Here is a 60,948-nt window from a genome sequence, read left to right as displayed (position 1 = left end):
AGAGTCCATAACTTGTACAATATCTCAAATTTCAAGTTTGAGATAATCTTTCTAATATTCATGTCAATCTAGATCAGACAGTTCGAATTCTGATATGCAATAACCTTTTCTTTTCTTTTCTTTTCTTTTTTCAAAATAGACATAAACCCTTCCATTGATTAAAAGAAAGTTTACTACAAAAGTAACTCAGCTGACCCTAACATCTACCCTGGTTCCTGAAAAAGAAATCCTGATGCTTTGTCAGTTCCTTATCTGTTGGTTAAAAATATACATCGTTCTCGAGCTTAAACCTTTCTCTTCTTTTCTACCTGAAAATCAATTCAATTTTCCTTCATAGAAAGGATTGAATTTGCAAAGGACACCGACCCGTTATTTGGCGCTCCATTGAAACCGAGAATCGACGCAATCACATTGTAAACCTCTACATTCTTAAAAGATTGAACCTTTCTCCCCCGTTTAAATCTTGGTCCTCTAGCCATGAAAATAGTTCTCATGGAGAAAAATGCATTGTCATAGCCATGTGCACCAGCGCATTCTTTCTTTCTCTCTGATCTCTTGAGCTCCACCGTGTATCCCTCTCCTAACATCCCAATTATAGGTGGGATCCGGTAACTGTCTGCGTAATGTAGCCTCTCAGGCAGATCCTCCTTCAAGTACATTTTCAAATAATTTCCATTTTCTACCTTGCCCGAGTTCAATGCTTTGTTCATTTTCGATACGATATCAGCTGCTGATATGTCATCTGGCGGTGCTATGGCGAGAAGTGGTGATACCGATGTCACCCATTCGGATTTAACTGTGACCCATGGCAACAAATCGTCCAAATAGATCACTCGCTGATCGCATGTTCCGACCATGCCGTGATCTCCTAACATTATCACATTCACTTTATCAAAAATACCTCTCTTCTCCAACCCATCAATCAACCGGCCAATTACTGAATCGATCCTCGCCACTGCATCAGTTATAGATGGGTGGTCAGGCCCTACTTTGTGACCTTGAGAGTCGGGATCTGAAAAATAAACCCCGATAAATTCCGGACGTTGCTTCTTTGGGAGATCAAGGTAACCTAAAATAGAATCGACTCGTTGCTCAAATGTTACTGATTTATTATATTTCGGGCAAAATTGTGTCGGGCAAGTCCAGTTGCCCTTTATAACCTCTGATCCTGGCCAGAAAATGACGGCTGCTTTGTAACCCAGATCCACGACAGTTTGCCAGATAGGCTCCCCCAGCCACCACTTTGGGTTGAGGTCTTTTGTTGTGAAGTATTCACCTACAATTAAATGAAAATTTGCAATAATCTTCACCAAAAATAAAGGTGTGTAGTGTGGTATATATACTGATATGCACTGAACTGGATTGACAGAACTGGTAGACTAAAGACCCCATGTGTCTTTTTTAAAAAAAAAAATCAACATGATGACATAATAAAATTATATATAGATAAGCTTTGGAAATTTTATGTGCCTATGTGAGATACTTCCTTGTGTTTTGATTGATAGAGACTATTGAATAGTTGTCTTTAATTCTTTATTGATTCATAATCTTTGCAATCTCTAACACAATGGATAAGCTTAAGAGCCGTTGACTTGAGAGACTATCTAAAAATGGAAATAAAAGGAACGGCTTTGCTAAGTGTACCCGGAATACTATCTTCAATATTTAGTTTAACAGTTAGGTTATATATACTATTTTCATTAATTCGCACTTGAGTTTGATGACCTTAATTCTAAAAGGTAACAATACTAGAATTCAAAACTTTTTTACCTAACTTTTAACTTTTTAAGTTGACTAACTATTTATTCTTCGTAACTATTTTGTAAGATTTAGAAAGATAAGTTATTTTTGTTATTATATTCTTCTCTCTTATTAAACTTCAGATTTTGAAGATTTCATTAAAGGCCAAGGAAACATTATTTACACCAACAATTGAGAAGCCAGTTATACCATCGAGAAAAATAAACAGACTCTGGTAAATTATTATTAAAGTTTCTCTTGATCTCCAATTGAAAAAAATAAACTAGACGAAAGTTTGCGAAATATAAATATATATATATATATATATATAGGAGGGATCAAGTTACACCAATTTTTGAATTACAACAAGTTACCACAACTATTTTTTTCATTTTCAAAGTTCAAATCGTCGATCCAAACAGTTAGATGTGATATCTACAATAAAATGTGATTGGAGACCAAACTTTACATTTTTTGAAATTCTTTTACTATTTATTAAGATGGGTACAAAATTCAATGGTCTAAATTTAACTAGTTTTTGTACCCATCTTAATAAATAGTAAAAAAAATTCCAAAAAAACGTAAAATTGTGGTACAAAATCCAACTATGGCTGCTGATTTTACTATTTTGTTAAGCCACCGTTGGATCAACAATTTTCAAAGTGACTTAATAAATAGTAAAAAAGTTCAGAAAAATGTAAAATTTGGTCTCCAAGCACATATTAATATGGAGAACAAGATGAACGGTTCAGATCGACTTTTTGGATTTTGAAATTTCAAATTTGGACCGTATGCATATCGGCCCATATGCTACCGAATGCATATCGGCCCATATGCTACCGAATGCATATTAGTCACTCTCTCTCTCTCTCTCTCTCTATATATATATAGAGTAAGGTTATCATGCTTTGCAAATTAAAGTGAGTGTTTTAATTTGCGCTCATATCTCTAGTTTCGAAGTCCAAATAGTTTATCCAAACCGTTAGATATTTAATCTATATTAAAATGTGCTTGGGGACCAAATTTTACATTTTTTGGAATTTATTTTTACTATTTATTAAGATGGTTTGAAAATCGCTGTTTTTATCAAAATTCTGCACCATTAAAAAAAGCGAGTTTCAAACAATCTTAATAAATAGTAAAAAAATTCAAAAAAATGTAAAATTTGGTCTCCAAGCACATTTTAATATAGATTAAACATTTAACGGTTTGAATCGGCTATTTAGACTTCAAAACTAGATATATGAGCGCAAATCCTACCTGCATGGTATAAATTGACATTGACATTATTAACTTTCTAAATTGTTGCATAATTAGATTTACAAATTTGGCAAGAGTTACCTACATATTTAATCTTTCTTTTCTGCAACATCTAAATAATTTTATCATCTATTTTATCTTTAACATTATTATTATTTTTTCTAAAATTAAAAAATTCTTTGCATCTGAATTAATAGTTAAAAATGCACTTACCAGTAACCGGGTCGGGAAAATAGTTGTTTATAATGCCGTGGTATGGCGGGTATAGACCCGTTGCAATTGAGTAGTGGTTTGGGAAGGTAATAGTCGGGAAAACCGGTATGAGGCCTGTCTCGGCCTCGGTACCTTCTCGGATGATTCGATGGATGTTAGGTGTGGAGGTTTTGTGTTGGTACCCAAACCGAAACCCGTCACAAGAGATGAGAATAACCACATCTTGGTTGTTCTTTTGTCGAGTAAAAGGTGGAGTCTTGGCACTTGAAATGCATGTGAGAGAGACGGAAAAGAGAAAAAGAAAGATTAAGGTTTTGACAATGGAGGTTGAATTAGAGAATGCCATTGAAGTTGGGTTTTGCAGCGATTAAAGAGGAAGATGAGTTTCTTTATATACAAAACGGGATAGAACATAGGATTTATTGTGGCAAATACAGTGACAAAATCCATGTGGTGGAACCCACATAGACTAATAAGAGCAAAGCTAGAGTGTGATGTGCTCACCAAGAAAGTTTGGTGAGCATAACTCCAAAAGTATATCGGATCGGTGTCAAACGTCAAATTCAAACCGTTGAAATCAATGTACTTCATGAGTGATGCATATATATGCAAAATTTTGAAAGTTTCGAGTTTATTTGCTACACGGTCAAGTGGTCAAAGAAATAATAAAAATTGAATATATAAAACAACTTATAAATTAACTTATAAAATATTCATTTCTTTTACCACTTGACCGTGTAACAAATAAACTCGAAACTTTCAAAATTTTACATGTAAATGCATCACTCATGAAGTAGATGAATTTCAACGATTTGAATTTGACGTTTGAAGTCGATCCAATAAACTTTTGGAGTTGTGCTCGCCAAACTCTCTTGATGAGCACATCACACCCTAGCTTTATTCGACTAATAAATACCCATATTGATAAATAATAGGGCTCTGATAGGAAGGGAGGGAGGTTTCTTGTCAGGAGTAAAAGAAAATGATTGAAATCAATATCTTCTTTATTCTCTTGGAGATGAAAGCGAATCAGAGAAAAATCAATCATTTATTTTTGTTTTCTAGTCGGATACAATAAAAAAGAAAAAGTAAATTTACATGAGAGGGGAAATTGATGAGTGCGTAAAATCAGGAAAAACTTAAATTAGTTATATAAAAAAGTCTAGTTTAATTCTTCAATCTAAAATTATTACAAATAAATTAAGATTTGAAGTATAAATATTGAAATATAAATATAACTTTTTTTTCGAATGCAAGTTTCCATAAATATAAATGTAAAAATCAGTCCATATCAGCAAATCACTGATACCGTGATATGTAAGCATTCCACGGGCCGACAGCTCTCAATTATTGAGGAATCGTAACAGCCCTTTATTAACCAGCAGTGGCAAGACACAGCTTTGAGGACCACCAGAAAGATTCCATGAACAATGGCAAGTCTTTTTTTTTTTTTTTTTTTTTGTGAATTGACCAGTGTTGTAATATTAGGTAATATGCGGCGCATATGCGGCCGCATATGCGTATGCGGTTCAGAACCGCATAGAAAATCAATATGCGGTTTAATATGCAGTTCCGCATATTAGTCCGCATATGTTTTAACAGGCCGCATATAATCCTTACAGACCCGCATATGCTTTATTTATTTAGTTCTAACTTATGCTTTATTTAGATTTATTTGTACTGTCTATGTTGTTGGCATGTTGTCATTACTATTTGTATTTGTATTAGTATGTATTACTATTTGTATTTGTATTTGTATTACTATGTATTATTATGTATTTGTACTGTTACAGAACTTGTTGGTTTTTACCTGACCAAACTGATAATAAATCAGTTGTTATTCCTTGAACCTGTTATTTAGATCCCAACCATTGGACTTCATTGATGTTGGAATCGGAATAACAGTAACAGGTTACTGTAATTCTCAAGGAAATGTATTACTATTTGTATTACTCTGTATTACTAATTTATTATTACTGATGATGTTGGCATGTTGTCATTACTATGTATTTCTATTTGTACTCATAAATTCTTATTCATATTTGTATTACTATATATTTCAATTTTCAAATATATATGAATTCTTATTTTAAAATCCGCATATAGAAATCCGCATAGAAATCCGCATATGCGGCCGCATACCGTATATGCGGTATGCGGTGGCCTTCCGCATACCGCATAGAAACCTAATATTACAACACTGGAATTGACAGTCCGTAGGCAGGGACGGATTCATAAAGGCCCAGGGGTAGGCACTTGCCTACCCCTGGATTTCAATTTTTTTTTTTGACCCAGTATAGAATAGCCCAAGTTCCTACCCCCTGAATTATTATTGTGCCTACCCCTGGGCCCAGGAAGATTTAAATAGCAAGGCCCGCTCCGCTCCGCTGTTTTGTTCGCCAGAGAAATGAAACAGATAAAAACAAAATTAAGACTTTGGCAGCCCATGCAGACTTTACCTATATCAAATTAATATTTATTTGGTCCGGTCCCCTTGGTGTTTTGTACACAACATAGGTCAAAAAAAATAAGATTTCTATTCTTATTTGCTTCTGTTTCTGTTTCGAGACAAAGAGCAAAAAAACAAAGGCCGTCTGTTCACGCGAATATACAAAGACCTTGAACTTTGTCGGAGAGAAACTCGGCCAGCACGCACGCGCATCCGCAGTTCCGTCCTACGCATCTGCCCTCTTCACGCGCCTCCGCCCTGTCCACCTCTCCGCCCTCTTCACCCCCCAGGCCCCAGCATGCCTTCTACTCCAGTCTCCATACTCCACCTCTTTCGTATTTTTTCGTAAGATCTCAATTTTTGATTTGAATTGATCAATTGAATTTATTTCTATCATAATTCATGTTGAAAATTCATTGAAGGTCTTGAATTGTGCTTGAATTGAGAATTAAATATTGAAGGTCTTGAATTGTGAATTATATATGGTTTGGTGTTTGAATTGTGAATTACTTGTTTTGCTTGAGGGGTTGCTTGAATTCCTTGATCTAATGATATTAAATTCTACATTTTAGGATATTAAAATGGACAAGTTCTATAAGAAGATACCTAAATTTCCAATTGGTTCAACTTCACAAGAACCAAGACAAATCGAGTCTAATAGTGCCCAACAAGAACCTCCTTCCAATCCTGGTTTAAGGTTACCTATATCTCAATACAACCCAAATGAGCAAGATCCTATACGTCGCTCTTATTTAATAAAAAAACCAATTCAACCTTACAACCATAATTTTCCCCAAAGAGATATAGGTAGTAAAATGAGAAGATTTAACAAAGATTGGTTTAATCAGTACAACACTTGGTTGGAATATAGTGTCGAAAAAGATGCGGCATTTTGCCTTTGTTGTTATCTATTTAGACCGGATTATGTTGGTTCAGGTGGAAGAACCATTTTTGTTGGAGAGGGTTATAGAAATTGGAAATCAAAGAAAGGGTTTGACGAACATGTTGGTGATTCAAATAGTTTGCACAATCAAGCATATGGGATGTGTATGAGTTTGATGAACCAAAACCAAAGCATTCAAACTGTGTTAGATAGACATAGTGTTAAAGAAGATATGGATTATCGAGTACAACTAAATGCCACTGTAGATACAATTCGACTTCTTTTGAGGCAAGGTTTGGCATTTCGCGGGCATGACGAGTCCGAAAACTCTAACAATCCAGGAAATTTTCTTGAGTTTATGAGATTTTTAGGAGATCATAATAAAGAAATAGATAAGGTGATTTTGAACAAAGCTCCACAAAATCTAAAGTTGATTGCACCCTCAATCCAAAAGGGTATAGTGAATGCTTGTGCAGAGGAGACAATTAAGGAGGTAATTGCAGAGCTTGGAGATGAATTGTTCTCTGTTTTGGTTGATGAGTCAAGGGATGTCTCAGTCAAAGAGCAAATGGCAGTCGTGATTCGATTTGTGAACAAAGGAGGTTATGTTGTTGAATGGTTTCTAGGTATTGTTCATGTTCCCAATACTACATCCCTCCAATTGAAAGCGACACTTGAGAGTTTATTTGCCAAGTATGGTCTAACATTTTCTAGATTACGTGGCCAAGGGTATGATGGAGCTAGTAATATGCGAGGGGAGTTCAATGGTCTCAAAACATTGATTATGCGGGAAAACGGGTCCGCATACTATGTGCATTGCTTCGCACATCAACTTCAACTAACTCTTGTTGCGGTGGCTAAGAAACATAATAAGGTTTGGCGTTTATTTCAAATGGTTTCTACTATTCTCAATGTTGTTTGTGCATCTTGTAAAAGGCGTGATCAATTACGTGAGAAGCAATTGGAGAAAATTGTGGAAGCTCTTTCAAATGATGAGATTGTAACCGGAAAAGGTTTGAACCAAGAAATGGGTCTTGCAAGTCCATGTGATACTCGATGGGGTTCTCATTACAAAACTTTAAATAATTAAATTAAATTATTTTCGACCACGATAGATGTAATTGAGGAAGTAGAATTGGAGGGGATAAGGGATGAACATCGAGGAGAGGCAATTGGATTATTGGAAACGATGCAATCTTTTGATTTTGTATTTAATTGTCATCTCATGAGAAAGTTATTAGGCATCACCAATGATTTATCGCAAGCCTTGCAACTTAGAAACCAAGATGTGGTTAATGCTATGTGTTTGGTGAGTGTCACTAAATCTCGGTTGCAAAAAATGAGGGATAATGAATGGGGATTGTTATTCCAAGAAGTGTGTGCATTTTGTGGGAAACACAATATTGATGTAAAATGTGTTGATATGAATATAAAATAAATAATTGAAATACATATTAAATTAAGAAATAGGGTTAAAATATTTCATTGTTTTTGTGACTTAGTTCCATATTTTTATTTTCGTTTTTAAAGTCAAAACAGTTAATTCGAACCGTTCAACATGATCTTCATATTAAAATATGTTCAGAGACCAAATTTTATATATTTTTTTAATTTGTTTACTAATTTTTAAATATGTACAAAATCACTATTTTTGAATGATTTAGCTAAAACATGATTTTGTATCCATCTAAAAAAATAGTAAAATATTTTTATAAAATATAAAACTTGATGTCCAAATATATTTTAAGATTAAGATTATATTAAGTATATTAGATCAATTATTTGAACATCGAAAACATAAATAAAGATGTGAGTCATAATTATAACACAAACAATAAGGCATTTTAACTTTACTCTTAGGACCTGTTCGACAGATAAAGAATAAATGAATTGAGTGGAATTTAATCTCTATTCTCACCGAACAGACTTGAAATTGATTGGATTAAAGAGAGTGGAATTGAGTCTCTTCCCAACTTTTTAATTCCAATAGGACCCCTGGAATTAGATTTTAGACAAGAATAGATAATTGAAGGGGTCTCATTTACCCTTACTTTTGCTTGTGGCATCTCTTTCTCATTTTTTATTCAATGCAGAACTTTTCTTGCACTCTTCCAGAGGAATTTTTTTTATAAATCATAATTAATAAAAAGAATTTTACCGGACCAATATGATTGGTTTTTTTTTTTACAAAAATCATAAGGACCGTACGGTCCCTACGGTCTCCAAAATTGTATTTTTCCAGACCGTATGGTCCCTACGGTCCCTTTCTTACCATTTTTTTTTTAAAAACAGAAATTTTTTTTAAAAAAAATTGTATTAAAATATTAGAAATATTGAATATATTTATTTGAAAATAGATGAAATATAATATAATTTGATTTATTAGAAAGACTGCAACAAATAACCCGAATCAATATTTTTCAGATCGGATTTTTCGCGGCTGTAAGAAAAATTAATATATTTCTTTATGTGTTATTGGAAAAAAAAATATCTAGATTCTGAGTTATTGATCCTGGTTCAAAAGTCACTTCTAAGTAATTTAGAAAATATTGTGATTCTTCTAGTACATTTAATTTTTAAGAAATCAAAAGAAGTGGGTAGCTAGATAATTTATTATTTTTTTTAATTTCATATCTAGATGCTCTTTTCAGTTTCAATAAGAAACGAGAAAGAGTTGCCGGGAGAGAGAAAAAAAAGAAGAGAACATGGAAATTTTGTTGTTGACCTTGAGTCCGCATAGAAGAGAGAATAGAAGAGAAGTAGAGTCAAACACGAAAAAGAAAGGGAGATAAAAGGGCTAAGTGGAGAGAAATATTTTATGTCTCAAACACGGTGAAGTGGAGGCCACATCAAATTTTGTTAACTTTTTGGATTAAAAATGTGATAGAGTGACTTAATCGAAACTAATACAAAGTTCATTGGCTACTGAGAAATAAATCAAATTTGAGTGACTAATTCGTAACAAAGAACAAAGTTTAGTGACCTCCGACGTAATTTATCCTATAATAAATAGTTGGATATTTTATATGCATTATATTACTCCATGCATGCATATATATAAGAAATTATTTCATTTAACTCGATTTTAATATGCCTTGAGAGCTAACGGTCGAAATTTACTATTCAAGTACAAACAGGAAATGCCTGATAGTTTATACCAAGTTAATTTCGAAACATTTATTGTTATTAATTTAATGTATTCTCCTTGATGGTTTATACCAAGTTAATTTCGAAGAAAAGAAGTCATTTCATCATGGAAATAATAATAAATATTGGAAGAATTGGAATCATCATGATATATTTTGTAGACGAATTGGAATGAGCATATATATATTACATGTTCGGTGCCGACAGGCATGATTCATCTAGTTTAAGCCTCAATCCACAAGTTTAACTTTATGATTTAATTAATGAAATCGCTAGGACCATCGTCTTCAATTCAATTATGTTCAACTTAAATAACTTGTAAGTAGGATCGATGCATATAGCTGATGCATGTCGAGATTGAACTCTTGATTAAATTATTTATGAGGCTAATATGGTGAAAGCTGCTTGGTTCACATCTTCGTACAAAGTTTTCATGATATGATTTTTTTTTTGTCATATTTTATTTTTATGATGTTGTTATATTTTCAATATGAAACTTAAAAAAAAAATTCTTTTTTTAAACTTAATTGGTCTAGATGTAATATTTTTCAAATTGGATTGATGTTTATATTTTTCTTCTAAATTACAAAAAAATTAAAGAAACAGGGTCTGATATACTCAATGTGCCAAGTCTTCTAATTTTCTGTAACATTAATATGACGTTAATGTTATATTTTCAATATGAAACTTAATTTTTTTTTCTTTTTTGAAACTTGGTCTACATGTAATATTTTTAAAATTGGACTAATGCTTATATTTATCTTGTAATTTAAAAAATTGAAAGAAACAGGGTCTGATATTCAATGTCGTCAAAATAGACATCATCATACGTTTGTTTCGATCAAACGGTTTGGATCGAAAAAAAAAAAGTTTCTTGCTAGCCATACACAGAATACCAATTTTTTTTCCTAATATTCTCAATTAAATAAAAATTTACAAAAACACTCTCTCTTTTTTTAAAATGCCCATTAAAATTTTTGACAGTCCATTTCTTTTCAGGACCACCGGGATGCATATTTATTAGGTTAACTAGTATTGTACCCGTGCATTGCAACGAGGATCTTATTAAGAAAAAAAATATATAAATGAAAATAAAAAAAACACAAATGAAAAAAAAAAACAGAGAGATAAATAATAATAACAGTAAAAAAAAAAAACAACAAATGAAAAAAAAAAATCAAATATAACATGAAAAAAAATCTTACAGTATCATTGCCAGTGTGATCATCTTCCATGTAGTCCAACATTTATGTAAATGATCATTTCTTCCCATCTTGTTAATTTGTGTTTTTCAATTGATTTCCATTGGAATCCAAAATTTGTCTGATACCCTTTGGACCAGAGCTCATGCAAAGGACATTTTAAATCGTCTGATTGAGTGATTAGATAAAAATAAAAAATTATTCTTTCACCTCGGTCTAAATCAAATATGGTATCTTTTTGTTTCTTATTTGAATACTAAACTACACATCAAATAAAATGGAGGTTTCCATTACTTCTCAAAGTCTTATTTCTTATTAAACGCTATTCATTAACAATTTTTTTTCAAATAAATAAATAAAAATATTAAGTTAGAGATAAAAATTAGAAATATAAAGTTAGAGATAAACAATTGACTTTTTCAATATTATATTTTTATCCTAATTCTAACCTATGTTCAATATTATATCTAACTAAAGTGACACTCAATTATGATTGATGTAATTTCATTTTCTTTATTTATTTTATCTGAATAGTTTGAAGAATGATTGATCAGTTAATATTTTTTTTTATTGAATAAAGATTAGAATTAGAAAATGTCGAAGTTGTTTGAATGAAAAATAGTTTTCAAGCAAACTAATTCAAAAAATTATGAGCAAATATTGTTGTTATTCAGATATTATTATTTGCTCTTTATCATAATTTGGGTTTTCTAAGTTTTTTGTGCTCATCTTAGTTTATGCATTAAAAAGAGCTAATGATAATGGTTAGTGAATTTAAAAGATTTTAGGGAGGCACCTTTGTTCTGTTATCAAATGGAGAAAGACAAAATATTCATATATTTCTTTCAAAAGATTCATTTCCCAATTATAAATATCATCCTAATCCAATAACGAAGCAGAAAACCTTTGGACATAAATCTAGTACAAAGGCCATCGGATAGATTTCAGAACCTTTCCATTGTGATTCGCTGTATAGAAATGGAAGATCGAATCGGTTCAATTGGAGTCTTGAAGAGGGAAAAATAAGGAAACATAGAATTATATAGCAAATAAATAAGTTTTTTTAATTTTAATTGTAATGTATCGTGTGGCGGTATGTGTGGCAAGTATATTTTTAGCTAAATTTATACTTTTACACATTATTCAAATATATTTAATAAAAAAAAATACATATTATGTGATTGGAGGGCTAAGATTAAATTTGAAATTTCATACTTCAATCGTAGCCGTAGGAGGATCAGACACCCAACATACTTAATAATGAAATGGAGATATCTGATAGATGCATATTTATTAGGTTAATATGTGATGGTGAACGCTTGGTCCATATCTTTCTGCATTTAAAGTCTGATATGATAATAATCTTACATTTCATCTCCATGGGTTGGTTTCATTTGAATTATAATTTTGGAAACGAATAAAGTGTTCAATATGAAACTTAATTATTTTTTTTAACTTAATTGTTCTATATGTAATATGTTTTAAATAAAATTATTTTTATATATCTTCTTCTGTTTTTTTTTCCTTTAATTCTGATTGTTTTACTACTTAAAACAAATATAATTGTTAGTTAATTTAGTCTAGCTACCGGGATTATGATTAACAAAATAATGTTAAATATATATCGTCCAAAATACACACACACTCTCTCTCTCTTCTCGGATGAACAATCTCCTCTAGAATTTTCTGTTGTTTTACCAGTGGAAAGAAATTTTTGGGGTCCGGGGCGAAAGAAATTTTTGGACCCTTTATATATACCCCTGTTGTAAAAATCGGGCTTAACGGCCTATTATATAGCTGTTTAATTGTTAATGGCTGTCAAATAGTTATGAATACACTTATCGGAGGTCTATTAGTGGATTTTTTCAATTAATTGGCCGATTATTCTCGATTATTCCCAATTATTTCGTTTATTCTCATTTGATCGTCCATTTTTTCCGTTTATTCCCATTTATTTTCGTTTATTCCAATGATTATTTATTTTTACATTTTTTTTTCTATAATTGTGTGATAATAAGTTTCATAAACATGTATTGCAATTTTATTTGTGTTTGGCTATGCATTCAATTTTTTTATATATGTTTTTTCTTCTTACTTATTTTGAATTAATTGATTAATTCCTTTATTACATATATACCATATATGTTTCTTACTTACTGATGTAATTTTTTCAATTAGTACATCATGCTCTTATATTAAATTAAGTTGTTATTACAAACTAACTTTAGTGATTTTATGTTGGAATGTTTCATGTCTTTCAAATAATATATTGTTAGTGTTTGAAAATGCTTAATTCTCGAATTTATTTTTTACTTAAATAAATGTGTTACTTACACATGTAAAGTGCGTGTGTATTGTTAAGTGTAGTTTCATGTTATAATAATAGAACTAAGTTAAATTAAGTTTATTTGATAAGTTTGATGAGTTAAATAAATTATGAATATATACACATAATTTTAATGAAAATACAAAATTGTATGCATAATTCTGATTAATCGGCCGCATACCAATTAATTGCTTGACAGTATCCCGTTCGTTCGACAAGCGCATACCGTTATTTACAATACTGATATACACAATTTTTTATTGATATGTCAATAGATGATACCTATTTATATAAAAGTTTGAACCCTTTGAATATTCAAAGTTTGGGCCCTAATATTTTATTTATTTTTAATATATACAGATTAATTTTTTTAATATATGCAAAATATTTTTGTTTCTTTTGGGGCCCCATAAATCTTGGGGCCCGGGGCGGTCGCCCTGGCTGCCCAGCACTAGGGCCGGCCCTGGAAACAAAAGTGTAATGGCTCAAATCAGAAATTGATCTGAAGAACAGAATATCTACACTAAAGCTACCATAAAATTATGATCCACACAGATAGAATATGACTTGTCCAGTGATGTCAACTAATGGAAAAAACTGATTAGTGTCAAATTAGATTAATTGATTAATGTAATATGTTTTTATGAATAGTAATAGTTATATATTTGTGGTCTATTGTTTTGTTTGTTTTAATTTAATAGTGAGGTATGGACAGATAATATATTATTGAGTTTCATTAATTAGATGTGTAAATATAAATACTCATTCATTAATTTGTGGAGGCATCTGAAGAACTTTTCTTATTTTTTTTTATGAAATTAAATACTCATAACTCAAATAATTAATTTGAATGATGGTAATATTAAAATCACCAAACAAATGAGACCCAAAATAATTGACATCTAAAATATCAGCATATCAATTTTCTAAATGGTCGGTTATATATCTTGATAATTAAAATTAACATGAATAACCAACCTTTTAAGTTTTAACTAATGAAAAAGGCAACACCGTTCTTGTAGGAGAGGTTATGGATTTAAAATCTAGATAAGATCTTTAATTTATGAATATTAGAATTCGAGACCACCATCTAGTAAACCCGCATGAATTAATTCCCGACTATATCAACTATTTTAGAAGTTACGTAAATCATAACCCTAACCTTTCTACTCACATCTGCACTATTATTTTATACCCAGAACAATTGATTATTCGAATATATATATATATATAGTAGGCCCACATGAATCAATTCCCGACTATATCTGCTATTCTAGAAGCTACCTAAACCCTAATCTTTCTACTGATCACATCGATCTATTATTAATTGCATTATTATCAATTGATATTAAGTCCAACTATAGACATCTCAAAACCCTAACATGTCCGCCGCCAAATTCACAAGTTATTGAACATATTTTGCACTCATCTATAAATAGCCGACATATCTCAAAAAATAATAACATCAACCCCAATCTATCCACCGTCATATATCTCTACTATTTTTGTAAACCAAATACTTTTCAGTTTTCACTAATTTAGAATTTCTATACCTACCACCAATTCAATTCTAATCCAAACGTCGACTATTTTTAGTTCTCAGCCTTTATGAAAAATCACCACAATTGATTTTGTAGTAGGAGAGGTTATCTTTGATGATATCATGGCTTTCCATCTCATATATAAGTGAAAATTCTTCATGAAAAACCACTCCATATTTTTTTTTTTCAGTTTTTTTCAGTTTTTTTTTTTTTTTTTTGTTGCTAGTTTCACTTTTATACATAATCATTTAGGTTTAAACAATTATTAACAGACTTGAATTTTTATTCAAGCTAATTAATGTACTCATTTTTGCCTGCTAGCATGCACCTTCCTGTAGATTAAAGGTGATTCCTAAAACCATAGCTTTCAGATTGAAAACATGTGACGGTATATTCTAAAACCTATTTAATTAGTACGTATTGTTGTTATATATAACATTATTTGATAACTTGATATTTATTTCTAATTGAACATTATTTGTGAGAAATTTTTTGATCTTGAAGATTTTTCATTGTCTATATATGTTAACTAATGTAAAAATAGTTTCAGAACATTACAACAAAACAATAAGCTGAAACATGATAACCTATATGAACATAATTGATAAACATGAATAACATAAATACTTAATTATTGTATCATGGAAGGTGTAGTATGGTATGTTTTCACTGTTAAATTATTTCCAATAGATCGAAGAGCAATTGTTAATTTAGTACTATATATTAATATATATATAAGAAGACATATACAAAAGTAAAGAACAATTATAACCACATACATAGAATATATATTAAAGGAGTACGTACGTACTTGAAGTCGACGTCGCATTAACGAAAACATTGTATTACTTTAATTGATTTGGTTTTGGTTGCATCTTCCTCAATATAGGCAACAAATTAGCCAAAACTTCCATTGTTATATGATATTTAAGCGCAAAGAATGATATTTTTAGGCCCTAATTGTTTCACTCTCTCAAGCATGACATGAAGATTAATTAAAAGCTGCACTTGATATCTTTTACTTTTGCATGTGAATTAATTAGGTGCAAATCTCACCCAAAAAAAGCTCTTCTCTATGCAAAATCATTTACAAAAAAATGAGCTGTATGATACAATTAATTATACTAAGTACGCTTACGCTTCAAGGAGTACGTACTATCGATCAGTGATTCTCAGTGTCATAAAAGCTCGTTTAATTTTTTTATATGGAATGAATAACAGATGAGCTTTTATTGATTGATGAAATTAAGAACTTAATTTCATTATTGTGGAGTGAAAGAGTCATTGTAGTAAAAAATATTAATTGTTTGTGTCACAATTTTAAGCTGGGAGTGTGGGTGATTGTGAGAGTTTGTAAATATCTACTTTTACTCTTAAATATTTTATCATCACTTCACACGAATGATCATTTCATGTATGGTTATGCAAAAATAAATAAAAATAAGATTCTAAAGGTACAAAAATATTGTAAAATAAATTTAAATAAAAAATAATGTTAAAAATATTAGTCTTGTAACATGCTACGTGACATAGCCGGATCATCTTACGTGACTTGTAATTTTTTATCAAAGAAAAATACGTCAAGCGAATGAACACGTTACGTTACACATAAGTTACATCACGTAACCAAAACACGTGACATGACATATCGCAATGTATCCTGATTTATTGTGAACCGATAATGATGTATGATAGGTGGACCAGATAATAAAAATATTCTCCAAGACCAGAATCATTTCCCAATATATAATTGTACCGTGGTCAAAATCATTAATACTTGCATTCATAGTAAAAACTTACCATTAAAGTCGCCCGTTTAATACTCATTGTATTGTATTTCGCCAACTTGAGACCATATAGGAAATTCTAAGGCATTAAGACAAACTTTGGACCGTCCGATTAAAATCCAGCGCAATTGTCGAAACAACATTTCCAATTCGGCATTGAGCTTTGACCAATCGTCAACAACCTAGCTAGGTGAAAACATCGCCACGTGTCCATCGTGCATTGGATAAGAAAGGGTCTCGCGGATCCCTATTCGCCAGATGCATCTCGATCGTTAGATCAACTTTTTTTTACATTTCAAATTTAAGAAAGAAAACCATTCCCTTTTTCCAACATAAAAAGAAGCATTATCGCCTTCCCCGCCACCGCCATACTCTCCCTCCGTCTCTCTCTCTCTCTCTATAGTAAGCTCTCTGTTGCGCGCGCGATCTTTCAATTCTTTGAGAAGGTTAGTCTTTTTTATCTCTATGCACCTTTTCAGTTTGTTAGATTTCTTTTTTGCCATTTGATCTATATAGGTTTTTAGGGTCGAAATATTTTTTAGATTTAGGTCTTGGAAATCTGTTTTGTATGGTTTAGGTTTCGGTACATCCTTGTTTGTTTCGAATTTGAGGTGAAATTTTCATTTTAATGATGTCTAATCTATGGATTATTGGCTTAGATGAGATATTAATTGTTTACAATATTTGTTTTGTTTTTCTTCCAGCGATCCATATTCACAGTTGGAGAATATTTGTTTAGAATTTAATTCAAATTTGTTTACGATGAGACACGATTGACATTATTGAGCTATCTTTGATCATAACAAATCCAATCTTTCTTTAAAATAAAAAAAAGGAAGTGATTAATTTAGTGTATAAAGATTCATGAGTGAGGATAACATAGCCCGACATTTTTATTTTTATCCAATTAAAAAATTATTTTAATAATAATAACCAAGGTTTATCAAAAATTTTAAAAATACCCAACCCAATTCCACGGGCCCAACTTTTTTTTTTTTTAAAAAAAGAAATAGAAATTTGTATTTATTTTTTATTTTTTGTATTGAAATATTAGAAATATTGGATATATTTCTTTGAAAATAGATGGAATACAATATAATTTGATTTATTAGAAAGACTGCAATAAATAACTCGGATCAATATTTTTCAGGTCGGATTTTTCGCGGCTGTAAGAAAAATTAATATATTTCTTTATGTGTTATTGGAAAAAAATAAAAATGCTTAGATTCCGAGTTATTGATCTCGGTTCAAAAGTCACTTCTATGTAATCTAGAAAATATTATGATCTTTCTAGTACATTTAATTTATTAAAAGTTATATCTATTTTGAAAAAAAAACAAAAACTTTAATTTATTTAATGATTATTATTCAAAAATAATTCTCAAAATAGATAAAACTTTTAATAAATTAAATGTACTAGAAAGATCATAATATTTTCTAGATTACATAGAAGTGACTTTTGAACCGGAATCAATAACTCGGAATCTAAGCATTTTTATTTTTTTTCAATAACACATAAAGAAATATATTAATTTTTCTTACAGCCGCGAAAAATCCGACCTGAAAAATATTGATCCGGGTTATTTGTTGCAGTCTTTCTAATAAATCAAATTATATTGTATTCCATCTATTTTCAAAGAAATATATCCAATATTTCTAATATTTCAATACAAAAAATAAAAAATAAATACAAATTTCTGTTTTTAAAAAAAAAAAAAAAGTTGGGCCCGTGGAAAAATTCCACGGGTCGGGTATTTTTAAATTTTTTGATAAATCTTGGTTATTATTATTAAAATAATTTTTTAATTGGGTAAAAATAAAAATGTCGGTAACATAGCACACCGTTAGTACGTAGCGACTTTAAAATTTTTGTATTGCTTTGTTGGTTCAATAGCTTTATCTGAGAGAGAGCTCTTCTCAGCAGAGTCCGGATCCCTTAACTCAAATTTTGAGTTTGTATTGGACCGTCCGATTAGAGATCCGAGATGGGATGCACATATCACTTTACGTTAGGTTAAATTAAGATTAGGCTTTGTGTATTTTTGTTTTTTTAAGGAGTATCAAAAGAATTAGTAGATTTGTTCCGATTGGTACAATTTATGTTGAATGCGTGCATATAGGATGGACCAGACTACTATTAAAGATATTAGATATTTGTTCTTTTCTTTGGTATAACTTTAATTCAATATATTAGATATTATTTTTTTAATATATTTTTATTCAAATATGAAACACCTATTTCATAATGTTATTTGTAACTCGTTTTCATATATAATAAATAAGAGTTAGCATCATCGACACATTTTATGAGATATCTTAAATAATATTTTAATAAAATATGCATGATTGATTACGTAAAATTCTTCTTTTCTTTTGTTTTCCTTCACCACATATATATGCATAGTTTTTCTAAATACTAATTATTAATGAGAACTTATTTAATATCTCTTGACAATTTAAAGAACGACGATATTAATTAAATGGAGACGAGCACAGTGAAAGACATTGTTTTGGAACACATAATAAGAACCTAGATCGGCATGTTGCCTATCAAACATGAATCAGACGACTATGTAAGAATAGACCGAGTTGTATAGAAAATTTAGATTTTTTTTTTCAACTTTATTTTTTGTGCTAGAAAAAAAGAAAAAAGAAAAAAACAATATAAAAGTTAAGTTTGTGCAAGTAAAAAGGGCTTGATGGAAGTAATTGTAAATTTAAAGAAAAATCGAAACAACGTAGTACATATATTCTTAAGAAAGAATATCACTACCTTTGTCACATCAGTGTGGAGAGTAAAAATAAATAAAATTATTTATTATAAAGTAATTTAATTGTGCAACGGTCAAACACGAGTGGAAACTTGTGTATATCTTCCTTCCTTACCCAAACAAATACAAGTAATTAATAACCTTAAATGGAAGAAAAATGAATAAGCAATAGCTGGTCCGGCCCAATAAATCTCTTCATGTACGGCCCAATAATTTGCCCTTATTTCCGAGTCAGGATATCTAAAGCAACTCAAAATTTGAGCTTGAATGGATCGTCCGATCAGAATCCGGATCAATCTGATCCAAGATGAAATGCACGGCCTTCATTAATATTCGTGCTAAATCAGATCCGACAGTCCGGATCTACTAAACTCAAAATTTGGGTTATATCGGGTGATATTAAATCCTTATTTCCACAGCCGCCTAATCATCGGATCCCAAAATCACACCCGGATCCGTGAAAACCCATCTTCCTAGTTGATCTTAACGGGAGTTATCTCTCTTTCAGTCTTTCTTACAATCAATTAACCGCATCCAGCTTTGAAGGTACTCTCTTCTGATTCAAGGGTGACTTACTCGGTCACAAATAAACCAGAAGGAAGGAGGAATCGGCGTTACTCGGAAGGTGAGTCTCTTCCGATTCAAGGGTTTTTTTCTGTTCGAAACGCTCTTTAACCAGTCGGTTTGGAAAATGCGCAATAATTTGATCGAATCGTGAGGTGCCGATAGGTAGATTTATCAAATTATGGTAGCAAAGCGACAATGAACTGAACCCTTGCTTGGTTATACTGTGGTAGAAGGTCCTAGTTTCAAATTTTGAGGTTTGGTGCTTCACAAACAAACAATATGGAATAAGGTAGCCCTATTCATGGAAGGGAGTAATGTTAATCTGAGGGGTATTCGTAGAAATTAACAGAGTAAATCGAATTTTTGGAAAGGCCTGGGTTTGATATTGGTGTATCAGATGCATGAAATTTGTTAGAAATCAGGTCCCCAACAAATTGGTTAAAGAGTTGATCAGTCACAAATAAACTAGAAGGAAGAATCGGTGTTACTTGGAAGGTAAGTCTCTTCTGATTTAAGGGTTTCTCCCTTCAAAACCCTTTTAACCAGTTGGTTTAGAAAATGTGCAATAGTTGGATCGAATTGTGAGGTGCTGATAGGTACATTTATCAAACCATGGTAGCAAAGCGACAATGAACTGAACCATTGCTTGGTTATACTGAGGTAGTAGGTTCTCATTTGACATTTTTTAGGTTTGGTGCTTCACAAACAAACAATAAGGAATAAGGTAGCACTTTGAATGCTAGGGGAATAATGTTATCTGAGGACCAATAAAAGTTAACAGAGTAAATTGAAATTTAGGAAAGGCCTGGCTTTGATACTATTATATCAGATGCATGCAATTTGTTAAATCAGGTGACAATTAGCTTTTTATCTATTTTTTCCAACTTTAAAATACTTTTTCTCTGAGGTTTTTCACAGAGTATACCCTTTTATGCTCGTTAGGGTTTTTCACAAACCATGACATCTGTTTTTTTTCCTATTTACAGTAAATAAATATCATTTTTTTTTTTTGGTATTTACAAAACGACAAATGTAAATTCACAAGAAGAACATAAAAGCAAAAGTACTTTGAATATTTACAAAACGACAAATGTAAACATCATTTTTTTGGGCGTTTTTGGACTTTCCATTATCTTTTCAAAAGTACTTATGTTACTTTTTTTAAGAGCAATTTATTTACTGTTATTATTATTATTTGTAAAATGTTGTTTGACTAGCTTTCGGATAATAAAAGACCAATTCTTGGGGATGAAATTAAGAAAGGAAATAAAATCTTTCCTTTAGCTCCAAAATGAGGTCCAAATGGGTTTTTAATAGTGAAGTGGTCAGTTTCTGATATTTTTTGTTCTATTAGCAAATTTTTTTTTTTCTTTTGCAAATACACGATTAAATTTGATATGAATCAATCTTAACTATTTCTTTGTTCTGTTGCTTAACAGGATTTTCAACTGTAGACCTGTAGCCATATATTGATTTTCTTCTTATAAAGATGGATACAAAATATGGTAAAGTTCTGGTTGACAACAAACTCCACAATCTAAGTAAAGATTCAGAAGTCAGAGATAAGGACCTCCAAACTGAGAGCCTACTGGTGCAATCCCCATCTTCTGACATTAGCACCCTGACACAAACCCTAGAGTTTGAAGAAGAAGTGCTGGATTCGGGTTGTCAGACCCCAAGTGAATTCATATTTGATCCGTTTGCACCTGGCCCAGAAGAATTATGCCTTGCCCCAAAAAGGAAAAACAACACTAGAAACCCTCTGCGCAGACAACTCAGCCTCAGCTTCGACCTCTCATTTCCTATACTAGATTTGGAGATAGAATTTGAGGAATTAGAGAAGGAAGAAATTCAAAATATATGCAAATCGTTTCTTGACCTAATTATTACAGATGTCTTGGAAATTTGTGAAGAGAAACTACCATCAGAAGATGGTTTCAAGACACCCACAAAATTGCCTCTCCTTACCGGGTTTGCTGATACTTGCCCGGGAGCACCTATCAGACCTGCTCTGAAGCTGCAGAGTACTTTGAAGCAAGAGTTGTGCAGAAAGCTGGATTTTGACTCCGATCTTTCATCGGAAGTGTGATAGATGTGTTGCTAACAGTTTCGTCATATGTAAAGATGTGGTTCATTGGGGTGGGGTTACTAATGTTGACTAATGTGGGGATGTAGTGATTTTAGATTAGTATATTGAAGTGTTGTAATTCATGTTATTTCTGGCAAACATTTTTCACTCAAGAGTCTTCATGTGCTGGATTATTGCTGGTTCTATAATTACAATTTAGTTTTTATTTAATCATATTTGGATGCAATTGTTTTGTTACAAAAACTTGTGATTATTTAGTTGTACACACTTGTGAATAATCTGATGCCTATGCGGGTTTGGTCGGGTTTTGTTGTGCTCTGACCTTATCAGATCTGGGTAACTATGGAGCAGGCCAGCTCAAAAGAAGTCTTTGAATTCTTATTCAGTTTTGCTGTAATTGGAAAATAGTCTCTGATTTCTTTTGACTTGAAAATAGTTTTACAATACCTATTGGATATCTTAAATAAATAGTGTTCTTTGATGAAGAAATTATTGTAATTATGTTGAGCCAGTTAATTGGGTCAGGCTTCTCTTAGCTGTGCATCTTAATCTGGAACCTCCTACAAAAATAAACGGTTGTACCAACTACCAAGCATGCTATCACAGCGTACCAGTAAAAGAAAAAAAAAAAAAAGATATGTATGAGAAACACATGAAATCTTAGTACAAGAGAAAACCATGTAAAAACTAAAACGCAACCGACACAGAATTTAGCAGGATTGTAGCCTAGAAATTTCTGGACCACAGTCACACAGCATGGCACTGCCGCACTGGTTAATGCTTACATCTAATTAAATGCGTTCTTTGGAACTTTTTAACTATAGGATGAGGTTTTGGAACTTTCAAATTAGTCAAATGGATTATTAAATACTTACAACAAATTCAGAACATAATATTGGAAATTGGGGTGCTTAACGCGACTCAGGATCTCTTTGCAAAAAATTAAGCCATAAACAATGTAAATAATTGCGAAAATACCAAAATCAGATTTGGAGCATTCCTCTGAATAGTTATTAGCTTCACAATTTATTTATTTTATTTTTATTCTCAAAAGCCATAAACAATGTAAATAAAGCTTTTAAAGCATTTGACGGAGTGGTCATTAGCATCTAATGGTTTAACGTCCGATTGTTTTATCTATAGGATTAAAAAAAGGCTATCATCATTATCAGTGTTTTGAAATTGAGACGAAACGCTGACATTGACAATGTTTTACAAAAATGTGAAATGTGGGCACAGCTAGCTGCTATATCCTAATCCGGAAGCGGTTCTTGCATGGTTCACTAGTCAAAAAGCACAAACACGCAACCACTGAACAGAACTGCAAACGCAGGAAAGCACCAGACAGAAAAAAAAAAAAAAAAAAAATGGCGCATCTTAGAACAAAGAGAAAAACATTGTGAGAAGTGGAAGAAAAGAAAAGTGACAATTTTCTCTCTGATTAAAAATCCAAACTACATATTATATATCAGCAAGATACATAGTCCAACGGGTCAAAAAGCAATTTCAGTCATAGCATAACATTTTAAATTAATGGGGCCCAAGACCTTGCATGTTATAGCCCGATCCATTTTCTATACTTGGACCCTCCAGAACTAACAGTTCATTTCTAATCTAAAGCTTAAGCAGAGAATTAATTTACAAAAATACAAGATGTACCCACGGAAAGGATGAAAATTTCAGGATTATAAATAAATAAATAAATAAATAAATCACTGCAAGGAAAAATCAAACAATATACCTACCTTCGGCTCAAAGTTGTAATCAAGTAGTATATTTGTGGCTTTAAAGTTTCGGTGAATGATTTTTGGATCACCTAAAATTAGTAAAACAACACATGCTTAAGAAGTGATTAACCAAGCATCAAATACTAGTACAGAAAAGCACATCAGTGATGGTTATAAAGTGTCGGTGACGGTTTGTCCACATTATATACAAGTTTGACAATATCACTATTCAATAATGGTTTTTACAATAACCGTCACTGATGTATCGTTATTGATGATGTCCCATGTACTAGTGAATATATAGTGCAACTAGGCTAACATGTCAATGACTGAAAAAATAGAACAATTAGCTGTGCATTGGGGACTAACAATTTTCATGTAGATATGCCAAACCCTTAGCACAACCAAAGCAATCTGCCATCTTCTAAGCCAATATACAAAAGCAAGGGATTTAAACAACGACAGCTCATGCAAATATACAAAAGTTAATATTACAACTGATAGAATCTGTTGTAGATAGCAAGTATCAATCCGTTGGATTATCATTTAGTGAAGCTTGATCTTCTGTGGTATAGCTGTGGTGCATCAGTGTTGCAATATTTCCTTTTAACATGCCTTGGTTGAAGGGTCCACCTGTTATGTTGGAACAGGGGACAGGGGAGTAGCTGTGTTTGGGTCTGGAATCAGACCCACTTCCTCCGCTGTTGTTCACATTTTGACAATGGTGGAGGTGGTGAACTGAAAACAATGGTGTCCCTCACGGAGAAGGGGCCCACAATGGTGTCCCTGACGGTTGATAAATTGTTTTCTTCTATTTCATGGGTATTTAATTTAAAAGAAGGGAGATTGTCTAAGTCATCAAATAAGAGGAGACCGATCTGACTAAATCCTCAGTAGTCAGTACTATCTTAAATTTCAAATTTTGACATGAAATCCGATTAAGCTTTAATATTTAATGTTTATCTTTTTTTATTATTAAAAGCCTAATATTTCTGCTAAACTGGATCGAACGATCTGAATTGTTTCTTCCAAATTTAAAAATTTAAGTTAACGATTTAAATTCATAGGGGTCCGGATTCCTTCAAAATTTGATTTTGAATATGGACCGTCTGATCAGAATCCGAGTCAAGTCAATGCAAATTGAAATTTACAGAGCCCTTTTAATATTCGTCGTCGATTCTTATAAGACGGAGAGAAACAAAATGGTTGCCAGTGGGGTTTATGACTTTTTATTTGCTGGAAAGGGGCAGAGAGGAATGAAGAAGCGTGCGGACTTCAATTTGTTTGCTGTTTTGCATGTTGAACAGGCAAATTCAATAGGTAGGAATGTTTAATTTTTAAATTAAATTGTTTCTTCAAGTTCATGACTTCGTGTTGAATATGAAAATATATAATCGTAATATTTGTTCTATAATGTTTTTACAGGTATTAATAAAAAATAAAAATAAAGTGCATCATTTGATCTTGGGAAAATTAAAGCCCGTTAGATCATGGCAGATAACAGCGTAGATCTACATTTGATACTTAAATATTTCAACGAAACAAACAATCTGGAGTTGATTTTGATCGGTGGAGGCAGTTTAGTATGCTTACTTTGCATGCAGTGAAGGGATTTATGGAAGTAAGATTCTATCATTCTAAGAAATGATTTTATCTAACATACAAGTCCACCCACGGAAGGGAGTCAGGGACCAAATTAATGATACCAAAAGCAGTTATTATCAGAACGATGCTGCCTTAAATCACCACATTTAATTTGTTACTAAATTACAACGGAGCATGAGAACCAGCTGCATTTTTTTAAGGCTTCATAACCTTCTTCTTACCAATGAGAATACAAATAAATAACATTAAGTAATTTAATGTACAAAATATAAAATAGATTTGCAGACGATAGAAAAAAAGGAGATTCTATGCTAATTAGTTTTGCATCGCAAGAAATAACTAGAGCACCGCTAGTTAAAAAAAACTGGGAAACACACTAATAGCAGTATATAATTAATGTACATTTTTAAGGGAAGAATTATTACAATAGTGATTGCGTGACATTCTCTATTTGATAAATATTAACAAATCTGTCCACCCTGTAAACCAATTGTTTAGTTTTATTTAATAACAAAAGAGAAAAACAGAACAAATTGATATATATACACAAACTCATTTGCTTTTCTGGTAATCTGTGAAAAAAATGTAACATGTTGGAGGAAAAAAAACAAGTGTAATGCAAAGATCGTGAAACCAGTATTTGATGTTTTGTCACACTTCACTGCTTTGCTCCATTTTGTTGATTCATCGCTGCTCCATCTCTTATGTCACCCGGAATTATCCCGGCATTCAGGTCCTCTAGCGAGATTTCTCCTTCCAGGTACCGCTCAATCTGCTCAAGTCAGTCAGTATTAGGTTAACAAAATGGAGGCATATTTCAGATGCTAGGAATGCCCATAGACACCTTCTGTTCAGCTTTAGATAAAAGCAAGAAATTCCAAGTTCAAATTCCTACATAGTAGGTTCATAATCTAACCATCTCATGTGGGTGAGAGTGTCACGTTTAAAAAAGCCTAAGAGACCATGTCCTCTATCAGTTCAAGCTTTTACAGAAAGTAGTTCAGTAACATCATATCTGCTATTATCCTTGAGCAATGAAAAAATTGGTTTGAGATGATTGAATTGATTGTCAGTAATTCTCAAAGAAATATGTGCAGAAGCGAGCTAATGTTGAGTACAAGGAAATAACAATTTGAGCGGCCTGTCATATATTATCCAGCTTTTCTACAAGGTAAATTATATAGAAGAAAAATCAATTTACCTGGCCCATTCGAGGACGCTTTCTTGCCGACTCTCGCACTGCAGCAGAAGCACAGTGTATTAAGCGTGTCATGTCATGTTGATCATAGTTAGTTTCAAGCCATGGGTCTATCAGTTCATCGAAGGTATCCCCTTTTCTGGCTCGTCTAAGCAACGGCCTTGCCTGGAGAACTAACAAATTTGTTAATGATTTTTTGTTGGGTCCCTCCTCATCTCAGTCCAATTGATTTGAGCTAATTTTGGATCAGTTTAGTAAACAAAGGGCAATATCAACATTTTTTTTAAAATCTAGTGTTTATTTGGTAAAAGAGGGAAATATAGAACTCTTTTAATATTTCTCCCGCAAGCTCTAAAACTGTCCCTCTAAGTTTAGTTCATCTTAGTAGGAAGAGAATAGCGAGAGAAACACGTAGACTGGTACAACAGCTCTCTTTATTTTTCTTATTAGGTTTGATCTCTCTCTTGTATCTTATACAAAATGAAGATGTGTGGGTTAAGTTTGTAAGTATAAAGACTTCATATTCATCAATTAAATGTGTCTCTGATTTCAGAATTTATGTATTTGTTATTGGATCTATTTTTCTGCTACACACAAGTTGTTTGTGAAATTGTCGAAGTGAACTTAATTACTGGTACATGAAGTCTATCATTTTTTTTTAAAGTTACAAGATAGTGAGAGTCAATGATGAACACACAAATTTTTCTCAAACATAAGAGAGGTCTGTGTCAAGGTGATCTGTTGTCACCAATGTTGTTTATTTTGATTGCACACTCTCTTAATAAGTTTATTGAGAATGTTTCGGGACTAATGCCACAACATATCTTCCTGCCATAGGAGATAATTCAGCATGCAGACAATAATTATCTGTGATGCGCACCCGACTACATTGATATTGATTAATCATGTCCTAAGTATCTATGTGAAATTAACAGGGTTGAGAATAAACCACAACAAGAGCTCTTTTGTGCCAATAGTTATTTCGCAGGGTCTGGTCACAGTGGTTCAGAATATCCTACAGTCTCCTCAGGCTTCCATACTGATAAGATACTTAGGATTACCACTTACGATTAAGAAACTGAGGGAAGTTGATTTCCAGCCGATGCTTTCAGCAGTTCAAAGTAGGATGGATAGATTGTTGGACCTCCAATTTTTTTCCGTACGGAGGTCAAGTAACTTTGGTTAAGGCGGTGTTGTCGGCAATACCACTGCATTACATGCATGCCTTGAGAATACCGGTTGGAGTAATCAAGCATATCGACAAAATGAGCAGGAACTTTCTATGGAAAGTAGCGAGATCTGCAAAGGCATCAACTGCTTGGTTAATTGGAAAAAAAAGTGTTTTGTTTGAAAATTAATGGGGGTTTGGGAGTAATTGATCGTCTCCAGCAGAATGATGCACTGCTAACTAAATGGGTTCAGGCTATAGACAGTAATCTGGAGGGTCTATGGCCTACTACCTTGCGCAGACTACATGGAGTATCTACGGCAGGTCAGATAGATTTAATGGGAGCCTCTACAACCTCCTCCTTTTTCATCAAGGACATGGGCAAACTTCTTCCTTTTTATTCCTCTTCAATTAAAATAATAAATGGTGAAACAGCCTAGCGATGGGAAGCCACCGGCATAAAAGGCAATGCACCACACAGGCATCATTTCATAAACTCAAGGAAAACTTTGAAAGTTAAGGATTCCTGTGAAGGTCAAAAAATTTATTGGACTTATGCTAGACAACAAAATCTTGACTATCTTGACTCAAGAGGTCCTGCTAGCGAGTGGTTGTATGTTGCAAACGGGTTGTCACCTAAATTTGCTGGAAACAAAGGATCACCTAGCGCATCACAATATCCCCTTCCGTACCAATCAGAGTATATGTCATGTTAGGACAAGGGAAAGCATGGAATAACTGTAACAGAGAAGGAACGTTGGAGTATGATTTGGATTGCAGGGGTTTGGACCCTCTGGCGTGAGAGAAACGGAAGAATTTTTTCAAACAAGCATCGCGAAGTGCATTGTTTGATAAATTGTATGGCCTTATATATTTATCAGTGGATGAATTCGATTTAAAGGCATCGTGTAATATATATATTTTATACTTGTAATTGTTAATAGAGTAGGAATCTTATAAATAAACTTTTTTTATAAATACAATTGTTGGCTTTGCCAATCTTAAAAAAAAAAAAAAGTTGCAAGATAGTGTTCACACTGTTTAAAAATATGTATGAAGAGGCTTACCCAATTAACCAAACCCTGGTCCATGTGAGGGTCAGAATCCATAATGGGCTTCCTCCCAGTGATTAGCTCAAGAAGCATAACCCCATATGAGTATACATCTGACTTGTCTGTAAGTTTACCGGTTCTTGCATACTCTGGTGCCACATAGCTGGATATATATATGTATCAAAAGAATGATTGCAAGTAGAAATTCAAAATTATTCATGTGTTGCAATCGAGAAGCATAACAAACAACAAATAAAGACAATGTCGACCAAACAATATTTGAAAGTAAATACTGACTCAAAACTTCTTATTTGTCGGGCATAGTAGAAATGGGACTCATCAGTAACCCCAAACATTACAAATCCATAATCTGCAACCTGCGGAGTTTGGCATGTAACTATATAAATCTCCAATAAAATAGTAAATAAATGGCAAAAAATTTAAAATTTCAGGATTATAAATAAATCCATCGCTGCAAAGAAAAATCAAATAATATGCATGCCTACCTTCGGCTCAAAGTTGTAATCAAGTAGTATATTTGTGGCTTTAATGTTTCGGTGAATGATTTTTGGATCACCTAAAATTAGTAAAACAACACATGCTTAAGAAGTGAAACCAAGCACCAAAAATCACTAGCACAGAAGAGCACATCAGTAACAGTTGTGAATCAGTCGTTGATAGTACCGTCACTGACAAGTTCTCATTATTTACAAGTTTGCCACTACTATTATGAATAACGGTTTTTACAATAGCTGTGACTTATGTTTGATGTCTTTCTGTAGTCTGTACTAGTTAATAGTGCAAGTAGGTTAACATGCTCATGACTTGGAAAAAAAGAAAATAGATGGATGTGTAGTTGGGACAAACAATGCTCATGTAGATATGCCAAACCCTTAGCAGAACCCAAAGCAATTTTCCATCTTCTAAGCCAATCAAGTGTTGGCCGGCCACTACCTACATATATAAAAGAAATTCATTTTTTCGAACTCAAAAATCAGATCAAAAGATAATTCATTTCGAAGCCATTTGAACTCAAAAGTCAAAACAATCAAGAGCGTACCGTGCAAATGAAAATCGAGCGTCTTGTTAGGCACATATTCATAAACCAACAATCTCCGGTGATCCTTACAATACCCAATCAAAGAGCACAAATTTCGGTGCTGGACCCGACTAATTATCTCGGCCTCTGCTCTGAACTCTTTGTCTCCCTGGCCACCACCTGGCTTCATTGGCAGTTTCTTAATAACAACATCTTTTCCTCTCAACACACCTCGGTAAACAAAGCCGAATTCACCGTGGCCCAACAAATTGGACTGTGCAAAACCATTGGTAGCTAATTTAAGGTCTTCATACTTGAAGGGTCCACCTGCTACAACTGATGGCGGAAGGTTTTCGGGACTGGAGCTGGGTTTGGGTTCAGAATCAGATCCGCTTCCTTCATTATTGTTCACTTGCAATGAAGGGGGTGGTGTATGCAAGTAAATGACAAACAGTAGCGGATTCACTTGCCATGAAGGGGAGTAAGGCTCTGCTATGCAGAAAGAGAAATTAACCTTAAAATATAGAAACAATTAATTCTACATCTCAGATTTTACATCATGGGATCCAAGGCAGTCCGATAGGCTCAGTCTCATCCGATCTGCATCAAGATTTGTGCTGACAACTTTAAGATATGAGAATCAAGTGTGCACAAATCTTGATGCGTATCGGATGGTTCTGACCAGATATAGTACCGCCCCTCACGCATTACATCATTGCTGCACTAAAACATTTTGATAGCACCGAATAAGATTGTTAGCCATCAGACCTTCGTTTCAATGTTTCATCATACATGACACGGTAACATGCAAGGTCAACCAATTGCAAGAGATTTTGTATAACCTACTCATTTTAAATATAATTGTCTTAAATTAAACTACATGGTCCTGACTATGGAGAAATGTATTGCACCTGAAGGAGGATGAGTATGATGAAATGTAGGAAAGAATTCAAACTTGTCTCTGCCAGGAGGCCGTTTCTTGAAATAGAAATATAATATACCACCAATCAGCAAAGACACACCGATGGTCACCAAAGCTATTTCAACAATCAGCCAGCTGGCTGACACTGAACTTGACGAATACGGCACTGGAGGAGGCCATAGATGCGGTGGAGGTGGAGGTGGAGGTAGAGGTGGTGAAAGCAATGGTGTCCCAGGTGGAGAAGGGCGCGCCATGGTTTGTTTAATTATACCTCTATTAGCTTGATAAATTGTTCTCTGGCTATTTCATGGGTATTTAAAAGAAGGGAGATTGGTCCAAGTCATGGAATAGGAGGCGACCGTATCCTCAGTACTATTTTAAATTTAATTTTTTTAGTTTGAAAACCGATTCAAGTAAAAAATTTACGAAATCTATAGGCCAGTCTGAATTAAAGTTAACAATATGAATTAATAAGAGTAAGAGGGGTCCGGATCCTCTTTTAAGTATCTCAAATTTTGAGTTCCGATCCGGACCGTTCGATTAAAATTCGAGTCAATTCAGTTGAAAATAAAATTTATGGAACCTTAAATTAAAGGGACTCCTTTAATATTTACGCGAATTCTAATTGGACAGTCTGAATTCAAATTGAAAATATGTGTTATCCTAAGATTCGAATTAACGATGAGAAACAAAATGGTGGGGCAGTGGGGATTAGGACTTTTTAATTGGAAAGGAATTATGCTACTTTTTTTTTTTCTTTTAAAATTGTCCGTAGGTTTCATACACTCGTACATTTTTTCTATCTTTGATAAGGATCGAATCCACTTCTTTCTTGAGGTGTCTTACCAAGTTGCTATAAGCAGCGGTGACGAATCAAAGGAATGAGGAAGCGTACGGAAGTGAATTTGTTTGCTGTTTTGCATGTTGAACTGTAAAATTCAAGAGGCAGGAATATTTCTTAAATTAAATTGTTTATTGTAAGTTGATGACTTGGCGTTGAATCAGTACATAATTATAATATTTTCTTTTAATGTGTTTTACAGGTATTAATAATTAAACATAAAATATTGTAAGATTTATTCTAATGGAAGAAGTATATTTGTTACAGAGAGCAAAATTCAAAATATAATCGACCGTTTAGAATGATATCTGAGTCGTCCGTTTTAATCTGGCACAAATTTCAAAATGAACACTCTTGTATTTTAAACCAGTGTGGTAAAAAATCGACCGTTTAGGTCAATTAATCAGTTGATTAGTCGTTGGCAGCGACCAAACCGTTACATATTTTTTTTGACTAATTAGCTGATTATTTCCGGTCTGATTTTTAGGTCAATTAATCAGTTGATTAGTCGTTAGCAGTGATCAAACCGTTACATATTTTTTTGACTAATTAGCTGATTATTTCCGGTTCGGTTTTAATAACACTGAGTGATATGAATTCAGATAAAACAGCGTAGATCTACAATCCATCATCTAGGGAAGCCCATAATGATGGAGATTGGAGAGGATCTGAACCAAATGTTTCAAAGTCAGCCCAATGAAATTTCCCCTCCTCCCAATATGTCTTTCATCAAAATTAGCTTAAAGTTCTCGGTTGCTATGATACAAATTCTATTGTCAACAAACTTGCTCGTATTCTATAATCTTGTTCTTCTGAACTCGGCCTCCAAGATAGGATAAAAAGTGACTATTTGCGAGGGTATACCGACATAAAGATATTTTTTCTATTAACAGTGATAGTATCTGCGACGGTATATCGATAGTGTCCCTTGCGGATACTGTCACATTCTTGTAGTAAATACAGAGCTGAAAAGCCCTTTCTGCTTCACTAATACATAATTCAGTATTTAGAAAAATCAGTGTTTTAAAATGCGGCCGCATAGGCGAATGCGGCCGCATATGCGTATGCGGTCGGCAGCCGCGCTCAGAACGGCCATGCAGTCATCCCATGCGGTTTTGAGCATGCGACCGCATATGCTGTCCGAATATGCGGCCATGCGGAAAAAAAAATGCATATGCAGATTAAAAATGCAGCCATGCAGTCCTCCCATGCGGATCAGCAGCCACCGTTAGATCAGCAATTTTCTAAGTGGCTTAATAAATAGTAAAAAAAATTCAGAAAAATGTAAAATTTGGTCTCCAAGCACATATTAATATGGAGAACAAGATGAACGGTTCGGATCGACGTTTTGGATTTTAAAATTTTAAATTTGGACCGTATGCATACGAATGCACATTAGTCACACACACTCTCTCTCTCTATATATATATATATACGTGAATTTTTATTTTAAAATCCGCATATATAAATCTGCATGAAAATCCGCATATGCGGTATGCAGTGGCCTTCCGCATGCATGAACAAATCCGCATTTTAAAACACTGAGAAAAATAGAGATGTAGTCTTCAAATTTTATTGACTGTGACATCAATAAATTGCAAAGCTTATATACATGTAACATAATAAAACAAAAAAATATATATATAATGGTAGCTCAATAATTTTATTAGCATTCCACAATGGTTTCATTTTCATTATAAAAGAAATATAAAAAGAGAAGAGTTCAGCAATTCGAGCTCTAAAGCAAAATCAAAGTTGTCAATTTCGCTAACAGGAGATCTCCAGTATTGCTAACAGGAGAGGAACCAGTTTTGGTAGAATCCGAACCCAAAGTAAAACAGTAGCCAAATTTAATTTCTAATTAAAGCGCCCAGAAATTATTATCACAAGTTCATAACCTCTCTCTAACAATTAATTCCCAGATGAAGTAACGATTTTATTTCTTTATAAAAACACTCTTTCTTGCATCCTTTGCTTTCCATCTCCAACTTCTACTCTTCTCTCTTCTCTTCCCAGAATATAATCCAAAATAAAGAAATGACAGCACAACGGCCATATGTTCAAGTCGAACGTACCTTGAGAGGGCTTGCCGGTCAGGCCGAGGGGTTCGGTCGACAAGCAATTGGCGGCCTCCATGGAGATGTTTATCATGTCATTACGCTAAATGGTACGTGTTTGTTTTTGTGATTTTTTTTTTTTTACATGAGATGGGGGTTAAATTCTTCAAATTATTTTAGTAACATGAAAGGCCAAAACTCATTACCATATGAACTAGCTAGTTCGTCTTTTTTCATCTTATTGTTCTTGGTAAATATTTTGTTAAAGAAATGAGCAAGGAACAAAGAAAAATCCCTAAGAAACTTATGGTGAAAAATGATATAGGGACTGACCTTAATTTCATACCTCTTTTTTTTTTTTATAATGTAATGGGTCTTTTGTGCTCACAAAAAAAATTAATAGGTAGGAAAACATTTTTAAATTGTGAGTCATTTATTGTAGATGATGGACCCGGTTCGCTTAGAGACGGGTGTCGAAAATCGGATCCGCTTTGGATTGTATTTGACATTTCGGGTACAATTAATCTCCTTTCCGGGTTGAGGGTTTCATCTTACAAGACAATAGACGGTCGTGGTCAACGCGTCGAGTTGACTGGCAAGGGATTGCTACTGAGAGAATGTGAGCATGTGATTGTATGCAATTTGGTAATTGAAGCGGGTCGAGGTCATGATGTGGATGCTATTCAAATTAAACCCAATTCCAAACATATTTGGATTGATCGGTGTAGCTTGAGTGATTTTGAGGACGGATTGATTGATATCTCCCGTGGAAGCACCGACATAACCATTTCAAGGTAAACAAATTTTCTTTTCTTTTTTTTTCTTTTCTTTTCTTTTTGTAGAGAAGGATGGGTAATTCAATAATAGTACTCTAATAAATGGAAATTTTAAAAGGTGTTATTTCTCGAATCACAATAAGACGATGCTTATCGGAGCACGTTCGTGCGACACAATTGATAGATCCATTCGTGTGACAATACATCATTGTTTCTTTGATGGAACGCGTCAGAGACATCCACGAGTTAGATTTGGAAAAGTACACCTTTACAATAATTATACCCGAAATTGGGGTATATATGCCGTATGTGCTAGTGTGGAATCACAGGTTTTATTCACACCCATTTATAAATTTCTAAGTTTTTTGGTTAATTTTCATTATTAAATTATTGGATTTGTTTATCATGATGCAACTTTTTTTTTTTTATTTTGAATATTAGATATTATCTCAGAGCAACATCTATGAGGCAGGAGAGAAGAAATTGGCTTTTGTGCATCTAATTGAGCAGGTCTCTCTGTGTTTCTCTTGTATTTTGACTGATGACTACATACTAAACTATATTAACAATATCATTTATAAAAACGGTAATATATATTTGAGTTCTGAATTTAAAATGGTGTACTGTTATCTTATCGTAGTATGATTTTGGTAACCATATTATATACCGTTATGTATGTTTGCATCAAGACTAATTGTACTACAAGTACAATTAACTAATAAATAAAATTCTTCATTTCAAATAAAGGCACCGGATAAAGATATTGGCACATGCGGATCCGTAAGATCCGAAGGAGATCTCTTTTTGAATGACGCAAGATCTGATAAGACAGAAGCTATAGACAATCAATTACTCTTTGAAGCTCAAGAATACAATGAATCATCCTCTATTGAACCCGCAACACCGGATCTGGTAGAGTTCCTGCAACAATCCACTGGATGGCAACAGATTGAGTTACCCCCGCCCCCGGAGAGAACTTCCATGGATTCACTGGACCTGGAAAGCACCGGCGCATGAACTATATTATAATTAAATAAATTTCAACCCATATTATGACATGGAATAATTATAGTCATGTTAATTATGAAAATAAGGATCACGGAATTTGTTATCTTATTATGAAAATAAGGATCACGTAACTTCTGATGTGGATTGACTCATATGTTCTGTGAATTTGTTTTATTAATTAAAAACAAATGTTCATTAAATATTTTTTTTCTTTCTCCTGTTCGTTTAATGATTCTTAGTTCTTTCTTCTTACTCCTCCATGGCCCAGAAATTTTTATTTATAGAAATTTACTAAAAATAATATAAAAATGAATAAATTGTCTTCAAATCTCAATTCCCCTGAAAAAAAAATTAATTTGGTTTCTCTAGACATTCTAAAGGAACCGAATCTATAATTTGATTATTTATTTAGGTCAAAATTATGAGGGAATTCACTATTTTCCCATATTTTTTATTAATTTCAACAAGAGGATGGATCCAATTACACTATTTTTAATGACACCGAATTACACTCTCTATTTTTAAAGTTTTCAAAAATAAATTTGAACTGTTTATGGATATATTAAAATATGCTTGCAGATCAAATTTTATATTTTTTTTGAATTTTTTTACTATTTATTAAGTATTTTACAAAATCGTTGTTTTTCAAACCATTGAATTTTTGTACGGGTACTCATCTTAATAAATAGTAAAAAAATTTAGAAAAATATAAAATTTAATCTGCAAGTAAATTTTAACATATTCATCATGTTGAACGGTTTGAATCGGCTATTTAGACTTTGAAAACATAAAATATAATATGATATCATCAAAAAAGAGTGTAATTGCATCCCTCCTCTTTCTATAAATAATTAAATATAAGGGTTAATTTTTCATATGCCCCTCAACTTATCTTGGTTTTCTTATTTACCTCAATAGAGTTTAATATATTCTATATACCCTCCAACTCTTCTACATGTTTCTTGGTTCTCCTTAAATGTAAAAAGAAAATTAATCCTAATCAAATGATATTAAAAAAAATATAATTCCTATTTTATTTAAAAGAAATAGACGATAATGTCCATAAAATTGAAGAAAGCTTCTTTCTCTTCTCTTTGTCCATCAATGACACTAATTGGCCACCCTCTGTTCGCAAAGAAATCATCTTCAAGAAGGATATAGATATCTGGTCGAGAGGTGTTTCTTGTTAAAAGAATAGACAGATCAGGGATCTCGGGATTTGAAAGGAGAAGCGACTCAACCGGGGTGGGACGGAGGAAAGCGCAAGATGGTTGGGCCATGTGGCAAGACATAGTACTTGAGAGAAGTCGGGGAGGTGGGGGATGTCGGAGGTGAAGGAGATGGAGAGGGAACAGGTGTTTTTTGTTTGTTTGGCAACCACTTGTGTAATTAAAATTTTGCATACAAATTTGTCTTTACACGAATGAGAACTTTTATTACATCAAATATTCAAATGTGCTTCTAGAAATTTAACTTAAATGTAGTAATTATTTTCGTCTCATCTTATCGGTAGCAATAGTAGATGTTATTTTGATTAAAAAGGCAGAAGCCCATTTCCATTGAAGAAAATAGTTTTAACTTACAACTTGTTATCAAAATTATCTAACCAGCAACACAGTATATAACCCTGAAAGTGAAGATAGCGAAACATAGCATCACAGAACACTGATAACAAAAGTATAGAACTAAGGGAACCCGCTGTCTAGATACGTGACAAGTTTGTAACAAAAAACCATAAGACCATCTAACTAGACTATTAAGCCTCCACAAGGGGCTGAGAGAAATATCAAGCATGGTAAAAGTTAGCTTGCTAGCCGAGATAGAGTGGTGATAGCTACTCTCCATGTGGAACTATCGACGCCCCAAATCCATCCATGGTGGATGAGTCATCGGCACCATCTGGAGTCCAAGTAGCAAGAGGCAGGACATCCATGTCAGAGGGAAACCACAGAGTAGTAGAATCAGCCACCTGGTGCTTCATCTTACCTGTCCAATAATGCACAAGGGATTTAATTAGAAATACAATTTGTCTAGGTGTTTTTTGTTTACCTTCAGTAAAACAGAGATCATTCCGATGCTTCCATATTGTCCAACAAATTGCACTAAAAACAACAAGAAAACCATGTCTATGAGTATGGGGTAATTGTTGAGCAAAATTAACAATATCAGCAAAACGATGTCATTGAATACTGACATCTTGGCAAGACCCCATGTAAAACCAGATTGTTTTAGTAAAAGTACAAGTAACAAATAAATGATGGGTGGATTCATCTTTGGGACAAAATTGGCATTTAGTAGGTCCTTTCCAGCCTTTTTTATGTAAATTATCCGTGGTCAATATTTTATTTTGATGAGTAAGCCACATGAATATACGAATTTTGAGAGGAATTGAAACAGTCCACCATACTAATGCATTTTTGGGAACAATGCCTCTAAAGTTAAGAATTTTATACAAGGACCTAACTGAAAAATTTTCATTAGATTCCCATCTCCAACTAAGTTTATCATTAGAATGAGTGTAAGACAAATGACTAATTATCTCAAGTATTTCTAACCATTCTCTATATTGAATTTCATCTAAAGCTCTACGAAAATTAAGAGCATCTCCTTGAGTGTTAATCACTGTTTGAAGAAGAATGTTTTCATCAGTAGCTATATTGAACAAAAAGGAGAACCTGGATGCCATGGAGCAGTTTTTGTACCAAATATCGGTCCAAAACAATACATATGAATTGGAACCAGGGGTATAAGAGACACTAATTTTGCCCAACGAAGACAAAGCTGTAATATGTTGCCAAAAGTCAGATTTAGAGGTATGAAAATGAGAGTATTTGTATATCACCATTGTTTTCCAAGGACTTACATAGGTGGGGTCTTTGAATTTCCACCACCATTTCATGAGTAACGCTAAATTCATTTGTTTCAAATCGAGAATTCCTAAACCTCCAAACTCTTTTGCAAGACAAGCACGCTGCCAATTAAGCAAGGAGTATCGTTTCTTACCTGTTATTGAACCTTGCCATAAAAATCTACGTCTTAATTGGTCTAATCTATTGATCACAGAATCTGGAATTTTATAAATTGACAAAAAATAAAGAGGAACTGAGGATAAGACGGAATTAATCAAAGTAACTCTACCTCCTATTGAGAGGAGGCTCCCTTTCCAATTTTGGAGCTTCTTCTCAACTTTATCAATAAGGAAATTCCATTTAAGGACTGACAATTTCTGGATATGTAATGGAAGGCCTAGGTATTGCATAGGGAAGGTGGCTGGTTTACATCTAAAAAAAGGATCATATCGAGAAGCATCAGGTATGTTAATGGGATACATCGAGGTTTTTGAGTAATTGACTTTGATTCTGGAAACTGCTTCAAACGCAATTAATGCCCACCAAGTTTTTTCAATGTTGGTTTCATTTGCTTGTAGAAAAATGACGGTATCATCTGCATAGTGGCAGTTTGTATGAGCAAGATTATCATCTACTGGAGGACCTAACCCAACTATAGAATGTGCATGTCTACCTTTTTGAAAAATTTTACTAAGTGTATCAGCTGCAAGTATGTATAAATACGGAGACAATGGATCTCCCTGTCTCACTCCACGTTTACAGAAGAAATAGTCTGTAAGGTCACCATTGATGTTTACACAGGACTGTGAGCTAGTTAACCACTCAGTGATCCATTGTATCCAATTTGACCCAAAACCCCTACTTTCTAAAATGGATATCAGATATTTCCAATTAATTTTGTCGTAAGCTTTCTCAAAATCGACCTTGACAATTACTCCTTCAACCTTATCGGCTTGACATGAGTGTATGATTTCCTGACTAAGTATGACATTATCTAGAATATATCTACCTTTAATGAATGCCGATTGGCTAGTATCTATAATCCTATCCATGATAGATTCTAATCGAAACGTTAGGATCTTAGAGATAATTTTAAAGCTACAATTTACCAAGCTAATTGGTCTGAATTTAGTGATATGTTTAGCCTCATATTCTTTTGGAATAAGGCATATGATAGATCTATTCAGACTAAGTAGTTTGGTTTTATGACCATGAAAATGCATGCATAATTGATAGAAATCAGTACTAATCAGCTCCCAAAAGGCTTGGTAAAACTTAAATGTGAAGCCATCGGGTCCAGGAGCCCCATTGGGTTCACTAGCAAAGACTGCATGTTTAATTTCCGCAAGAGAGAAGGGAACCTCTAAAGATTGTTGTTCAATCTTAGAGGTTCCCTAAGCTTATCGCTAGGATCCCAAAAATCAGGACTTAATGTAGCACAAGTAACTCCGGATTGACCTAACAGGTTTTTATAGAACTGGTGAACATGATGTGCAATTTCAGAAGGTGATGTGGATATATTGCCGTCTATTTCTATAGAAAGAATCTTATTTTTCTTGGCCCTATGCGTTGCGATCGTATGAAAGTATTTAGTGTTATTATCACCCTCCTCTAACCATTTTTGCTTAGCTCGATGGTGCCAATGTTTTTCTTCCTCAAAGTAGATATTATCTAAAGTAGTTTTAGTAAAAAGCCAATCCTCTTGCTCTAACTCTGTCAACTCTCGTTCCTCTAATATCACTTCAAGGTGTTTCAATTTGGCTAACAGATGTTGTTTGTCTTTCTTTTTCTTACCATAGAAATTCCTAGCCCAACCACGTATTTTTTGTCTAAGAAATTTTAATTTTGCATTCCAACTTTTGGAAATGTTCCTATGATCTAATGTGAATTGATCCCACCATTTATGAACTAATTGAATAAATTATAGTTGGTCCAGCCAAAGAGGATTAAATCTAAACATGTTGTGATTGGTTTCTATTTTTGAGGAGATTTGTAAAATTATAGGACAGTGATCCGACCCATACCGTCCCAAATCAAAGGTAGTGCTAGCTGGATAAATGTTTTCCCATTATAAACTAGTAAAAAATCTATCTAGCAAGGCGAATTTAGTTCCACTATTCCATGTAAATTTCCTCCCTGAAAGTTTGTGTTCTACTAATTGATGCATATTAACAAAACGATTGAACCGAGCACTAGTTTGTATATCAAACAGGTTACCTGATTTTTCATTCCTATGCCTAATAGAATTAAAATCGCCACACAAGATCCAAGGGTCTGTGAGCGAGCCCCTAATATCATCTAGTTCTTTCCAAAGTTGTTTCTTATGAGAACGAATGACAGGTCCATACACTATGGTTATTTGCCAAGTGCAGCCATCTTGTTTACATTCGACTACTATATTTAAAGCAAATTGATGTAAGGAATGACTAACATATTTAAAAAGGTTACTATCACACCCAAAAAGTATACCCCCAGATCTACCTTTGGAGGGTACCCAAAACCATATATCCAATTTGGCAGAAATAGATCGAAGGATTTTGTTACTAAAAGTCTCTCGCTTAGTCTCTTGTATCGCAATAATATCAATCTTATTGTCTACTATAATATCATGCAAAATTTGTCATTTTTTACAAGAATTAATACCCCGAAGCATTCCAATTCAAGAAATTCATAAGGAAACATCAATCCCCCCAATTCCTATATTAGTATCTACATGTTCTAAATTGGAGATAGAGTCATGAAAAATTTCAGCATCCTCATTAGATGTACGTAAATCTGTATCGACAGAAACACTGTCGTGTGTAAGAGAAGAATTAACTACGTATGGAAGAGATGAAGTATCTAGAATAACAGGAGAAGACGAGTCTAATTTTTTTTGATGGATTAAGTAAATCAAGAACAATTTCATCAAAAGAAGTTCTATCCTGTTGTTGAATCCTACGAATAATATGGGTAGCTTCATCAGCAGTTGCACCTAATTGAATATTATATATTCCAAAAAGTTCCTTAACCTGCTCTAATGTGAGTCTATTATAAGGAAAATTTCTAAGTAATGGAATACCTGGGCCGCGGCTACTGCCTTGTGCTTTATCTTTAGCTCTCTTTTTGGCCTTAGAGAGTGCAGAGGAGGGATCAGCCTGTGCATGTATCCTTAAACTTTTCCTCAGAGAGAGGCCTGGGTGAGAGCGGGGAGGGGGAGGGGGAGGGGGTGCATCCGTAGTGGCAGCTGAATCCTCTATGGCTTCAATATCAGCAACAGGTGGGGGAGGAGGGGGGGCCTCTTGCCTGTTGTTTTCCATTTGCCTGTCTTCTTAACCCCCAGCTGAGTAGAAGGATGTGTAGATTTTTTTTTGGAAGAGTTCCTTTTTTTCAGGCCAATTTTGGGGGTGTATGAGGTAGGCAAGACAGATTCCTTGACAGGTTTGTGTGCGCCTTTGCCTTGGGGGGGTAGCTGATTTGTTAGGAGAGGAATGAGGAAAAGGCTGAGAATTGGAGGGTTTCACTGGAGACTTCACTTTGGGGGTTTGTCTCTCCAATCTCACTGGTTTGTCCATAGTCGGTGCTGAAACTGGGAGATCCATTGCATCCATAGAACGAGTGTGGTGGTTACCTGAGGAAGGAGTGGTGGTCTTCTGTTTTTTGGGAGTGGTTTTGGAGCCTGTACCCCTCGATGTGGTATTCATCATGTTTGAGACAGTATTGATGAACTGTGCATGGTCCTCGTCAGAATCATCAGTAAAATGCCCGTCGCGAGGGTCTGATTGTGGGTGGCACCCTTGTTCACTTGATTCTCCAGTTTCATGCATGGTTTGATCATCAAGGAGATCTTCATCTAGCTCTGGATTAGCATGGGAAGGAAATGAGGGAGGAGCATTAGATGGAGGGGGGTCAGATCTGATTACTGGAGAAGGTCGGGCAGCTGGGCCGCGCTTTGGTCCACGTGCTAGCCACGCATTCACATCCTCAGTGTGTTCATTTTCCACCTCTATCTTCAGATTGTATTGAGAGACATAGCCGGTAACATCGCGAAACAGTTGCCAGTGTTTATCTGTGAAGATAGTCGGATCACAAGCTCCAATCCGAATGCGAGCAAACCTCAAGTCATACTTGTTTCTGGTAGCAGTATCAAGTCCAGTACGACTGCGCCAAACGGGTTGAGGAGACGATCAAATTCGACCCATTCCCACAGGTCTCTGTTGAACCCGTAGAGTCGGATCCAGAGGGAGGTGAGCCGTTTACCAGCATTCAAGCTCGGTTCCCAGGAGACAACCGGGTATGGAACTCCGTCGATCAGAATAGATCCGCGACGAGTGACAGAGTTCTTCCAGCCCATAGAGGGAGCTTTGATTATATCGAAACTCATCGAAGACAGCAACCTTCCATTCGTAGTGATTGAACAAGCTAGACAGAGCTATCTTGATTTCTTCGGGTCCCTTTCCCGCAATATCATCTAGGATGAAACTCTGTTGAAAATTCCGGTGTTGAGCCTCCGCTGACGGCGACGAAGTAAAAATCTGAATGGGAGCTCGGACAGATGGTATCGGATCTCCGACAGGAGGCATCAGAGCTCTGACAGGAGGCATCGGTGCTGCTCTTGGAGGATCTGGTGCAATCGGCGCAGGGGGAGGTCGCTGAAAACCGGCCTGAGGAGGTCGATGTGCCCTAGGGTTTGCCTGTCTGCGTTGAGGCGCCATGGCGGAGTCAATCAACTCCGACAGGGTCGATTTTTCTGTGGAATCGCTCAAGTTCAAAGAAGAAGGGTCTAGATGCGGCACTGTAGCGTCATGAACTAGTTTCACCGAATCTTTTGTATGAGTATATGGGAAGATATTCGTGGATTGTCTACAAATCATCGATTTGTGGCCGAATTTGTTGCATATAAAACACAATTGTGCATTGCGGCAGTCCGCTGCATGATGTCCTGCACTGCCACACCGAAGACAGATCGGATGAGATGTGGTGGATTGGCTACGAATTTCCTCTAATTTGCGCTGAATCAATCTACGTCGCGACTCGAAACGTGTAGGCTGTGCTTTGGAATGCCACACATGGATCGGAGGTTGTTTGACTGCCTCAGAGAACAATTTAGGCCCAAGTTTGACCGCCATTAATGGCCGATTATGGACCTCTGGGCCTTGATTACGAGCGAGCTTGGCAAATTTCAATGATAGACGATCCAGCTGTCTTTGATGAATTGTTTTTTTTTTGTTTTTTTGTTTCCTGGATCGCCTAATAAATCGCCATTAATTTCGCTCTACTGTTCCCCAATAGTAGATGTTATTGAAGTACTCATCTCAATACTTGTGTAAACTATAAAATTATATAACTTATTTTTAATACAAAGTATACGATGGCTAACTAGTTTCCTTGCATATTCATATGTCTTTCAAGGAAGGCAAATAAATGATGCAAGAGAAAAACAACGAGGAAGTAAAACATAACAGCGTAATTCATTTGACTCTTAAGGGTTTCTAGCTAGCTAGTTATTTTGGGAAGTTAAATGTGCTTTTGCTTTTTTGAACACAAGTAGCTAAGGTGTAAGCCTTGTTTGTAAGTATGCAACGAAACAGATAGCCTCTTGCAATTTTTTTCACAAAAAAAATAAAAAATACAAAGCATACCTACACAACAAAAGAGAATATATAGAAGCACGCATGTAGGAGATAAAGCAACCGAGTAAAATAGATTATGACTAAAGATAGAAAGAAGGAAACAGCTTCTTGATCTAGACGGAGCAGCAGAGCTTCTTCCGAACAAAAGAAAACTAAACCACAAAAATGGAAAGAGAGAGAGAGAGGCTTCCTCTGATCTAAACGCGATGCCGACACAGACGGAGGCGTCAAAGTATAGGACGGATAATATGGCATTACACCCGGAGTTGTCAGCACTGATGTCACCTGGTTGTCCTCGCATGGCGGTGGAGGTGGCAGAGTTACAGATGGACGGAGGCGGAGGTGGAGAAGAGTACGAGAAAGTTTGAATTGGAAGTGCATAGTTGTTGGTGTTGTCTTTGCTTTTTACTGTGGATTCAGTATTGAATGGTTGAGAACTTGAGATTCAATTAAGAGAGTGAGCAGGAGGAGAATTAAAGGAAGTGGAGGGATGGGGAAGATTGCCATGATTAACAAAGAAGCAAAGGAGATATGGTGCATATTTTTAATTCAAAAATAGAGGCTACGCATAAGGCACTAAAAAATTGGCATATGCATAATTTTGGGCAGATGGATCCGCAGCTACAATATTGTAAGCAAGTTATTTTGTTTTTTGATCAAATTGAAGAAAAAAGGCCACTGTTTGCACATGAATTCAGATTTCGAAATTTGGTGCGTGAAAGAACATATGAACTTGCAAATAACATGGAGTTGAGATGGAAGCAAAGATCCAGATGTCACTGGTTAGCGCACGGGGACAAGAACACTCGCTTCTTCCATGCTTGTGCTTCAGCTAGGCATAGAAGAAATGCTATCTTATCATTGGAACATGATGGTTTGACAGTTACAGATCCGGGTCAGATAATCGAGGCGTTTTTTCAATACTTACAAGGTGCTCTCGGCAAATCAAGTGAAGTGCTAACTTTTGAGCCATGTAAGCTATACACCTCAAACCCAACTCTTTCACATTTGCAGCAACCCATCACGGAGGCTGAGATAGAAAAGGCAGTTCACAGGTTAGCGAGAAACAAGGCTTCGGGGCCAGATGGACTACCCAATGAATTCTTGCAAATAAATTGGCAGTTTGTGAAAGCAGATGTGGTCCAATTGGTATTTGATTTTTTTGCTCTAAGGCTGGATCTCTCTCCTTTTAATCATGCAAATATTGTAATGATTCCCAAAGGTAATAACCAGCATACAGTCAAAGACTTTCGACCGATAAGCATAATTAATACCGTACCAAAGCTGATCTCAAAAATCTTGGCCGATAGATTGCGCCATGCCCTTCCTGACCTTATTTCTCCGTTTCAGACGGCTTTTATTAAAGATAGGCAAATCACTGAGAATTTTGTGGCTACGAGGGAGATTTTGCAACATTTATCAAGTAGCGGAAAGCAGGCAATTTTTTTAAAAATTGATCTGGCAAAGGCTTTCGACTCGATCAATTGGTCATTTTTGATCCGGGTTCTGCATGCGAGGGGATTTCCGGTTATATGGATAAAGTGGATTCAAAATCTGGTGGAAACGGCATCATCTAGAGTTGTAATCAATGGTCAAGCATCCAATTATTTCAAGCACAAGCGAGGTTTGCGGCAGGGTGATCCATTGTCACCAATGTTGTTTGATTTAATGGTCGATATCTTTCAGCAAATGGTTTCAGGTTTGAATGATATTTTACAGGTTCCTTTATCAAATAAAATTAAGGAATCAGTTTTGGCACTCCAGTACGCGGATGACACTGCGGTGATTGTGGGAGCCGATGCTCTATCTTTGGTTTCACTAAAGCTGATTCTTCGGCTTTTCACATCGGTGTCGGGATTACAAATTAATTTCTCCAAAAGCACGTTTGTTCCAATTAATTTAGAATCTGATCAAGTGGAAATGGCGCAGGCTATTCTAGGATGTCAGCGCACTGACTTCCCAATTCAGTACCTCGGGTTGCCGCTCTCCGTTAGAAAACCAGGTCGGGCCTCATTTATGCCTCTGGTAGAGAAAATGGAAGAGAAACTAGCCGGTTGGAAGGGTAAATTATTATCTCGGTAGACTACAACTTTTAAACTCTGTCCTATCGTCGATGCCTGTTTATTTCATGTCTGCATTTAAATTGCCTCAATGGGTCATCACTAGAATGAACAAGATAAGAAGAGAATTTTTGTGGGGAAAAACTGGAATGGATAGTCCCGGAATTTCTTTAACTAACTGGGACACGGTATGCTTGCCAAAGGCGTGGGGGGGCTTGGAGTACCAAATTTTGAAATACAAAATATCGCATTATTGTTACGTTGGTGGTGGAAATTATATAAACAGCCGGACTGCTTATGGGCATCAGTGGCAACAAAAATTCGTGGTAAAGGGAACCGGGCAGCTGGTCCGAAATTTTGGATAATGCAAGGTTCTTTCTTTTGGAATAACTTGATGCAGATAAAATACTTCTTCCTTTGGAGTACAAGATGGAGTGTGGGGGATGGGAAGAGCATTTCTTACTGGTTTGACTCGTGGCAGGGCCTTCCTCTAGTGGGTCCCAGAGTTGCAAGAGTGGGGCTGTACCGACCTAACTTATCACTTTGTGAGGCTAGTCCGCTGCTGGGTACGGTGCTACGAACACCAAGCACCAGAATATCTTTCACAACTCAACAAGATGCAATCAGTTGGAGATGGAATGCATCTAGTGAATACAGCTCTAAATCATTTTATAAGGTAATTATGGGAGGCGGAAAACTCAAGTACGGTTTTAGCAAAATTTGGAAATACCAAGTTCCACCAACAGTGAGGGTTTTTATTTACCTAACACTAAATGGAAAAATACTAACGCAAGATGTACTTGAGAAAAGGAGAATAGGTTGTGATCGGCAGTGTGTCATGTGCGACAACTGCCCATTCGAAACTGCTTTGCATTTGTTGTTTAAATGTACTTATGCGCAACAAGTCTGGCAAAGACTGGAGATGGCTTTGGGTCAGGTTATTATGATTCCAGATGAAACAGTGAAAAGAGTGTGGTATGCTTCTCAAAGAAGAGGGCTAGCAGGGGGAAAGATGCATGAGAATGCATGGGCAGTATTTTTTATTAGTGCATGCTGGCACTTGTGGAAACAACGTAATGCGAGGATCTTTCGAAATTACAAGATGCGTTCTCATGAACTAACGCAACATATCTTGCAAGAAGGATTACTCTGGTTGAAGTTTTGTTCGAAAGATTGATAGATGTTTTAATTTAACTTGTTGGTGTAAGACATACTAGACATGTAAGATGTATAATAAATTCCATTGGCAGACACTGCCAAGGCTTTCAAAAAAAAAACAAAGAAGCAAAGGAAAGAAGCGTTCTTCAATTTAAGGGGTATTATTGTCCATTTTTTTAAACAAATCGGATTCATAATTTTTTAATATCATTTGATTAGGATTAATTTTCTTTTTACATTCAAGAGAAATAAGAAATATGTAGAAGAGTTGAAGGGTATATAGAATATATTAAACTCTAGAGGGGTAAATAATAAAATCAAGACAAGTTGAAGGGTATATGAAAAATTAACCCTAAATATAATATTCTGCTCACAGCCTCACAAGTCACAAGTCACAACATCCAAAAAGGTTCCTATGACTGGGGCGACAATTGCTTAGATCATTGTTCTTGTCATAATTAGAAATTATTATTTATTAAATTATTCACCCAAATCTAAATATATCAGATCTCGTCAAAGAGTTATTAAGCCCGCCTAAATGAGAATTTGAAAAGCAAAGATCTGAATTTATTTATCAAAGATTTTGAATTCTAAGTAGTGCGATCTGTTTTTACAATATCAATTGTTTTTAAATTATATTGTATTTATTTGGCGAAGACACTGTATTATTTATCGAAGTTCATATTTTTAATTACAATATAATCTAATAAATTTTGTAAATAGTAAATTAATATATCGAAATTGTTATTAGAAGACGTTCGATTTTTAATTCTACATAAGAAAAAACAAATCGGGTTACCAGCTAATTAAGCTAAGAAACAGGTCAAGAAATGGTGATGACAGCCGAAATGTTTTCATGAAAAAAGGCAAATCTACACTTAGTTCAAAGGGGGTGCTAACTAAGTCATTCCACAATTTGAAAAATTTTAATTGAATTTTTATTTTATTAAAGTTTTATATAGTTTAGTTTCCTCACAAAAAATTAGATGTATACTTGTAGTTTAGTGATGAAGAGTTTATTTTGTGCTTGTGAGATATTTAATTTAAATCTCACGAGCTACAAATTAATAATTACGCATTTTAAGTTTCAGCCCCTTTTAATCAAATTTTCTAGCTCTGCTTCTGTTGACATAAAGGGAATTTATATCAGGAAAGGTATCTCAAATTTTGAGTTCGTTACATACATATGCACGAATCTTAAAGAGATCATGTACATTACAGGTTTGAACGAATTGACTCAAATTGTGATCAGATGATCCGGATTAAAACTCAAAAATAGAAATAAAGAACATTTATTTAATAACTAGATCAAGATATTTTTTTAGAACTTTTTTCTTTATCTTTATCACTTATTGTAGAACTTTCTTTTACAAAGAATGTTTGGTTTATTGTTCACATTTCAACGGCCATGTTGAACTTCAATAAATCAACAGGCAGATCCAACAAAAATAAATCTCAGCCGTTTATTATATTTTGAAAAAAAAAAAAAAAGCAGATTTAGATTATGCCATACTTGAGCTGAGCTCGAGGTAGTTGCCTGTCTATTTCCGCAAAGCCCTTTCAAGTTTCAATTGTAAAGAAATTAAGTCCGTTTAGACTGACTAATATGCCGATTAGTTATTAGTGGTGATCAAACCGTCATGAATTTATTTTCATCATGAAGTTAATTAGCATCTTTTCTTCTTTTTTGCTATTTCTGATCTTCGTCTTTTTCTTTTTCTTTTTCTTTTTTGTAAAATTGGCACTTAATTATGATGTCTTGATTAGTAGAACTTGGAAGTTTGACCTTCACCTTTTTTTTTTTTAAACAAAATAGCGGCACTAATTTTAATATATCATTGGTTTATGGTTCAATTAAATCTATATATTATTAATGTTTTATATTAGATCATTAGTGAATCGAGTTAAACCAAGATCAAACTTATCAGATGAGGGACCAAATTGGAACGAGCCGGTTTGTTTTTAGCTAAAACTATTTACGAGCTTTTTGTCGAGCTAGTCACAAGCTAGGAATAATTTTGCCATAGTTAAAAAAAGTATATAGTTTATTCCGAGTATGTCAGTGAGTAGCAACACCATGAGCCACTTCGTTCCAGCCACAGAAGATCACGACTGTTTCAGAAACATCGCTCTCTAACCTCTCTTCAAAACTTGACACACAACCACTGAATTAAGTACATAAATAGAAAGCAATTAATAGAGATCCAAAAAAGTTGAATCACATTTAATAAGCTTAGAAAACATTAATATGGCTAAGTTAAAAAAATCACAACAAAACTTTGTAAGATTAGCAAAATTTAATTCAAAATCACAACAATTATAGTATACTACGGGGGACATACATGAAACTATGAAAGATAAAAAATAAAAATAAAAATGCACTTTTCAATTATTGTAAAGCAATAATTTGTTCTATATTACTATATATAAATATAGTCACGAGTGCTATACTTTTTCACGGGACCCACGATGGTATCCCTTAAAAGAGGCTAATCAACAAAAAAAATTAGTGCACTAAGAAAAGTATCACTACGTTGCACAGATAAGAGATCTTTATTTATCTAATAATCACAAAATCAAAATCAATATTCCCAAAAAAGGCCTGGACGGAACTAACACGCAAAGGTTTAAGTATATAAAAAAAAAAAAAAACTAAAAAAAGGAAAAAAAAAAAATATAAATAGAAGGGAATTATCTCTATCGATCGTGTATACAAGGTAACATCAAAACTATCAAATATTCCCAAAATCTAGTACCAAATTGAAGCTATGCAGTACCAATCTGTACCGGTACGATCGATCAAAGGGATGTCTCATTGTCGCATTCCTGGCTCTTCACTTTAAAATCCGTCACGCCAATCACAACACTACACGTTGAACGGGCAACGGCATGGTGCTTAATAATCCCGAGAATATTAACCCGGCCCGGTATTCTCGTGTAAGTTTCAAACGTAATCGACCCGTTGATCACATCACCGATCAATGTCGCCAAGTTGTCCACAAATTTAGCCGCATCAACTGTCAATGATAGCCTGACTGGTCCCGAACCGTGATTCGGTATCCGACCCGGCTCAATTATGGCCTGACCGACCTGGGTCCCACGGTACGTGAGGTTTGTCTGGCCAGAGTCATGAGTGAAAGAAGCCCGATTGGGGTTATGCACCGATGCGATTATATCTAGGGTAATATTGAACTGAACAGACATGGCCGGAAGGGAGACACGTGGAGAGACACCGGCGAGACGTGTCGAGGTGAGGGTTATGGAGGGATCGCGTACACGAAAGAGCGTGAAAGTGAGAATCACCAAAACTATAACTAACAAGAGAATAAGGAGGCAGCAACCGAGACAAGCGCAGAGGCAACGGCGTTTCGCTTTTGATTTGTCTTTAGGTTTTGGAGGTGTTGCGGTATCTGTCATGGTGTGTAACCGAAAGAGAGAGAATTTGGTTGGCAGAGGGGAAGAGAGGGATGGGGTTTTGTTAGGGAGTTAAGAGAGAGAGGTGGTTATGAGATGAGACGGGATTAAAGAGAGATGGGACGTGTATATATTTGCATGGACGCGGAGCACTGTATGAAGATACATGAGCTTTTCTTCTGAATGTGGGGTCAGCTTTGAGGATTTTGGTTGTTCTATACTTCTATGAAATAAATTGAGCGTAGGAGTCCCGGATTACGCGGTGAAGTGAATCGGAAGTTTCTGTGCTCGTCTTAGTGTGCTCATTCCTGTGTCATAAGATGGTGATGGTTCATGAGCTTATGTTAGAGCCATGAAGATAGGGGACTTTTTCATGGTTTGTTTGTTGTTTTAATGTGGTTGTAATTTATAAAGGTATTTTTATGAATAGAAATTTATTGAAAAAAGACTAACTTTTAATATTGTCATAAAAAAAAATTAATTAAAAGTTTGAAATTCGATCGTTTGAAATATGATCTACACATTATGCATATCATACAAATGAAGAACAGTAAGAATTTGATGCAGGTATTATCGTTCATATTATAATAATGAATTTTTTGTTACTATTTTGATGGATACGAAAGAATATTAATTGTAAGAGAAATAATATACAGTCAATATAGAAGACAAACAACATACTGTGATTTATTTAAAACTTAAAAAAAAAATACTTTGACTTGATTAAAGAAACGGTATTAAAATTGTCAAGTCAAACAATTGTTAATAGATTTTTATCACTTTTTTTTATAATCGGGACACTTAATTAAAATTAAGTGGATTAGATCTTATAAAACATGTAATTTAAATATACCAAAAATATTGGAGAGCATGTACATTGTAATTACAATTATTATTACATGCAGGGGTGTTCAAATGGTTTGGTTTATTTGGTTTTGAACCGAACCGGAAAATTTCGGTTTAAATGGTTCAGTTGTTCGGTTCAAATGGTTCGATTCGGTTGATTTTATGAAGTAATTCGGTTTAAATGGTTCAGTTTGATTTTAATTTCTCAAAACCGAATATATAATAATTCAAGTATTATTTTGATTCTTTTATGTATTTTGGACTTGAAAATGAAGAATAAATATTGATTTAGAATTTTGGATATTTCGAACATCAATATATTTGTATAAAATTGAATCATGTATGTAATGGTATCTTAATTTTCATTTTTATGAAATTATGAATGTATTGGCTTATGTAATGAGTTTTGATTTTTTTGAGATTGAATTCCTCTATTTAGTTCAACCGAACAAACCGAAGTTTAGTTCGGTTTAATCGGTTTAGTTTTAGTTCAGTTTGGCATTTTAATTCGGTCAGTATGGTTGGGTTTTAGTTGGGTTTAAACCGAACCGACCGTTTGACACCCCTAATTACATGAATGTAAAGCAAATTATTAATTTAGCAAAATTTATATTTTAATAATTTTACTAAAGTAGATCCCACAAAGACGATGTATCGATCGTAGGGTTTAATAAAAATAAAAGCTGTTGCTATTGTTAATGGTGTTTTCAAATATATTACAATTTAATAAATAAATAAATAAATCGATCATAAATTGAGGTTGAATAAGGAATCTAATGGTATTATCAAGATATATACTTATTAGAAAATAACTTTAGATCATTTGACTTGGCAGAGACATGTTGAGTCTAAAAAATTATACATTTAAACCGGAATCTAGAGAATTCATATAAATTTTGCAATAAATATGTAAGAAGTTAAGAACAAAACAAACAACATATGTGATCCTATTTCTCCCAAGACCATCTATACGGACACACGGAGAGCTGTATTGGAAGCGGTGACAGAAAGTCTTGACATGGAGGAGGGAGGTTGGGGATGTAAAACTTAATTAATGCCACCACACCCCCAAACTCCAAAGCCCCAAGGCCCCAACAAATTTAATTTCCTAGTTTGACGATGATGATGTTTCATCTGTCATGTCATGGAGTGATTTGCGTCCAGTATAACAGCAAAAGGTGCCATGGATATATTTACGACTTTTGACTTGCTAGTTGCAACCCCCACAGGATTTGGATTTATGGCTAGAGCCTAGAGAACATAAGAAAAAAACAGCGTCTAATTTTCCACAGATTTTTGTTCACCATTTGTTCACATACATATTTGACTTGTACGAATACTGTAAAACTACTTCTACATAATGTATAAATATATAATATATTATATAAAATATATCAGTTAATTACAAAACATCCAGTAACTATTTGGTCCCATGATAGTTAGAAACAGATGACAACTTGCACAACAGGACAAAAAAAATACTTTCAAACTGTACTTTCGGAAATTGCACTTATAGGAAGTTATTGGCAGTTAGTGTTAGTTATTAGCAGTTATTTTGACAAAAAAACGTGATAAAAGGACAAAATTAAATTTTCCGATTAATTTTTTTTATTTTTTTTCTCGATTTAATGAACATACAAATAAATCATCAAAATAATGAATACTGTAAAATTGACCACTTTAACTATAAAAATAAAATGTACAAACTATAAAATTACAGACATACAAAATTCACAGATGAAAATGATAAAATAAAATGTTGAAAAATATCAATTTTTAATACTGTAAAAATATCAAGTTAAACTGTGAAATCAAAAGGTAAAAACTATAAAATTACAAAATTGTAAAATTAGCATATTAAATAAAATTTAAAAAATGTCAATTTTTAATACTGTAAAATTGTAAACTTGAACTGTGAAAATAAAAAGTAAAATCTATAAATTTACAACAATGTAAATTTAGCAGATGAAAACGATTAAATACAATTTAAAAAATATAAATTTTCAATACTGTAAAATTGTGAATTTAAACTGTGAAAACAAAACGTAAAAACTATAAATTTCAATAATGTAAAATAAGCATATGAAAATGATAAAATAAAATGTAAAAATACAAAATTTCAACTTAAACTACGAAAACAAAACATACAACCTACAAACAATCAATACTGTAAAATTTCTAAATCTAAACTACAAATCAATTACATGTATACTTCTAAATCTATACATACATCCATCATCTGTTTAACAAAACCATAATATTCATCACACGCAACATCTGTTCAACATAAAATATAATATTCACCACAAAATAACAAACTTAATTATATCATTCAACATTTGGAATAGCATCAAAAAAACAATATTGTAAAATAACATATCTAATCAACGAAATTAACAAATATATCCTACAAAATTAACTGACGTATCCTATGCAAGTGTAAACTGAATCCTGTAAAATATCTAATTAGTAAAATTGTTAAACATAACATGCAAATTTTGCATAGATCATGTAAAACACTGTATATATCCTATAAACATATTAGATAAATACTATAAATTTAAATTTGTAATATTGTTCAACAGATCCTATAACTATTGCATATATGCTGTAAGATATTACATATATACACTGAAAAAACAATTAAACAGATCCAATAAAATAATGAAAAGAAGTAAAACACATAGATCATGTAAAATATTTGATATATGTTGTAAAATTGTAAAACATATCCTAAAATAGTATACAAAACCTTTTAATCTAACAAATAGAACCTATAAAATAATGACTAAAATCTTTAAACCAATTAGATGAATCATGTAAATTAAAATCAGTAAATAACTCACTGAATTTAAATTTCATTGCTGACATTCAATCCAAATAAAAACAAGATTAACGGTCGCTCCATAAAAAAAAAAAGACCAAATCAACAGCTGGCCTGTTAGATCAGATCAGACTCGAGGTATTACTAGATCGGATCAAGATCCACCAGAAATAACAAATCAGTAGCGATACATAGAACGCAATAATGAAGTTTTGCTTAACTTGTGGCATATTTCGAAGAAAAAAATTGAATTACCATGGCACGAAGAATCAAAGAAAAAAAAACAATACTTAAATGTTGATAATCGCCAAAAGCTTGAAAATACTCTTATCTTTCAAATTTTATTTGTACTCATCAAATCGAATCGTTATAAAGTTACTTTCTGATTAAAACTGGCAGCGAATCTATATAGCTAAAACAATGCTCAATGAAAAAAAAAGCAATACTTAAATGTTGATCGATAATCGCTCATTTGATATTTGTACTCTTTCAAATAGGCTCGCTCGTCAATTGATTTCAGCGGAGGGAAATCGGTTGACCTTGCTTTCTTTCAGTGACCTTTCGAATAGGCTCGCTCGTCACAAGCCAAATCATTATAAAGCTAATTGCGGAGAAGAAGAGTAAACACAGGCACTGAGGCTCGCTCATCAGAAGCCAGATCTGTTTCGTCGAACAGTCGAGGAGGAGGACAATGACAACCTGACTGGGCAGAGATGGTCTGACTGAAGCGTTGGTTGATCTGACGATGAAATTCAAAAAAAGGAAGGTTCCGTTGTTGGCCGACCTGTTTAAATAGGAAGACGAGACCATTAGAAGGTGGGGACCGAAGGCAGTTAAAGTCAGTTGAACCGGAGTCGGATAAGGTTGTGGACAGATGGTGAACAAAATATAATCGACGGAAACCTTTTCTCTAAGAAAAAAAAGTAGTGTCTGTGTAATTTTTTTTTTTAAAAGATACAAAAATTAATTTGACGGAAAAAATATGACTTTTTTTTTCCGTAAATAGATGTAATCAAACTTGAGGAAAGAAAGGGGAGGGAAGGAGAGGGGAGTTGAATTGGACTGTGACTAAATTTGCACGGAGAATTTACTATTCCATAATAAAAAAAAAATTGATGGTAAAGACAGAGAAAGAGAGGAGAGCAGATGTGAATACTATGTTGAAACTCAATAAAATCTCTTACCTTAAAATTGGGATATAACTGAGGTGAACTCCACTTGATCACCTTCCATTCCGTTCTCTTCCTTCGCTCTTCGCAGAACTATTATGGAGCACACCCTAAGTCCTATAAATTTTTTACATTTTATCACACCAAGTTACAGTTCACACAATATGAAAAATCAATGAGATCTTAACTCGGTGAATGAAAGAAAATGAATTTCAGTCCCTTGAGACCAAATCAATTATTTGGTCAAGATAATTTCTAAATATTTTGTAATAAAGACGTACTACAATTTGCAAAAACTACTGAAATTGATTCGATTTTAGAAACTACTCCGATAAGATCAAATCATTAGTTCGATCACACCTATGGAGTTGAAATAGAATTTATATTATTTCTGATAATTTGATATTTAAATTTCTAAAAATGAAAAGGTGTTGTCTGTGTATCGTGTGTCTCACACTTGGCAAAAGACAAAAGGAAGAAAGGCAAGTGCCGTATTTGGTCGGGCCAACTTTTGATTGGGTTCGATTCTTTCTTTATTTGGGGAATTTTGACTTATACCCCCCTCTAAAATCTGGAAATTACGTTTTTCTCCGCTAAAATTATAATATCATATTTACTCTTCTAAACTTAAAACAAAATTATAAATTTATCTATTTTATTATCTTTTCTATTAAAACTCATTTTAAATTTATAAAGTACATATTTTACCCTTCGTCAAAAAATAAAAACTAGTAATGTGTTTCAGAAAAATGTCAGTCTTCTAATTGGTCGGTTTTCGAAGACAAATGAGTCATTCCTCTACTTATGACACTTACACAAGTATATACCTAAATGTCATTGTGTAAGCGTTATAAGTAGATAAATTACTCATTTACTCTCAAAAATCGTCCAATTAAAAGACTTATATATATTTTTCTAAAACATGTTACATTTTTTTTTGATGAAGAGTAACATATGTAAGTCATAAATTTAAAATGAATTTAAATAGAAAAAAATATTAAAATGGGTATATTTGTGAATTTTTGAAGTATATGATATTATGAATTTTAGGAATATACATGAAATTTCCCCTTCTTTTTTTTTTAGTCTATAAATAAATTAAATGAAACTAGTATTTAGGATTGCATCGATATTACCACTCGTTGAACAATGCTAAGTTGCTAACAGAATGTAAGCTTTTTTAAATAAAGGAAAATGATATTTAAGATCGTATCAGCGCTAATATCTTTAATAAAAAAGATTTAAACAATGCTAAAAAAAAGAATTAACTTTCCAGATGTTTCACACTTTTAATTATATTATAAATTAAAATTGAAGCTTAACCTCGTTGACTTCGCAGAGAAAGAAATAAATTATTTCTATTTACTTTTGCTTGGAGCCTTTTTTTATAGAGGATAAAAAATTCCACGAAATAATGACAATTATGATAAACAATTCCACGAAATTGAAAAACGAAACTATAATAATGTGTCCGTTATCATTCGGCCATTTTTATTAATATTCCTAAAACAAATCAAAATTTTAAAAATGCCCTGACCGCCTGGGCCCAGGGCGGCCTAAAATACCCAGTGAGGCGCCATGCCCTGGGGCGCCCCATAAGGCAAGTGAGGCGCCAGCCCTAAGGGCGCCCCATGGTGTTTTTTTTTTTTTTTTTTTTTTTTTTTTTTTTTTTTTTTTTTATAGAGATCTTAGTATTTTGATTTGAAGAATTTTGTGAAGAAAAACGGATTAAAATTCATAAAAAAATCCAGGAATTTAAAATTCAAATACATTACTAAATAATACAGTACCGTCGAGTCCATACAGTACCGTTACAGTTAAAACATAAAATACTACAACAACATACAATTGGGGTCTAAGCCTTACGAGACGAGGAGCTTGCTCCCTTTTTTTCCTCAGCCCGACGGACGCACGCAGGACACTCCCACGTAGTGAGACGAGCGTCGTTCAGCAGATCTGCATGCGGGTCCATGCAATTGGGATGAACAGCTTTGCCACATTTATAACAGAAGAACATATTCACCATATCTCCGTTCAGCTCACATAAGCAGCACTGTCCCCATCCAGGTGGAGGGACCCTGTCCACCCAGCCTTCCATCAGCATTTTTCTAATTGATGGATCAAGAGTGCTCAGAAATTCTTCATTATTTTTGGGTGAAAACAATCTTTCCAAATTCCTCATCGCGTAGGCTTCAACCATCCAAAAATTATTAATGAGTGCTCTTTTTTCTTCGCGTTCGGTTTCAGTTCTTCCTCTATTTTTTCCAACTTTGGGTGTCATTATAACTAGGGTTTCAAGTGACAGCAATTGATTAGGAGACTAATTATGTGCGTAATTAAATACTAACTGTACAGTAATCAACGGCTAATTAGAAAATATATAAAAAATAATTGAAATAAATATTTTAAAAATAATTAAAAGAAATATTTAAAAAATAATTACAAAAAATATTTAAAAAATAATTAAAAAAATATTTAAATTACCTGTAGCTCTAGTCGCCCAGAAAATCGCCCGAAATCGCCTTGAGCGCTTTCTCCCTTCTTTCTGCCTTTGAGGTGGAAGGTAGACTGATGTTAGAGTGAGAAGAGAGAGAGAAAAAACGAATAAATAGGCATCCCTAGTGGATCGCCCGTGGCCCAGGCGGTCAGGACCCTAGCAAACCGCCCCTGTCACAGGCGGTCCGCTGGGAGTGTGGGTCGCAAATAGTGAAGAAATTGTAATTACTTGAATATAATTTCTTAGTTTGAATGTAATTACTTGAAATATACTGTTAAGCTTTTAATTATATTGTTGAACTTTAATTGTATTGTTGAACTTTAATTGTATTGTTAAACTGTGTTATAATAATGAAATCTAAAGTGCAAACAACATAATACCAACATGAACATAAAATAAAAAAACATAATGTCAACATAATACAGCAGTCCCATAGTCAAAATACTACAGTCAGAAAAATATCACAATAACCAAAAACTCTACAATCATTATCTTCGTCTCCTTCCGGATAAAGACAACCTAGGAGCCGCTACGCCCTTGCCATGCATGTGCGGCTGCACGCGCCTCTGCGGACTCACATCTCGTAATGCATCCTCTCCCAAATCCTCCTCATCGTCCCCCATATCCTCATCCTCGTCCCCCGTATACATGTGCTGCGTACCTGTCATGGCTGCCCATGGATCAAATCCAGCAGCTGACTCTGCATTGGCGGGCTGTGTACGCAGCTCCCATGGATCTTTCTCCCAGCTTGCAGGATACGTGGAAGGAGGCGGTGCGCCAAATAATGCAGAGACAAAGCCATCTGCAGTCTGAGATGAACTCCCACCAGCCTCAAAGTCATGCTCCATCTGCACTCCATATCGTGGTCTGTGGGAGCCATACGCTTCTGCATCTGTATCTGCTGGGTCCAGCTCATTTATGCTAAATATAGGATCGGCATTCCAACGAGGTGCTCCATCCTAGATTAAAATAATGTTAGTTTTGCTACATTCCACGACTGACCGTGCCAAGCTCTACTGCAACTCCGTATTTATTTTTATAAGCATCCCATCCTTGGGTATTCAACACCCAGTCGTGGAACGCCCAACCTGAGTCATCAACTGCATAATTGGAAGTTAACTGAGTTAGAACGAACAATTCAACGAAAATAAGAATATTGTGTGTGTCGTACTTTTAATATTAACTTGTAATTACCTGCAGGAGCTTGCGGCATCTCATCCCCGTAGACAGGGACTCGTTGATAATCTGGATTTCGCGGTGCAGACTTTATCTCCCGCCAATTGATGTTCTCCCCAGCATCGCGCAGCATGCCAACGAGGCGGCCTTCAAAACCGCCTGTCTCCACAATTGGTGCAGTGTGCTCGAGCATCTGGCATCCTATATATCGCCAAGCATCCTTCGCCATGCACGCCAAGCTGTGTCCAACTCCTCTCATAGCGGTCAACAGCTGCACACAACATGATTATGCCAACAGTAAGTAATTAAAATTTGCAATTTAAAATTAAAGTATGTTTCGGTTTTACTTACCGCGCGAGCATTGATCGGACCCCAGGGCATATAATTGCTGGATGAATCCATCAGCCTACGTCGTAGGGTCTCGCCATAATGGCCTGTCAGGTAGACTGACGGCATGCCCCATCTCTGGTACCATACAGCATATCTCAGATCCCCGGGACCAGCACCCAACGATGTAGTACATGGCGGGCTCCATAAGTGCTGCTCCAAATGTCGAGCCCAGTTGTACTGCATGACGAAATGCTGGCTCCAGTCGAATTTAGCCTTAGTGTGTGCCGTTCTGCAAGTGAAATTAATTAGAAAGTAGAGAAACAGTGGATATATTAAAGTTAAAAATTAATTAAGTAGATGGTACTTACTTGTGGAACTTGTCGGTAGCATCCTTGCCCATCAACGGGTGCTCCGGGATGAAAGCATCCAAGCCAAACTGTCGGGATACCCGATCGGGGTAATGGTACTCCACTATCCAGAAACAGACGACCGGTCCCCGATAATACCATAGATGTGTCTGCTCTAATGTCAGCGGGCTCAGCCATCTGCGCTGATACCATGCACGATACGGAAACCAATCGATATTCCCATCTCGGAGCATCTGGAGCTGACCCCGGACATAAGAAATCCCCCTGTCCCTCTCTTCATGATCGTGATGACTGCCCCATATGGCGGCGTATGCGGGGCATCTGGCTGGCTCAGGGCCTCCCCAATCGGGATGCGGCAATGGTATGACTGGCCGGTTTATGGGCAGATGTGACCACGACCAATGCTGAAGCAAAAGCAGTGGTCCAAAAAGCTGTTTATTCTTGACCTGAAAATTTAACTTAAAATTAAATCTGGGTGCTTCTTATCCATCCTTCAATAACAACGTATATTAATACAGACTTACCAGACAAGCATGACAGAGGCCTCTGTATAAGTGGGCGAGGACAGCTCCACCCCAGTTCCATCTCGATTCTTTCTCCAGGTCCCTCAACAGGGAGAGGTACATCATCGGAACCGCGTCACCGCTGGAATCCTCGAACATGACAGCACCGCACAAATCCAGCACATATGCTCTAGTATACCTGCAATATAAAATAATCAATGTAAATAATTGAGACTGTTGAGCAACTACTAAGTTAATTTAAAGAGTGTAATAGTACCTCCTGACCGCCTCAATGTCATCAGTATCAACATCTATCTGATTCTGGAAGAAGTGAGACCGGAGTGCCTTTAGAGAAATGCAGTACCCGGAATAACGAAACTCCTCCTCCTCCCCCTTCTTCTTCTTATATTTCTTCTGCAGAGTCTTCGGATCACACCCTAACAACTCCGGTATCATCCTTTGCAGCTCTGGATGGTCTGAGATGCCACCTATGGGGTCGCCATCGATACGTAAACCCCATAAGGCGCTCACATCACCAAGGGTGACTGTCATCTCCCCGACCGGGAGATGAAATGTATGAGTCTCAGGTCGCCATCTCTCCGCTAGACCGTGCATCAGAGACACATCGATCTTACTCTGCGGCATGGTGGCAAGCTGGTACAACCCGAGGTTCAAGATGTATCGTTGCATTTCTTTATGGGGAACGAACGAAATCTCAAACCTGCGGTGCCTCACCGTAAGCATGACATCATCCTGTATTTATTATCAATTTGT

General features: G+C 34.5%; 6 protein-coding genes across 9 annotated transcripts; 3 read left to right on the top strand and 3 right to left on the bottom strand.

The window, feature by feature from the left end:
- Positions 1–217: 217 nt before the first annotated feature.
- On the bottom strand, positions 218–3,618 carry LOC144574967 (uncharacterized). Its single transcript, XM_078325078.1, has 2 exons — positions 3,214–3,618; positions 218–1,276 (listed from the first exon to the last, which is right to left on the bottom strand). Exons 1-2 carry the CDS (start codon positions 3,557–3,559, stop codon positions 321–323), a joined length of 1,302 nt encoding a protein of 433 aa, XP_078181204.1. The 5' UTR covers positions 3,560–3,618; the 3' UTR covers positions 218–320.
- Positions 3,619–6,243: 2,625 nt separating this feature from the next.
- LOC144575167 (uncharacterized) lies at positions 6,244–7,635 on the top strand. Its single transcript, XM_078325284.1, has one exon. The coding sequence runs from the start codon at positions 6,244–6,246 to the stop codon at positions 7,633–7,635; it is 1,392 nt and encodes a 463-aa protein (XP_078181410.1).
- Positions 7,636–19,811: 12,176 nt separating this feature from the next.
- Positions 19,812–22,122, top strand: LOC144575109 (unknown protein 1-like). 4 transcript variants are annotated; one of them, XM_078325228.1, is made up of 2 exons: positions 19,812–19,944; positions 21,326–22,122. In XM_078325228.1, exon 2 carries the CDS (start codon positions 21,376–21,378, stop codon positions 21,973–21,975), a length of 600 nt encoding a protein of 199 aa, XP_078181354.1. In that variant the 5' UTR covers positions 19,812–19,944; positions 21,326–21,375; the 3' UTR covers positions 21,976–22,122. The 4 variants fall into 4 exon arrangements, with proteins under 4 accessions (XP_078181354.1, XP_078181357.1, XP_078181356.1 ...); XM_078325231.1 differs by having other exon boundaries at positions 19,824–19,944; positions 20,576–22,122; XM_078325230.1 differs by having other exon boundaries at positions 19,837–20,381.
- Positions 22,123–25,751: 3,629 nt separating this feature from the next.
- LOC144575166 (proline-rich receptor-like protein kinase PERK1) lies at positions 25,752–30,940 on the bottom strand. Its single transcript, XM_078325283.1, has 8 exons — positions 30,676–30,940; positions 29,786–30,253; positions 29,593–29,679; positions 29,232–29,302; positions 29,023–29,102; positions 28,741–28,888; positions 26,509–26,670; positions 25,752–26,079 (listed from the first exon to the last, which is right to left on the bottom strand). Exons 1-8 carry the CDS (start codon positions 30,938–30,940, stop codon positions 25,966–25,968), a joined length of 1,395 nt encoding a protein of 464 aa, XP_078181409.1. The 3' UTR covers positions 25,752–25,965.
- A 2,617-nt stretch (positions 30,941–33,557) lies between these two features.
- LOC144575165 (putative pectate lyase 21) lies at positions 33,558–35,377 on the top strand. The gene is made up of 5 exons (XM_078325282.1): positions 33,558–33,694; positions 34,027–34,378; positions 34,479–34,689; positions 34,802–34,870; positions 35,108–35,377. Exons 1-5 carry the CDS (start codon positions 33,565–33,567, stop codon positions 35,375–35,377), a joined length of 1,032 nt encoding a protein of 343 aa, XP_078181408.1. The 5' UTR covers positions 33,558–33,564.
- Positions 35,378–49,581: 14,204 nt separating this feature from the next.
- LOC144575019 (uncharacterized) lies at positions 49,582–50,593 on the bottom strand. The gene has a single exon (XM_078325135.1). It carries the CDS (start codon positions 50,462–50,464, stop codon positions 49,847–49,849), a length of 618 nt encoding a protein of 205 aa, XP_078181261.1. The 5' UTR covers positions 50,465–50,593; the 3' UTR covers positions 49,582–49,846.
- Between the last annotated feature and the right edge of the window lie 10,355 nt (positions 50,594–60,948).

The sequence above is a fragment of the Carex rostrata genome, chromosome 23 (genome assembly GCF_964058835.1).
Source record: "Carex rostrata chromosome 23, lpCarRost1.2, whole genome shotgun sequence".
Lineage (NCBI taxonomy): Eukaryota > Viridiplantae > Streptophyta > Magnoliopsida > Poales > Cyperaceae > Carex > Carex rostrata.
The sequence above is the reverse complement of the archived record's forward strand: the minus strand, read 5'-3'. Positions and strand labels throughout refer to the sequence as shown.

Bases quoted from the DNA above. Each gene is read 5' to 3' on its own strand.
- LOC144575165 (XM_078325282.1), top strand. From the start codon at position 33,565: ATGACAGCACAACGGCCATATGTTCAAGTCGAACGTACCTTGAGAGGG. The intron at 34,379-34,478 runs GTAAACAAATTT...AAATTTTAAAAG, and splicing joins ACCGACATAACCATTTCAAG to GTGTTATTTCTCGAATCACA. The intron at 34,690-34,801 runs GTTTTATTCACA...TTTGAATATTAG, and splicing joins GTGCTAGTGTGGAATCACAG to ATATTATCTCAGAGCAACAT.
- LOC144575109 (XM_078325228.1), top strand. From the start codon at position 21,376: ATGGATACAAAATATGGTAAAGTTCTGGTTGACAACAAACTCCACAAT.
- LOC144574967 (XM_078325078.1), bottom strand. From the start codon at position 3,559: ATGGCATTCTCTAATTCAACCTCCATTGTCAAAACCTTAATCTTTCTT. The intron at 1,277-3,213 runs GTAAGTGCATTT...ATTTAATTGTAG, and splicing joins TTTTCCCGACCCGGTTACTG to GTGAATACTTCACAACAAAA.
- LOC144575019 (XM_078325135.1), bottom strand. From the start codon at position 50,464: ATGACAGATACCGCAACACCTCCAAAACCTAAAGACAAATCAAAAGCG.
- LOC144575167 (XM_078325284.1), top strand. From the start codon at position 6,244: ATGGACAAGTTCTATAAGAAGATACCTAAATTTCCAATTGGTTCAACT.
- LOC144575166 (XM_078325283.1), bottom strand. From the start codon at position 30,940: ATGGCGCGCCCTTCTCCACCTGGGACACCATTGCTTTCACCACCTCTA. The intron at 29,103-29,231 runs GTAGGCATGCAT...CAAACTCCGCAG, and splicing joins ATTACAACTTTGAGCCGAAG to GTTGCAGATTATGGATTTGT. The intron at 26,080-26,508 runs GTAAATTGATTT...TGACTTGAGCAG, and splicing joins AGCGTCCTCGAATGGGCCAG to ATTGAGCGGTACCTGGAAGG.